At 47.9% G+C, this 72,089-nt stretch overlaps 1 protein-coding gene across 2 annotated transcripts; it reads right to left on the bottom strand.

The window, feature by feature from the left end:
• Window positions 1-26,357: 26,357 nt before the first annotated feature.
• LOC137542581 (bMERB domain-containing protein 1-like) lies at window positions 26,358-69,077 on the bottom strand. 2 transcript variants are annotated; one of them, XM_068264610.1, is made up of 6 exons: window positions 68,949-69,077; window positions 51,004-51,124; window positions 39,153-39,226; window positions 37,014-37,128; window positions 31,282-31,355; window positions 26,358-26,760 (listed from the first exon to the last, which is right to left on the bottom strand). In XM_068264610.1, exons 1-6 carry the CDS (start codon window positions 69,025-69,027, stop codon window positions 26,636-26,638), a joined length of 588 nt encoding a protein of 195 aa, XP_068120711.1. In that variant the 5' UTR covers window positions 69,028-69,077; the 3' UTR covers window positions 26,358-26,635. The 2 variants fall into 2 exon arrangements, with proteins under 2 accessions (XP_068120711.1, XP_068120712.1); XM_068264611.1 differs by lacking the exons at window positions 51,004-51,124; window positions 68,949-69,077 and adding an exon at window positions 42,755-44,078.
• Window positions 69,078-72,089: the final 3,012 nt, after the last annotated feature.

The raw sequence follows: 72,089 nt of genomic DNA, 5'->3' as shown, positions 1-72,089 counted from the left end.
CAAGATGTCCTCACTGCTCACTTCCTTATGTGTAGTATTACTACACACACAGGAAGCAATGCGTGGCCGCGTTTTGTTAAGGAAGGCGCTGTCTCATAGACGACTGCGATCATTCACATGGGGACTTAGATCAATGAATGGGAACTGTGTTCCCATTCATTCATCTAGCGGCTAACGGGGGGCGGCGGTAACGGGCGTGGGAAAGTGCGGCGGGGAGGGACTTGGTAGCTACATCCCTGCACAGATTTAGGGCATTTTGCAGGGACGTAGTTACTCGTCCCGGTGGAGGGGAAGTGGTTAATTATGATTTTTCCTGAAATTTTGCATCACGAAATTACGACTATGCGGAATTCATGCTTGTCACTAGTTCCATGCCTGTGTGCAGCAGAGAAGCCTTCTTCCCACTGTTCCCCTTTATAGGCACGGTCATTTTGGTGGCGATAGCATGTATGGAGTCATTGCTATTACCACTAATGTCGGCACAAAATTTTGCATAATCCTTCCTAATGATTAGATTACAATTATCAGTACTGGGCAGCTTCCCTGTTGCACAGTCCTTCAGAAGCTTCCTTGCTCCACACACAGCCCACTGCATACTGAGGGCCACAGCCTCCTATATAACTGCAGGTGAGCTGATTATTAAGAATACATATATCCAGGCACATCGCCTCTAGTTAGGACATTAACCACTTCCCAACTGAGGGGTTTTACCCCCTGAGCACCAGAGCAATTTTCACCTTTCAGCGCTCCTTCCATTCATTCGTCTATAACTTTATCATTACTTATCGCAATGAAATGAACTATATCTTGTTTTTTTCGCCACCAATTAGGCTTTCTTTAGGTGGGACATTATGCCAAGAATAATTTTATTCTAAATGTGTTTTAATGGGAAAATAGGAAAAAATGTGGGAAAAAATGTATTATTTTTCAGTTTTCGGCCTTTATAGTTTTTAAATAATGCATGCTACTGTAATTAAAACCCATGAAATGTATATGCCTATTTATCCCGGTTATAAAACCGTTTAAATTATGTCCCTATCACAATGTTTGCCGCCAATATTTTAATTGGAAATAAAGGTGCATTTTTTTCAGTTTTGCGTCCATCCCTAATTACAAGCCCATAGTTTATAAAGTAACAGTGTTATACCCTCTTGACATAAATATTTAAAAAGTTCAGTCCCTAAGGTAACTATTTATGTATTTTTTTAAAATTGTAAATTTTTTATTATTTTTTAATTACAAAAAAAAAATTGGGGAGTGTGGGAGGTAAGGAGTTAATTTTTTGTGTAAAACTAGTTTATTTGTGTGTAAAAAATGGTTAGGGTGTAGTTTTACTATTTGGCCACAAGATGGCAACAGTAACTTTTTGTTTCATGCGACCTGCAAGCGTCCTTCCGGACGCTTGCAGGAAGTAGAAAGAGGCTGGGACTTTGTTATTGCTCACAATGATCGCGCTGCTCAGCCGAGCGGCAGCAGATCATTGCGGGGCTTAGATCAACGAACGGGAATGGATTTTCCCGTTCGTTGATCTCTGGGCGAGCGGGCGGCGGCATGTTTACTAGTGGCGGGCGGCGTGTTTACGAGCGGGAGCGCGGGCAGCGGCGGGAGTGCGCAAAGTACGGATTTCTCCGTCCCTGGGGGTTAAAGGATGGAAAAAGGGACGGAGAAATCTGTACGGGCGGGGGTAAAGTGGTTAAATAAGTTATTAAGGAAAGGGAGGTGCTTAATAACTTATTTAATGTCCTAACTAGAGGCGATGTGCCTGGATATATGTATTTTTTTTCTTGTTACTGACCCCTGTGGCTAGGGTCTTATTCAGTGCACTCCCTCCATCCCCTGTATGTGTTTGTCAGCATGCACACAGCTTATGCTGGTGTATGTGCATGGTGCACATGGATACATTACATTAGCTCCCTTGTGCGATTGGTAAGATGCACTGTCTGTCCCAGAAGAGGATGTCAGGATGTGTGCTCCTAATCCATTGATAGGTTTGATGCAATGAATGTGTTTGCATGTCTGCACTATGCATGTTACAGGGCCAGAGTTAGGACACCTATGTTTAACTGGGTACTTCTGCGCAGTATAGGTGACTAAGCATAAGAATGCATTCTTCTGTGAACTTAAGCTGGCCACTAACGGTCCAATTTCTAGCGAAAAATCGTTCGAGCGATCAGAAATTCTGATCGGACGAAAAATCGTTGACTACACCATCAACTAACCAATCTTTGCTTCCTATCTATCACGACCACCAAGAAAATCCAAATTTTCTTCGACGAAAATTCATTCGGGCGACATTTTTTTCACTCGTTCATAATCGATTGTGTCCACCAATGGGGATTATTTACAACCAATCCGATCAGAATTTCTGATCGCTCGAACGATTTTACGCTAGAAATTGGACCGTTAGTGGCCAGCTTAAGACCCCGGCTTTTAACTTAGCTGTAGGGATAACAGTTGTGCCTGGATGAGTGAATCTGTGAATGCCTTTGTTTGATCATTTGCATGCGAGTGTGCGAAGGGTTAATCGATTTTTGAGCTGATTATTAAACCACCCCTCCCCCCCCCCCCCTAGACTAAAAGCCTGCTAATTGGCCAATTTTACAATTTTTATGTAGTATGAGGATCAACAGATACTGAATGCTATGAGCAGACTGGGTAGGTAAGCTCTCATACTACATGGAGATGCTTGGCTAACCCAAACTGAAGGTGGGCACCAGGCCTTAGTCCGACACTTTGAATTGAAGAAGATGACATTGTGTCATATAGTGGCAGCCAGTTTTCCTATGTCTGACATTAAAGCTATAGAGGAAAAGGCCAATGAATTATTCCGACATAGGATTGGAAAGGGTTAAGGACAATTGGAGACTATATACCAGTCCCCTTACACTCCAGCAGTGACCACACTTGTGACCTGTGGCACTGACTGTGCGGTGGTGGACAGCTGGCGTACTTGATTCCCAGAGAGAGAGAGAGAGTTTTACGATGCCTGGTTAAAGCGCTACGTTCGTGTTGCTATAGCTGTCACCGTGGCGACAGTCTCTCGCGTGCCTCTCTCTGGGTAGCTGTCCTTGTGCCGCAATGTTTGTCACAGTCGCTGCAGTGTAGTGATGTGAGTCATGTACGTTCTGATATGACAGAGGAGGGGGGGGGGGGGGGTCGCAGAGTGGGTGTCAAACACTAACGAGATAATCACAGAAATCCACTAATTCTGCATCTACAATTTCATCTGTCGATCCAAAGAGGTGTTTCTGGGGGGAAAAAAGATGGAGAAACAGAAGAGTGGTTTCTGTACAGTTACTAATTAATCCAATTATAATGTTACCTGGTGGATGCAAAATTACACTAATCTATTTCATTACGGCAGTAATTCTTTTAAAATATGAAGCAAACTGGAGTTAAATAGAGAGTGCAGCCATCATGTCCCCAATATAACAAGTACAGCAGTGTCCCTCCTATAGCAATTGCAGCCATCATGTCCCCAATATAACAAGTACAGCAGTGTCCCTCCTACAGCAAGTGCAGCCATCATTCCCCCAATATAACAAGTACAGCAGTGTTCCTCCTATAGCAAGTGCAGCCATCATTCCCCCAATATAACAAGTACAGCAGCGTTCCTCCTATAGCAAGTGCAGCCATGAGCCATCATTCCCCCAATATAACAAGTACAGCAGCGTTCCTCCTATAGCAAGTGCAGCCATCATTCCCCCAATATAACAAGTACAGCAGTGTTCCTCCTATAGCAAGTGCAGCCATCATTCTCCCAATATAACAAGTACAGCAGTGTTCCTCCTATAGCAAGTGCAGCCATCATTCCCCCAATATAACAAGTACAGCAGCGTTCCTCCTATAGCAAGTGCAGCCATCATTCCCCCAATATAACAAGTACAGCAGTGTTCCTCCTATAGCAAGTGCAGCCATCATTCTCCCAATATAACAAGTACAGCAGTGTTCCTCCTATAGCAAGTGCAGCCATCATGTCCCCAATATAACAAGTACAGCAGTGTTCCTCCCATAGCAAGTGCAGCCATCATGTCCCCAATATAACAAGTACAGCAGTGTTCCTCCTATAGCAAGTGCAGCCATCATTCCCCCAATATAACAAGTACAGCAGTGTTCCTCCTATAGCAAGTGCAGCCATCATTCCCCCAATATAACAAGTACAGCAGCGTTCCTCCTATAGCAAGTGCAGCCATCATTCCCCCAATATAACAAGTACAGCAGTGTTCCTCCTGTAGCAAGTGCAGCCATCATTCCCCCAATATAACAAGTACAGCAGTGTTCCTCCTATAGCAAGTGCAGCCATCATTCTCCCAATATAACAAGTACAGCAGTGTTCCTCCTATAGCAAGTGCAGCCATCATTCCCCCAATATAACAAGTACAGCAGTGTCCCTCCTATAGCAAGTGCAGCCATCATTCCCCCAATATAACAAGTACAGCAGTGTTCCTCCTATAGCAAGTGCAGCCATCATTCCCCCAATATAACAAGTACAGCAGCGTTCCTCCTATAGCAAGTGCAGCCATCATTCCCCCAATATAACAAGTACAGCAGTGTTCCTCCTATAGCAAGTGCAGCCATCATTCTCCCAATATAACAAGTACAGCAGTGTTCCTCCTATTATAGCAAGTGCAGCCATCATGTCCCCAATATAACAAGTACAGCAGTGTTCCTCCTACGGCAAGTGCAGCCATCATGTCCCCAATATAACAAGTACAGCAGTGTTCCTCCTATAGCAAGTGCAGCCATCATGTCCCCAATATAACAAGTACAGCAGTGTTCCTCCTATAGCAAGTGCAGCCATCATGTCCCCAATATAACAAGTACAGCAGCGTTCCTCCTATAGCAAGTGCAGCCATCATGTCCCCAATGTAACAAGTACAGCAGCGTTCCTCCTATAGCAAGTGCAGCCATCATTCCCCCAATATAACAAGTGTAGCAGTGTCCCTCCTATAGCAAATGCAGCCATCATGTCCCCAATGTAACAAGTACAGCAGCGTTCCTCCTATAGCAAATGCAGCCATCATGTCCCCAATATAACAAGTACAGCAGTGTTCCTCCTATAGCAAGTGCAGCCATCATTCCCCCAATATAACAAGTACAGCAGTGTTCCTCTTATAGCAAGTGCAGCCATCATTCCCCCAATATAACAAATGTAGCAGTGTCCCTCCTATAGCAAGTGCAGCCATCATGTCCCAATATAACAAGTACAGCAGTGTTCCTCCTATAGCAAGTGCAGCCATCATGTCCCAATATAACAAGTACAGTACAGCAGTGTTCCTCCTATAGCAAGCGCAGCCATCATTCCCCCAATATAACAAGTACAGCAGTGTTCCTCCTATAGCAAGTGCAGCCATCATTCCCCCAATATAACAAGTACAGCAATGCCCCTCCTATAGCAAGTGCACCTATCATTCCCCCCAATATAACAAGTACAGCAGTGTTCCTCCTATAGCAAACGCAGCCATCATGTCCCCAATGTAACAAGTACAGCAGTGTTCCTCCTATAGCAAGTGCAGCCATCATTCACCAAATATAACAAGTACAGCAGTGTTCCTCCTATAGCAAGTGCAGACATCATTCCCCCAATATAACAAGTACAGCAGTGTTCCTTCTATAGCAAGTGCAGCCATCATTCCCCCAATATAACAAGTACAGCAATGTCCCTCCTATAGCAAGTGCAGCCATCATTCCCCCAATATAACAAGTACAGCAGTGTTCCTCCTATAGCAAGTGCAGCCATCATGTCCCAATATAACAAGTACAGCAGTGTTCCTTCTATAGCAAGTGCTGCCATCATTCCCCCAATATAACAAGTGTAGCAGTGTCCCTCCTATAGCAAGTTCAGCCATCATGTCCCAATATAACAAGTACAGCAGTGTTCCTCCTATAGCAAGTGCAGCCATCATTCCCCCAATATAACAAGTGTAGCAGCGTCCCTCCTATAGCAAGTGCAGCCATCATTCCCCCAATATAACAAGTACTGTAGTGTTCCTCCTACAGCAAATGCAGCAATCATGTCCCCAATGTAACAAGTACAGCAGTGTTCCTCCTATAGCAAGTGCAGCCATCATGTCCCCAATACCCCAATAATAACAAGCACAGTAGTGTTCCTTAACCACTCCAGCCTGCAGGTATTTTTCACTTTATGCATCAGAGCAATTTTCACCTCCCATTCATTCGCCAATAACTTTATCACTACTTATCAAAATGAATTGATCTTTATCTTGTTTTTTTCCGCCACCAATTAGGCTTTCTTTGGGTGGTACATTTTTGCTAAGAATTTTTTTTTTTTCTAAATGCATTTTAACAGGAATATTAAGAAAAAAATTGAAAAAAATTAATTATTTCTCAGTTTTCAGCCATTATAGCTTTAAAATAATACATGTTACCATAATTAAAACCTATGTATTTTATTTGCCCATTTGTCTCGGTTATTACACCATTTAAATTATGTCCCTATCACAATGTATGGCGCTAATATTTTAATTTGGAAATACAGTTACATTTTTGCGTCCATCACTATTTACAAGCTTATAATTTAAAAAAAAAATGTTCGCAATATACTCTCTTAACATGCATATTAAGAAAAAGTTCAGACCCTTAGGTAACTATTTATGGTTTTGTTTTTTTTTTTATTGTAATTTTTTTTTTCATTAAAAATTTTATTTGGGTAATGTTTGGTGTGGGAGGTAAACAGTTAATTTTCAATGTAATAATGTGGGTTTATTTTATTAAAAAATTTATGTAGATGAAGGTTTACCATTTGGCCACAAGATGGCCAAAGTGAGATTTTTTTTTCTGCCCTGGAAGCGAAGTGCTCGAAGCGAAGCGAAGAAGCTTATAGAAGATGGGAAACTTATTTTTTCTTTTTGTCAGAAAGACCGCGGCCTCTGATAAGAAGCCGTCGGTTTTTCTGCCAGGGACTTATATCAATGAAAGGAAACTATGTTCCCATGCATTGATCTCCGGGCTACCGGAGGCGGCACGGGCGCACACAGACGCACGCAACAGCAAGTCTGCAGCCGCCTGGACGTGGCAATCACGTCCAGGCGGCAGGAATGGTTAAAGTGTACCAGAGCTGATGAAATATAAAAGTTATATACATACCTGGGGCTTCCTCCAGCCCCATAAGCTCGGGTTGCTCCCATGCCACCGTCTTCAGCCTTCTGCAGCTCCGGTACTGGGTCCCGTCACTTCAGCGAGTTGCGGCCAGTCTGCGCAAGAGAAGTGCGCACTCTACGTATCTCTCCAGCAACTGCAAGGCCACAACGGCCATGGCCTAGGGCACCAGGAAAACAAGAGGCGGGTTGTGGGCAGTAGAGTAGCAGGTAGCAGTTAGCCTGCCCAACCTGCTACACAGAGGTTGCACATAGCAGTGGGCGGCTACCAACAGCCAGATCTGGCACTCAGGGGAGGAAGTGGCAGCAAGCAGGCACTTACAGTGATCTCTGAGCCGCCTGTCACTCATCCAATGTGCCACTCGCCAAGTAGCTTACAAGCTAATCTCTGCCATCATGTCACTTAAAGGGACACTTAAGCCTGGAATAAAAAAATCTATTATAATTTGCTGGGGCTTCTACCAGCCCCCTTCAGCCGTCCCGTGCCCTCGCAGTCACTCATGGATCCTCCGGTCCCCCGCCGCCAGCTAGTTTCATTTTCGATGACAAGGAGTCGGTGGGCTTTCTGCGCCTTTGCAGACCTAGCCACACATATCCTTCTTCATGTTCCCATCCTCAATAGCATCCTGCACAGGCACAGGACGCTATTGCAAACGTGAAGAAAAAATCGCGTGGCCAGTCCTTTTGGACCTGCCAGCGAAAACGAAACTAGCTGGCAGCGGGGGACCGTAGGCTCTGTGAGTGACTGCGAGGGCACGAAATGGCTGCAGGGGGCTGGTAGGAGCCCCAGGAAAGTACAACTGAATTTTTATTCCTGGCTTCCAGTGGCGTAACTAGAACTCGCTGGGCCCCCCTGCAAAACTTTGGATGGAGCCCCCTTTGACCCTGTTGAACACTGAATGGGGACTGTCTACAAAACTTTGTCTCCAATACTTTGTATGATTCCTTATCAGTGGCTGAGCAGATGCAGTCATTAGAACAATTGTTCAGAGAACAGAAAGTTTTTTTCTCTCCGTGCCCTTAGTTGTCCGTCTCTAAGGACATGGGAAAGAAACTTCTCCCTCCATGGGGCCCTCTGCAGCTTCTGGGCCCTCCTGCAACTGCATCCCTTGCAGGGTCTATTGTTACGCCCCTGCTTGTGTCCCTTTAACTGTCCTAAAAGAAGCCTACAGTCTAATCCCTGCCGTGTTGGGTGGAAGTTTAGGATGCTGTCGGTCCGGGGGCAGCTAGTGATAGTAGGCCTTGGGCGTTAAAAAGTACACATCCGCCCCTGCCTGCACCCCATTGGCTACTCACATCCCTCCCTCCTCAGTATAACGGGGAGAAGTTTTGCAGCGTTGCTTGCAGTTTTCTCAGGTGTCACACGAAGCAGTTATAGACAGATTCTCCATCCCGATTAACATTCAGCGCGCTCTCTGTGCATGACTCATCTCCTCCGCCACCCTCAGCGTTACATTCTCAGACATTTCTTTCCTTGTCACAAGAAGATTAAAGCTCCTGGCCAGTAGCAGAATTGAATTTCTCAGAAAATGACGGCGTCTTGGCCTCACCTGCTGTGGCGGTTGCATTGTGGGCAGACAGGCCGCCCTCCTGGGAGAGGATAAAATGATAAGAACATCAGAGGAATAGATGACAGATAAACAGCTGCAGAATGAAGCCGCACTAAAGCCAGCATCAGGCCAGGAACCTGTGCACTGTACTCATTCCTAACACCTGCACTAACTATATACTCACCTCCATGCGAGGAGTCCCAGTACCCCCCGCCCCAGTACTAACTGGGTGACTTCCTCTCTCATTATGGTGAATAGGGATCGTCGGAAATGGCGATTTCTGCCGATGCCGATTACTGATTCAGTGGATTTCAGATTCCCATTTCGTAGTAGTATTTTTTATTTGGTCATCCTCTGATTGGCCAAATACTTCCGAGTTGATTCTGCATTCTATGATTGGTCCAGTGCTTCCGAGTTCTGTCATTGACCTAAAATGACTGAGTTGTGGTAATGTGGTATTTCTGCAGAAATCCGTTTTCCGATTTTTGCATTCTCCGATTGGCCAAATACTTCCAAGTTAACTCTGCATTCTCCGATTGGTCCAATGCTTCCGAGTTCGGTGAGTGGAATAAAATTACCGAGTTGCAGTAATGTGGTATTTCTGCAGAAATCAATTTTTCGAGTTCCGATCAGAAATGCCAAATGAGCATTCCTAATGGTGAACTTCCCTGCAGTGGTTTGATTCTCCTCCATTTATACCATGGTTATATTCCCTGCAGTGTTTCATATCTCACAAAACCACTGCATGAGAATTCCCTGCAGTAGTTTGTGTCTCCTCCCCTCTCACAATGGTGATATTTCCCTGCAGTGGTTTGTGTCTCCTCCCCTCCCACAATGGTGATATTTCCCTGCAGTGGTTTGTGTCTCCTCTCCTCCCACAATGATGAGATCTCCCTCAGTAGTTTGTGTCTCCTCTCCTCTCACAATGGTGATATCTCCCTGCAGTAGTCTGTGTCTCCTCTCCTCCCACAATGGTGAGATCTCCCACAGTAGTTTGTGTCTCCTTCCCGCCCACAATGGTGAGATTTTCCTGCAGTGGTTTGTGTCTCCTCTCCTCCCACAATGGTGAGATCTCCCTCAGTAGTTTGTGTCTCCTCTCCTCTCACAATGGTGATATTTCCCTGCAGTAGTTTGTGTCTTCTTCCCTCCCACAATGGTGAGATTTCCCTGCAGTAGTTTTTGTCTCCTCTCCTCTCACAATGGTGATATCTCCCTGCAGTAGTCTGTGTCTCCTCTCCTCCCACAATGGTGAGATCTCCCTCAGTAGTTTGTGTCTCCTCTCCTCTCACAATTGTGAGATTTTCCTGCAGTGGTTTGTGTCTCCTCTCCTCCCACAATGGTGAGATCTCCCTCAGTAGTTTGTGTCTCCTCTCCTCTCACAATGGTGATATCTCCCTGCAGTAGTCTGTGTCTCCTCTCCTCCCACAATGGTGAGATCTCCCTCAGTAGTTTGTGTCTCCCTACCTTGCACAATGGTGAGATTTCCCTGCAGTGGTTTGTGTCTCCTCTCCTCCCACAATGGTGAGATCTCCCTCAGTAGTTTGTGTCTCCTTCCCTCCCACAATGGTGAGATTTCCCCGCAGTAGTTTTGGTCTCCTCCCCTCCCACAATGGTGAGATTTCCCTGCAGTAATTTTGGTCTCCTCCCCTTCCATAATGGTGAGATTTCCCTGCAGTAGTTTTGGTCTCCTCCCCTCCCACAATGGTGAGATTTCCCTTCAGTAGTTTGTGTCTCCTCCCCCCCCCCCCCCACAATGGTGACATCTCCCTGCATTAGTTTGTGTCTCCTCCCTTCCCACAATGGTGAGATCTCCCTGCAGTAGTTTGTGTCTCCTCCCCTCCCACAATGGTGAGATTTCCCTTCAGTCGTTTGTGTCTCCTCCCCTCCCACAATGGTGACATCTCCCTGCAGTAGTTTGTGTCTCCTCCCCTCCCACAATGTTGAGATCTTCCTGCAGTAGTTTGTGTCTCCTCCCCTCCCACAATGGTGACATCTCCCTGCAGTAGTTTGTGTCTCCTCCCCTCCCACAATTGTGACATCTCCCTGCAGTAGTTTGTGTCTCCTCCCCTTCCACAATTATGAATTTTCACTACCGTTGTATTGTGTGTTTCCCCCCTCCTACAATGGTGAGATCTCCCTGCAGTAGATTGTCTCCTTCCCTCCCACAATGGTGAGATGTCCCTGCAGTAGTTTGTGTCTCCTCCCCTCACACAATTATGAATTTCCACTACCGTTGTAGCGTGTGTTTTCCCCCTCCTACAATGGTGAGATCTCCCTGCAGTAGATTGTCTCCTTCCCTCCCACAGTGGTGAGATGTCCCTGCAGTAGTTTGTGTCTCCTCCCTCCCACAATGGTGAGATTTCCCTGCAGTAGTTTGTGTCTCCTCCCCTCCCACAATGACATCTCCCTGCAGTAGTTTGTGTCTCCTCCCCTCCAGTGGCGTAGCTACAAACCTCTGGGCTCCGATGCGGAATCTGGATGTTCCCCCCCCCCCGGCAACAACAGCTCCCCCCTCCAGGCAACAACAGCCCCCCCCCCCCGCATCACCCGAAGCACACACATATCCGAATCCCTATAGCTGTGCATGGCATGGCTATATCAATTCAGCTTTCCAGCAGCATGGGTGCCACGTTCAGTTTGCAAACATACGCAACACCCAGAGGAAATAGGGCAATTAGTATCAAGATGCCAGTCTGAGGGAAAATAATCATTATGTGCGCAGCATTCACCAGATAATAATTGTTATGTGCGCAGCATTCACCAGAAAATAATCGCTATGTGGGGGCATTCACCAGAAAATAATCGCTATGTGGGGGCATTCACCAGAAAATAATCGCTATGTGGGGGCATTCACCAGAAAATAATTGCAATGTGTGCAGCATTCACCAGAAAACAATCGCTATGTGGGGGCATTCACCAGAAAATAATCGCTATGTGCGCAGCATTCACCAGAAAATAATCGTTATGTGCGCAGCATTCACCAGAAAATAATCGCTATGTGGAGGCAGTCACCAGAAAATAAACGCAATGTGGGGGCATTCACCAGAAAATAAACGCAATGTGAGGGCATTCACCAGAAAATATTCGCAATGTGGGAGCATTCACCAGAAAAGAATCGCTATACGGGCAGCATTCACCATAAAATAAACGCAATGTGGGGGCATTCACCAGAAAATAATAGCTGTGCGGGCAGCATTCACCAGAAAATAAACGCAATGTGGGGGCATTCACCAGAAAATAAACGTAATGTGGGAGCATTCACCAGAAAATAATCACTATGTGGGAGCATTCACCAGAAAATAATCGCTATGCTAGCAGCATTCACCAGAAAATAATCGCAATGTGAAGGCATTCACCAGAAAATAATCGCAATGTGGGGGCATTCACCAGAAAATAATCGCAATGTGGGGGCATTCACCAGAAAATAAACGCAATGTGGGGGCATTCACCAGAAAATAAATGCAATGTGGGGGCATTCACCAGAAAATAATCGCAATGTGGGAGCATTCACCAGAAAATAATCGCTATGCGGGCAGCATTCACCAGAAAATAAACGCAATGTGGGGGCATTCACCAGAAAATAAACGTAATGTGGGGGCATTCACCATAAAATAATCACTATGTGGTAGCATTCACCATAAAATAATCACTATGTGGGAGCATTCACCAGAAAATAATCGCTATGCGGGCAGCATTCACCAGAAAATAATCGCAATGTAGGGGCATTCACCAGAAAATAATCGCAATGTGGGGGCATTCACCAGAAAATAATCGCTATGAGGGCAGCATTCACAAGAAAATAATCGCAATGTGGGGGCATTCACCAGAAAATAAACGCAATGTGGGGGCATTCACCAGAAAATAATCACTATGTGGGAGCATTCACCAGAAAATAATCACAATGTGGGAGCATTCACCAGAAAATAATCGTTATGTGGGGAGCAGTCACCAGAAAATAATCACTATGTGGGGAGCAGTCACCAGAAAATAATCGCAATCTGGGGGCATTCACCAGAAAATAATCGTTATGTGGGGAGCAGTCACCAGAAAATAATCGCTATGTGGGGAGCATTCACCAGAAAATAATCGCAATGTGGGGGCATTCACCAGAAAATAATCACTATGTGGTAGCATTCACCATAAAATAATCACTATGTGGGAGCATTCACCAGAAAATAATCGCTATGCGGGCAGCATTCACCAGAAAATAATCGCAATGTAGGGGCATTCACCAGAAAATAATCGCAATGTGGGGGCATTCACCAGAAAATAATCGCTATGAGGGCAGCATTCACAAGAAAATAATCGCAATGTGGGGGCATTCACCAGAAAATAAACGCAATGTGGGGGCATTCACCAGAAAATAATCACTATGTGGGAGCATTCACCAGAAAATAATCGCAATGTGGGAGCATTCACCAGAAAATAATCGTTATGTGGGGAGCAGTCACCAGAAAATAATCACTATGTGGGGAGCAGTCACCAGAAAATAATCGCAATCTGGGGGCATTCACCAGAAAATAATCGTTATGTGGGGAGCAGTCACCAGAAAATAATCGCTATGTGGGGAGCATTCACCAGAAAATAATCGCAATGTGGGGGCATTCACCAGAAAATAAACGCAATGTGGGGGCATTCACCAGAAAATAATCACTATGTGGGAGCATTCACCAGAAAATAATCGCAATGTGGGGGCATTCACCAGAAAATAATCGCTATGTGGGGGGCATTCACCAGAAAATAATCGTTATGTGGGGGCATTCACCAGAAAATAATCGCAATGTGGGGGCATTCACCAGAAAATAATCGCTATGTGGGGAGCATTCACCAGAAAATAATCGCTATGTGGGGAGCATTCACCAGAAAATAATCGCTATGTGGGGAGCATTCACCAGAAAATAATCGCAATGTGGGGGCATTCCCCAGAAAATAATCGCAATGTGGGAGCATTCACCAGAAAATAAACCTGTACAAATAAAAAAAAAATTCACTCACCTGGCCAGCCTCTGACGTGAGCTCCCCGACGTGCAGCCAGCCTCCCTCGTGCAGCTCCTCCAGCGACGATCCTCCTGCAGCCAGTTTCTCCCGTTCTGACAGGCAGAGTGCAGGGCTACGGGAAGATGGCGCCCGAAGCCCTGTACTGGAGAGACAAATAGTCTCCAGTGCAGGACTTCGGCAGCCATCTTGCCATAGCCCTGCTCTGCCTCCGGGAGCCAGTCTCCGCAGTGCGCTGCAGGGATTTCAACACCTGGGGGCTCTTCAGGAGGCGGGCCCGGTTGCCAAGGCGACCGTTGCGACCACGGGCCCTACGCCCATGCTCCCCTCCCACAATGGTGAGATCTCCCTGCAGTAGTTTGTGTCTCCTCCCCTCACACAATTATGAATTTCCACTACCGTTCTATCGTGTGTTTCCCCCCCTCCTACAATGGTGAGACCTCCCTGCAGTAGATTGTCTCCTTCCCTCCCACAATGGTGAGATTTCCCTGCAGTAGTTTGTGTCTCCTCCTCTCCCACAAAGCCTACCCTGTTTATTATAGCAGCAGGGTCAGCCATACTATGCCAGGTAAGGAAAAATAAATAGATATTTAGATATATAGATAGATAGATATCACTACTTGCATAACAGATGTGTTGTACTGTCCACGGTTTGATTTAAGTGAATTTAATATAGTAAATAAGGAGAATTCTGTTTCAGGCATTTGCCATCTTGGAATCCCTCTGACTGAAGCCAATACTGATGTCATTTTCTCCCTTACGTTTTTCCTCCTAGAATCTGCTCTGTCCTGTCATAGCTAGCTTTCTTTGTAAACATGTGAACATGTGAGCACAGCAAGATTAAATTTCAGCCTTGTTTCACACTGAACGGCCCTCAGCCAATCAGTGAGAAGCAGGAATGTGGGAGGGGCGATAACAAGCTTCCTTCTCGTTGGCAATGTACCAAACAGAGCCAGTCTGACTGAGATAAGATTTATTACAGCAGAAACATTTCTGATTAGATTGGAGTGCTTGCAATGCAGGGTGATGTTCCAGGCTGCATAATGAACACACTGGAGTGGGTAAATGGAATTTGATTTTGTGGCTGACAATCCAGCTTTAAAGAGAGTCTGAAGTGAGAATAAATCTCGCTTCAGAGCTCATAGTTAGCAGGGGCATGCGTGCCCCTGCTAAACCGCTGCTATCGCGCTGCTAAACGGGGGTCCCTTCACCCCCAAACCCACCCCCACAAGACTTGGTCGTAGTCTTGGTCGTAAATCTTCCCTTCCTGGAGGCAGGGCTAAAGGCTGCAGCCCTGCCTCCAGTCGCGTCTATCAGACGCGCATCGCCGCCTCTCCCCCTCCCCTCTCAGTGAAGGAAGACTGAGAGGGGCAGGGGGAGAGGCGGAGATACGCGTCTGACAGACGCGCGTGGGGCAGGGCTGAGGCGGTTAGCCCTGCTCCAATGTGGAAGCGCTCCCCCGCTTTACGGAGGGGATTTGGGGGTGAAGGGACCCCCGTTAAGCCGCGGGATAGCGGCGGTTTAGCAGGGGCACACATGCCCCTGCTATCTATGAGGTCTGAAGCGAGATTTATTCTCGCTTCAGACTCTCTTTAAGGCCGTCTGTGCTGCATTACCTTGGTATTGTTCCCCTCTTTAACCTGCCTGCTGGAAGCTGGTCTGCACTGGACTGTTGTCCCTCTTCCTGCACCATAAAGAAAAAATCAAAGAAACAGCATGGCCTCAGAGTGTGCTGAGCTGTGATGGGTATAGGAGCTTTGCGAACAAAGTCCAGTGTTTGGTGGGATGCTGGGTTATTGGTAGTATGATCTATGGCCTATCACACGTGACATGCACCGGATGAAGACAGCTAAGGGCAAGAGTCCAGAGGTTCCCTTTACACTCAGAAGCAAACTTCTGTCATTCCAGCAGAAAGAGACTCACTAAAACCCACCAGGCTAATGCCATTAGGTCATACACGCCAAACTCCGATCTGTGGGCCAAATCTGGCCCGAAGAGCCATTCAATTTGGCCCGCAAGTGGTTTCCCCACTTTGCATTATGTTTGGCCCACCAGGGAAGCTATACTGGAGGTGAAGCCCTAGATCATAAGGGAAGCTATGTGAGGGAGGGAGGGTAAAAGCTCTACACACCAGGGAACTGTATAAAGGAGAGGGGGGGGGGGGGCACTAGACACCAGGGAACTGTATAGGAGAGTGAGGGGGACCGCAAAACATTGAGGTTGGCCGCCACTTGTTCCCCATGTTCAATTTTGCCCCACTTTGTATTTGAGTTTGACACCCCTACATTAGAACATAAAACTATTGAGATGCATCAGAATCTACAAATCTTCATTGCTTAATACTCACTTTTATATATTTTTCTGTGTGACACGGAAGATTCTGATTGTGGCTGAGAAAGAAAGGACAACAGCGCAGAGCGGTAGTGACTCCATATTTACTGTTTATAGTTCTACACAACTACAGCTAAAACACATTCTATAAAAATACAGAAGTATACAGATAATACTGCTACTGTGCGGTGCGCCAGATGTCGTCTGCAAATCAACAATGCAGAAGGAAGAAATATGGGGCGGTAAGGCATCCATTTTGTTTATGATTACTGTGGTACTAATTCCCATTAGCATTATGATTACACAACAACAACAAAAACATTTAGTTATTTTAGGAATGATGTAAATGGAGCAACAAGCTATTTGTTATTGGTATTCTGGGCAATTTCGTGTCTAATGCTGGGGATACACGGGTCGACCCGGCGGCTCGATTAGCTGCCGGATCGATTCCCGCTCGTCCCCGCGGGTGCTCCTTATCTTCCGCTCGATTCCCCGCTATTGTCCGCCCACAGGGATCGAACGGGATATCGATCCGCCGGGTCATCGGACCTGTCGGAAATGATCAATCGAGCCATCAGCAGCTCGATTGTTAAGGAGCAAACGAGCCGTGTATGCCCAGCATTAAACATATCGCCTGATACACACAAGTCAACAATCCCTAATTGATTGATAGACTATCCAATCATAGTGAATGGAATATCGATAAGATGGAAAGGTTACCTTATCAGAAATTGCCTCTAAATTAGCATTTTATTGGTTGTTTGTGGATTTGGAAACAGTTAATTAACAGAATATGACAGATGAGGGGTTATGTGTAGGGTGGACAGTGCAGGCTGACAGATGAGGGGTTATGTGTGGGGTGGACAGTGCAGGCTGACAGATGAGGGGTTATGTGTACAGTGGACAGTGCAGGCTGACAGATGAGGGGTTATGTGTGGAGTGGACAGTACAGGGTGACAGATGAGGGGTTATGTGTAGGGTGGGCAGTGCAGGCTGACAGATGAGGGTTTATGTGTAGGGTGGACAGTGCAGGCTGACAGATGAGGGGTTATGTGTAGGGTGGGCAGTGCAGGCTGACAGATGAGGGGTTATGTGTAGGGTGGACAGTGCAGGCTGACAGATGAGGGTTTATGTGTAGGGTGGACAGTGCAGGCTGACAGATGAGGGGTTATGTGTAGGGTGGACAGTGCAGGCTGAGAGATGAGGAGTTATGTGTAGAGTGGCAGTGCAGGCTGACAGATGAGGGATTATGTGTAGAGTGGACAGTGCAGGCTGACAGATGAGGGGTTATGTGTAGGGTGGACAGTGCAGGCTAACAGATGAGGGTTTATGTGTAAGGTGGGCAGTGCAGGGTGACAGATGAGGGGTTATGTGCAGGGTGGGCAGTGCAGGCTGACAGATGAGGGGTTATGTGTAGGGTGGGCAGTGCAGGCTGACAGATGAGGGGTTATGTGTAGGGTGGGCAGTGCAGGCTGACAGATGAGGGGTTATGTGTAGGGTGGGCAGTGCAGGCTGAGAGATGAGGAGTTATGTGTAGAGTGGCAGTGCAGGCTGACAGATGAGGGATTATGTGTAGAGTGGACAGTGCAGGCTGACAGATGAGGGATTATGTGTAGGGTGGACAGTGCAGGCTAACAGATGAGGGTTTATGTGTAAGGTGGGCAGTGCAGGGTGACAGATGAGGGGTTATGTGCAGGGTGGGCAGTGCAGGCTGACAGATGAGGGGTTATGTGTAGGGTGGGCAGTGCAGGCTGACAGATGAGGGTTTATGTGTAAGGTGGGCAGTGCAGGCTGACAGATGAGGGGTTATGTGTAGAGTGGGCAGTGCAGGCTGACAGATGAGGGGTTATGTGTAGAGTGGCAGTGCAGGCTGACAGATGAGGGATTATGTGTAGAGTGGACAGTGCAGGCTGACAGATGAGGGGTTATGTGTAGGGTGGACAGTGCAGGCTAACAGATGAGGGTTTATGTGTAAGGTGGGCAGTGCAGGGTGACAGATGAGGGGTTATGTGCAGGGTGGGCAGTGCAGGCTGACAGATGAGGGGTTATGTGTAGGGTGGGCAGTGCAGGCTGACAGATGAGGGGTTATGTGTAGGGTGGGCAGTGCAGGCTGACAGATGAGGGGTTATGTGTAGGGTGGGCAGTGCAGGCTGAGAGATGAGGAGTTATGTGTAGAGTGGCAGTGCAGGCTGACAGATGAGGGATTATGTGTAGAGTGGACAGTGCAGGCTGACAGATGAGGGATTATGTGTAGGGTGGACAGTGCAGGCTAACAGATGAGGGTTTATGTGTAAGGTGGGCAGTGCAGGGTGACAGATGAGGGGTTATGTGCAGGGTGGGCAGTGCAGGCTGACAGATGAGGGGTTATGTGTAGGGTGGGCAGTGCAGGCTGACAGATGAGGGTTTATGTGTAAGGTGGGCAGTGCAGGCTGACAGATGAGGGGTTATGTGTAGAGTGGGCAGTGCAGGCTGACAGATGAGGGGTTATGTGCAGGGTGGGCAGTGCAGGCTGACAGATGAGGGGTTATGTGTAGGGTGGGCAGTGCAGGCTGACAGATGAGGGTTTATATGTAGGGTGGACAGTGCAGGCTGACAGATGAGGAGTTATGTGTAGGGTGGACAGTGCAGGCTGACAGATGAGGGGTTATGTGTAGGGTGGACAGAGCAGGCTGACAGATGAGGGGTTATGTGTAGGGTGGACAGTGCAGGCTGACAGATGAGGGATTATGTGTAGAGTGGGCAGTGCAGGCTAACAGATGAGGGTTTATGTGTAAGGTGGGCAGTACAGGCTGACAGATGAGGGATTATGTGTAGAGTGGACAGTGCAGGCTGACAGATGAGGGATTATGTGTAGGGTGGACAGTGCAGGCTAACAGATGAGGGTTTATGTGTAAGGTGGGCAGTGCAGGCTGACAGATGAGGGGTTATGTGTAGGGTGGACAGTGCAGGCTGACAGATGAGGGGTTATGTGTAGGGTGGACAGTGCAGGCTGACAGATGAGGGGTTATGTGTAGAGTGGCAGTGCAGGCTGACAGATGAGGGGTTATGTGTAGAGTGGGCAGTGCAGGCTGACAGATGAGGGATTATGTGTAGAGTGGGCAGTGCAGGCTAACAGATGAGGGTTTATGTGTAAGGTGGGCAGTGCAGGCTGACAGATGAGGGGTTATGTGTAGAGTGGACAGTGCAGGCTGACAGATGAGGGATTATGTGTAGGGTGGACAGTGCAGGCTGACAGATGAGGGGTTATGTGTAGGGTGGACAGTGCAGGCTGACAGATGAGGGGTTATGTGTAGAGTGGCAGTGCAGGCTGACAGATGAGGGGTTATGTGTAGAGTGGGCAGTGCAGGCTGACAGATGAGGGTTTATGTGTAGGGTGGGCAGTGCAGGCTGACAGATGAGGGGTTATGTGTAGGGGTGGCAGTGCAGGGTGACAGATGAGGGGTTATGTGTAAGGTGGACAGAGCAGGCTGACAGATGAGGGGTTATGTGTAGGGTGGGCAGTGCAGGCTGTCAGATGAGGGTTTATATGTAGGGTGGACAGTGCAGGCTGACAGATGAGGGGTTATGTGTAGGGTGGGCAGTGCAGGCTGACAGATGAGGGGTTATGTGTAGGGTGGGCAGTGCAGACTGACAGATGAGGGGTTATGTGCAGGGTGGGCAGTGCAGGCTGACAGATGAGGGGTTATGTGTAGGGTGGACAGTGCAGGCTGACAGATGAGGGGTTATGTGTAGGGTGGGCAGTGCAGGCTGACAGATGAGGGGTTATGTGCAGGGTGGGCAGTGCAGGCTGACAGATGAGGGGTTATGTGTAGGGTGGGCAGTGCAGGCTGACAGATGAGGGTTTATATGTAGGGTGGACAGTGCAGGCTGACAGATGAGGAGTTATGTGTAGGGTGGACAGTGCAGGCTGACAGATGAGGGGTTATGTGTAGGGTGGGCAGTGCAGGTTGACAGATGAGGGGTTATGTGTAGGGTGGGCAGTGCAGGCTGACAGATGAGGGGTTATGTGTAGGGTGGGCAGTGCAGGCTGACAGATGAGTGGTTATGTGTAGGGTGGAAAGTGCAGGCTGACAGATGAGGAGTTATGTGTAGGGTGGGCAGTGCAGGCTGACAAATGAGGAGTTATGTGTAGGGTGGGCAGTGCAGGCTGACAGATGAGGGGTTATGTGTATGGTGGACAGTGCAGGCTGACAGATGAGGGGTTATGTGTAGGGTGGACAGTGCAGGCTGACAGATGAGGGGTTATGTGTAGGGTGGGCAGTGCAGGCTGACATATGAGGAGTTATGTGTAGGGTGGACAGTGCAGGCTGACAGATGAGGGGTTATGTGTAGAGTGGGCAGTGCAGGCTGACAGATGAGAGGTTATGTGTAGGGTGGGCAGTGCAGGTTGACAGATGAGGGGTTATGTGTAGGGTGGGCAGTGCAGGCTGACATATGAGGAGTTATGTGTAGGGTGGACAGTGCAGGCTGACAGATGAGGGGTTATGTGTAGAGTGGGCAGTGCAGGCTGACAGATGAGGAGTTATGTGTAGGGTGGGCAGTGCAGGCTGACAAATGAGGAGTTATGTGTAGGGTGGGCAGTGCAGGCTGACAGATGAGGGGTTATGTGTATGGTGGACAGTGCAGGCTGACAGATGAGGGGTTATATGTAGGGTGTACAGTGCAGGCTGACAGATGAGGGGTTATGTGTAGGGTGGGCAATGCAGGGTGACAGATGAGGGATTATGTGTAGGGTGGACAGTGCAGGCTGACAGATGAGGGATGATGTGTAGAGTGGACAGTGCAGGCTGACAGATGAGGGATGATGTGTAGGGTGGACAGTGCAGGCTGACAGATGAGGGGTTATGTGTAAAGTGGACAGTACAAGCTGACAGATGAGGAGTTATGTTTAGGGTGGGCAGTGCAGGCTGACAGATGAGGGGTTATGTGTAGAGTGGACAGTGCCGGCTGACAGATGAGGAGTTATGTGTAGGGTGGGCAGTGCAGGGTGACAGATGAGGGGTTATGTGTAGGGTGGGCAGTGCAGGCTGACAGATGAGGGGTAATGTGTAGGGTGGGCAGTGCAGGCTGACAGATGAGGAGTTATGTGTAGGGTGGGCAGTGCAGGCTGACAGATGAGGGGTTATGTGTAGGGTGGGCAGTGCAGGCTAACAGATGAGGGGTTATGTGTAGGGTGGGCAGTGCAGGCTGACAGATGAGGGGTTATGTGTAGGGTGGACAGAGCAGGCTGACAGATGAGGGGTTATGTGTAGGGTGGACAGTGCAGGCTGACAGATGAGGGGTTATGTGTAGAGTGGACAGTGCAGGCTGACAGATGAGGGTTTATGTGTAAGGTGGGCAGTGCAGGCTGACAGATGAGGGGTTATGTGTAGGGGTGGCAGTGCAGGCTGACAGATAAGGGGTTATGTGTAGGGTGGGCAGTGCAGGCTGACAGATGAGGGATTATGTGTAGAGTGGGCAGTGCAGGCTGACAGATGAGGGTTTATGTGTAGGGCGGGCAGTGCAGGCTGACAGATGAGGGGTTATGTGTAGGGTGGACAGTGCAGGCTGACAGATGAGGGGTTATGTGTAGAGTGGACAGTGCAGGCTGACAGATGAGGGGTTATGTATAGGGTGGACAGAGCAGGCTGACAGATGAGGGGTTATGTGTAGGGTGGGCAGTGCAGGGTGACAGATGAGGGGTTATGTGTAGGGTGGGAAGTGCAGGCTGACAGATGAGGGTTTATGTGTAAGGTGGGCAGTGCAGGCTGACAGATGAGGGGTTATGTGTAGGGTGGACAGTGCAGGCTGACAGATGAGGGGTTATGTGTAAAGTGGACAGTGCAGGCTGACAGATGAGGGGTTATGTGTAGGGTGGACAGAGCAGGCTGACAGATGAGGGGTTATGTGTAGGGTGGGCAGTGCAGGGTGACAGATGAGGGGTTATGTGTGGGGTGGACAGTGCAGGCTGACAGATGAGGGGTTATGTGTAGGGTGGGCAGTGCAGGCTGACAGATGAGGAGTTATGTGTAGGGTGGGCAGTGCAGGCTGACAGATGAGGGGTTATGTGTAGGGTGGGCAGTGCAGGCTGACAGATGAGGGGTTATGTGTAGGGTGGACAGAGCAGGCTGACAGATGAGGGGTTATGTGTAGGGTGGACAGTGCAGGCTGACAGATGAGGGGTTATGTGTAGAGTGGTCAGTGCAGGCTAACAGATGAGGGTTTATGTGTAAGGTGGGCAGTACAGGCTGACAGATGAGGGGTTATGTGTAGGGGTGGCAGTGCAGGCTGACAGATAAGGGGTTATGTGTAGGGTGGGCATTGCAGGCTGACAGATGAGGGATTATGTGTAGAGTGGGCAGTGCAGGCTGACAGATGAGGGGTTATGTGTAGGGTGGACAGTGCAGGCTGACAGATGAGGGGTTATGTGTAGGGTGGGCATTGCAGGCTGACAGATGAGGGATTATGTGTAGGGTGGACAGTGCAGGCTGACAGATGAGGGGTTATGTGTAGAGTGGACAGTGCAGGCTGACAGATGAGGGGTTATGTATAGGGTGGACAGAGCAGGCTGACAGATGAGGGGTTATGTGTAGGGTGGGCAGTGCAGGGTGACAGATGAGGGGTTATGTGTAGGGTGGGCAGTGCAGGCTGACAGATGAGGGTTTATGTGTAAGGTGGGCAGTGCAGGCTGACAGATGAGGGGTTATGTGTAGAGTGGACAGTGCAGGCTGACAGATGAGGGGTTATGTGTAGGGTGGACAGTGCAGGCTGACAGATGAGGGGTTATGTGTAGGGTGGACAGTGCAGGCTGACAGATGAGGGGTTATGTGTAGAGTGGACAGTGCAGGCTGACAGATGAGGGGTTATGTGTAGGGTGGACAGAGCAGGCTGACAGATGAGGGGTTATGTGTAGGGTGGGCAGTGCAGGGTGACAGATGAGGGGTTATGTGTGGGGTGGACAGTGCAGGCTGACAGATGAGGGGTTATGTGTAGGGTGGAGAGTGCAGAGCTGGAATCCCAGGTTATTAAGATCAGTCTCTAATGGCCCATACTCACGGGCTACAATTGTCGCCGCGCATCCCGAACCGTCGCTCGTCGCTGATGTCGCCAGGCGATTTACCGCGGTCAATTGCCTGGCGACAGTTACCGCCGCAACTGTCGCTAGTCCGCGTGAGTATGCGGACTAGCGACAGCAACATAATTGCAAATAGACGGCGCTTGCGCGAGGGGGGAGGAACGTCGGTGACAGCTTCCGTCGCACAGCTGATCCCTCTTCCGCGTGGGTACGCGGAGGGAGCTGGCGACGAGCTGTCGCTGGCCTGTCGCGCACACGCTCACGTGTGCTGGCGACAGGCCACTTATGTAGCCCGTGAGTATGGGCCATAAGACATAGAAGAATTTAGCAAGGGTGACTTAGTGTGTAGAGATCTCATCACTGGAGTATTCATGAGACAGGAAAAAAGTCCCCAACATTTACCAAACACAGATATCAGGATATTTATGAGCAGCTCTGATACAGAACATTCTGCAGCATTGTCAGAGCACAGAGCTTATTCATTGGCAGCCACAGACCACCCAATATTCTCACGGTAGGTAAGGGTTTTTTAGGCAGATGTCATTCATGTTGCCTATTTGTGCAGGCTCCACCCCTTTCTGCATGATTACTGGAAACTGAAATCAAGTTGTGCTTTGGGGACATTAGCTGTGTGCTTCGTACAGGAAGAGATTGTGATGTCACATTAGAGCTGCAGCCGGGACTCTCGTGAGTCCTCCCAGGAGCCCTCTGACTAACAGGTTTGCACAGGTCTGTGTCCTGTATTTTCTTGGTTGGAGATGGAGCAGAGGCCTCACTGCCATGTCACTGAGTCCACCCAAAACGGAGATAATGCAGCCTTTATGCTACATATGTGTTGTGCTTTGTTTGGTTAAAGTAAATAACACTAGCAAACATAAGGCCGTCTTTTCCAAACATTTAAAGTGAACCAAGCAACTTTTTTTTTTTTTAGCCTTGAGGGAATCTAAATAGCACATTAAAAATGCATGCTAACGATGTGGCTCATTACAAAAAAAAATCCATTCTACCTCTTCCTTTTACATTTAAAGGGGACCAGAGGTGAGAGTTATATGCAGGCAGCCATATTTATTTCTTTTTTAAACAGTACCAATTGCCTTGCAGACAGTCCTCCTGATCTTGTAACTCTAATATTTTAGCCATAGACCCTGAACAAGCATGCAGCAGATCAGGTGCTCTGACTCAGATTTCAGTGGATTAAATAAAATGGCAGCCTCCACATAATTACATTTAAAGGGAACCAGAGCTGAGAGTTATATGGAGGCTGCCATATTTATTTCCTTTTAAACAATGCCAGTTTCCTCATAGTCCTTTTAATAATTGGGCATAATTAGTGTCTGAGTCAAATCCCGGGAACAAACATATGGCTAATCCAGTAAAACCTGAGTCAGAGTACCTGATTGATTTGCTGCATGCTTGTTCAGGATCTATGGCTAAAAGAACTAGTTACAGGATCAGCAGGACAGTCCGGCAACTGGTACTGTTTAAAAAGAAATAAATATGGCAGACTTCATATCTTCGGGTTCCCTTTAAATGTTTGTTAGAGGCTTCCATTACCCTACCTCCGGGAAAGGAGGATTGTAGGAGGACGACGCGGGACATGACAGCTGCAGGGGGCTGATAGAAGCCCCAGGTAAGCAGGGCCGGGCCGAGGCATAGGCTGGAGAGGCTCCAGCCTCAGGGCGCAGTGTAGGAGGGGGCGCACAATCCATTCAGCTGTCATTGCTAATTGTGTTTGAAGCAGAAAGAAATAAGAAAAGGAGATACATGGCAGTGACTACAAGCCAAATAACTACAGATTAAGGTGTTGGGGGCCCTGGGGTGCCTCTTAGTCTAATAGCAATCAGTGTGTGATGGCTGGGGTGGAGGGATGGAGGAGCGCACTTTGGTGTCTCAGCCTTGGGTGCTGGAGGACATTGTCCCGACTCTGCAGGTAAGTGTCGGTTTTTGTTTTTTTAAACCACCAAAGAACTTTAATACTTTAGATTGGTCATGGAATAGGGCATCTTTGAAAAATACACAAGGTGACATGTGACATGATGAGATAGACATGTGTATGTACAGTGCCTAGCACACAAATAACTATGCTGTGTTCCTTTTTCCTCTGCCTGAAACAGTTAAAAATCAGGTATGCAAGTGACAGTTTCTGCCTGGGTTGAACTAAAGCGAAACCCTCACTGAGGCCTTGTGCACATTGCATTCTGCTCGCGTGTCTGTCCGCGTTGGGCTGGCTTTGAGGCAGCTTTTATTTTCCTAATTCCCGGGGCTTGGGTGGGCAATTCGTTTTTGTGCTTAGCGGTTTTCTATGCGTTTTTTCCGAGCGGTTTTGTAATTCACTCCCTGATGCAAGTCAGGAAGTGAACTCTTTGACCCGGAAAAGAATAAATACAATGTATTTATTTTTAAAAGTGCAAACGCAATAGCTACACAAAGCGATTTTGTAAGCGTTTTGCGTCTCTCCTATACTTTCCATTGAAAAATGGTCCATGCAGCGCTTTGCTGCCCGCACAGCGCACAACATGACGCGCTGATATGAACTTTCTCATAGACAATCATTGTCCACACGGTCGGGGGGCTATTTAAAGCCAATGGGTACCGTTTAAAAAAAGAAAAAGTCAGATACTCACCTAAGGAGAGGGAAGGCTCGGTCCTAATGAGCCTTCCCTCTCCTCTCCCGGTGCCCTCGGTGCTGCGCTGGCTCCCCCGTTCGCGTCCGCCGCCGCAGGGACTTCGGAGGTCTTCGGGAGCACTCGGGCTTCCGAAGACGGGCCGCTCCATACTACGTACGCGCGAGCGCGTCATAGAGGGCGCTCGCGCATGCGTAGTATGGAGCGGCCGCGTCATCGGGAGCCCGAGTGCTCCCGAAGGCTTCCGAAAGCTCCCTTCGGCATGCGGAAGTGGCAGTATTTGACCGAACTGGTCGAATACTGCCACGGGGGATCCTGCGCGGCACCGGGAGAGGAGGGGGAAGGCTCATTAGGACCGAGCCTTCCCTCTCCTTAGGTGAGTATCTGACTTTTTCTTTTTTTTACCGGTAAACATTCACTTTAAAAAACTGCACGCGGGGGGGAAAATCAGAAAACGCCTGCAGTTTGAACAAGCCCTCATATGGAATTACAGTCATAAAACACTTTCCTGGCAGTAAATGGCTTCTGAGAGCAGGAAAAGAGATTTTAAAAGGGGTCAATAATTCATAGATTGTTGGTTCTGGCATACTCAATGTAATATTAAAAACTAAAAAAAAAATATTTAAAAACAAAAAAAAAAACTGGGAGATATCTAAAAAAGCCATTTTTAGTAGGATAGATACAATTGTTTACCGCATCAGTTTATTTTCACCCCGTGTTTTCTTTAATAATAATGATTAGTGAGTGGACACAGAGTAACCTCCTTCGTCATCTCGGCAACAATCGAGAAATCGTGCAGCTTCCAACTCCTCCCCTTTCGCAAGCATTGTGATACATGTAAGTAAAGGCAGAAGCATGGCCCCCAGCAGGGCGGTGACCGTTCATGTCCAATGGCCAATCAGAGTAAGGCTTTACTGGGCGGCCGTGCTGAGGCTTTGGGGGTCAGTACCATTGAGATTTGTGTTACATGATGGAGCAGGTAAATCCGCAGCATTCCTTCACCAGCGTCAGGCCGGTCTTTGTCACGTACGGGTTGTTGGTCTGTTGCGCTCGTGAAGTCACTGGCGTGGCCTTTTCTTTCCTGTGGACTAAAAAGTTAAAAAGTCATGTTAAAATTTGGCCCAAACCAGGGCAATTAGGATAAAATTAAGCAAGGGTAGCCATGCTTATCCTGCTGGGACGGGGATTTTTTTTTGGGGGGGGCGGTGTTCAATATACTGTACATTCTATTATTAACCCTCTTCACTGAAAACACACTCACAGCAAGCTGGAACTTATTGGCAATAAATGTATGTACATTGACCACTCGCCTTCCATTAGGCAGGATTTTAGGGCCATCTCTTCAAGGACCTCTAGGCACAGAAACAATTTTTTCCCCTCGGCTGTCAACCTCTTGAACTCCCCACCACCCTCTGTTCAGGTGCATGGTCAACTCAGCTATCTATGGAAGCATTTTGCTTCACAAAATGAACGACCGACAAGTGTGAATGGATTCTATTTATAAAATAGGACCCACTGACTGTCAGTTTTCCAATGTGCCAAAATGGACCACAAAAATGTACGTTCTATGCCATAGTGGGATCCAGGCCGCTTGTCCATTGCGCCGCTGTAAATCTCTGCCTTTCTTTCTTGCTTGCTATACAATCCTGACTGAACAGCATAGCCGTCCTCGCTGAACACTGCGTACAGAACGTATCTATTTCCATAAATAACTTTTCCGCCACAAAGAGAGATTAATAGAACGGCGCCTTTCTCTGTGCGGAAGATTACTGAGAGAAAAAAAGGCGGGAGCCTTTCAGAGATTATACAGCCAGGAACAAAAAGGTGGCTGGAATCTACGATAGAGTAACCCATGACTAATTCATCTGCTTCATCTAGACCTCACAGCTTCCTCCATCTGCTTCTGCCCAACCGCTCAGCGCAAGGCCACGGATATCACACCGCTGCCCGGGGGCCACATGTGTGCCTTTTTAATACTTATGTATTTATTATATATACTTATGTGTTATATTCTATAAATAATATTCGTTCTAAACAAGAATGATAAGGCTGTAACTGGTTATGAGTCCACGGCAGGGCAGTCTCTAGGCTATATTGAACCCAGAGCAAGAGTGTAAAAAGTGCCCCCCTGTGGACTCAAGAAAGTTATTTGCGATGCAGTATTTAATCCCCAGTATAGGTAGCCAGATATAATTGCCTCCATACTGGTAGCCAGGTATAGGTGCCCCCTGTATAGGTAGCCAGCCATAGGTACCCCCGAATAGGTAACCAGGCACAGGCATACATTTGAAATCAGCGCTGGGAGATTTGGGCGCAGGATACAGCCGGTATATGGCTGATCCTGCTTCTGTACACGTCCCGGCCGTGTTAATTTCTATTCCCCCTCCAGGCCACCATGGATAGTGGGGGAATGAAATAATTCAGCTTCCAGCGATTGCTGGAGGCCGAATTGTGTTTTAAAAGCAACTTCAGGTCCGTCTTCTGACGGCGCCGACGTTACTCCCTGAGCGTGCTATAGCTGTAATTCCTATTACAGTCTATGGTGGCGCCGACTGCGCCCAAATCTGCCTGCACTGAAAAGCACTGCTCCCAGGCATAGGTGCCCCTAGTATAGGTAGCCAGCCATAGGTGCACCTTGTATTGGTACCAGGCATAGGTCCCCCCAGTATAGGTAACCAGGCATAGGTGCCCCCAGTATAGGTAACCAGGCATAGGTGCCCCCAGTATAGGTAGCCAGGTATAGGTGCCCTCAATATAGGTAGCCAGGCATAGGTGCCCCCAGTATAGGTAGCCAGCCATAGGTGCACCTTGTATTGGTACCAGGCATAGGTGCCCCCAGTATAGGTAACCAAGCATAGGTGCCCCCAGTATAGGTAACCAGGCATAGGTGCCCCAAGTATAGGTAACCAGGCATAGGTGCCCCAAGTATAGGTAGCCAGGTATAGGTGCCCTCAATATAGGTAGCCAGGCATAGGTGCCCCCAGTATAGGTAGCCAGGCATAGGTGCTCCCAGTATAGGTAACCAGGCATAGGTGCTCCCAGTATAGGTAGCCAGGTACAGATGCCCTCAATATAGGTTAGCTAGGCATAGGTGCCCCCAGTATAGGTACCAGGCAGAGGTGCCCCCAGTATAGGTACCAGGCATAGGTGCCCCCAGTATAGGTAGCCAGGTACAGATGCCCTCAATATAGGTTAGCCAGGCATAGGTGCCCCCAGTATAGGTAGCCAGGCATAGGTGCCCCCAGTATAGGTTAGCCAGGCATAGGCGCCCCCAGTATAGGTTAGCCAGGCATAGGTGCCCCCAGTATAGGTTAGCCAGGCATAGGTGCCCCCAGTATAGGTTAGCCAGGCATAGGTGCCCCCAGTATAGGTTAGCCAGGCATAGGTGCCCCCAGTATAGGTTAGCCAGGCATAGGTGCTCCCAGTATAGGTTAGCCAGGTATAGGTGCCCCAGTATAGGTTAGCCAGGCATTGGTGCCCCCAGTATAGGTTAGCCAGGGTTTATGGCTTATAGTATTATAGGAAGAGGATCAGTAGAACAGCCAGGCAATGTGCATTATTTAAAAGGAAATAAACATGTCAGCCTCTCACCTTGGGTTCCCCTCAAGGGCTGTTTTCCACAAAGTAACACCAAACATTACTTTCTATTTATACTACTAAGACTACAGGTTTACGGCGTGATTTCAGTGGGGGGTGGGGGGGGGGTTGTTTCTACAAGAGAAAAAAAAACAGGGAAAATATTTTGAACTACCGAATCGCATACCAGCGTGATTCCTATGCAATTAACCTCGAATTAGCTTTCGCTAATTTGCGCCAATTGTTTGGGCACTGCCATAGGTCGCAATGAGAAGTACGGGTATAGCAGTGCTCAGTGACTAATTTGAAAAAATAAAAAAAAAGTTAATTCAGCCGCCGGCAATAGCAGGTGCCTAAATTACGTATTCCCTCGACAACTTGGACAAGTCTTACGTGCATGAATAAAATGTATGCTTACCTTTGTGGTTTGTCTTTAAAGGGGCACTATGGTGAAAAAGTTTAAAATTTAAAGGGCTTGATTCACAAAGCAGTGCTAACCTACTTAGCACGTCTAAAGTCTTTAGATGTGCTAACCAGGGTGCTAAGTAAGTTAGCACCGGATTTCTCAATCAGATCGCGCGCTAACTTTGCAAGCGCAAAGTTTTACGCGCGCAAAGTCTTATGCGCGCTAAGTCCCATAGGCTTTAATGGGCACTTCGCGCGGAGCGCCCTGCGCTCTGTGCAGTGCGCTCTGTGCAGTGCGCGCATAAAGTTTTACGTAAAGTTTTATGCGCGAAAACTCGTTTAGACGTGCTAAGGGGGTTTTCACAGGCGTGCTAACAGTTAGCACTGCTTTGTGAATCAAGCCCAAAATGTGCAAACACAAACACATAAGTACGTTTTTTTTCCAGAGTAAAATGATCCATAAATTACTTTTCTCCTATGTTGCTGTCACTTACAGCAGGTAGTAGAAATCTGACAGAAGCGACAGGTTTTGGACTAGTCCAACTCTTTATAGGGGATTCTCAGGGATTTATTTATTTTCAAGAGCACTTAGTGAATGGCAGTTGCTCTGTCCAACTGCCAAAAAACTGTGTAGCGAGCAGGGAAGCGGGCCAGCATCATTGTTTAAATCCTTTTTAGGGAATATCTTTATAAAGAATAAAAGCCTTGCTGAGAATCTCCTATGAAGTGATGGATTACTCCAAAACCTGTTGCTTCTGTCAGATTTCTACTACCTACTGTAAGTGACAGCAACATAGGAGAAAAGTAATTTATGACTCAGGACTTATTTGTATATGTTCGCACATATTACATTTTACAATTTTTCAACATAGAGCCCCTTTAAGGAGATGAGAGCTACATACTACTAGATATAATTTTGGTTATTAGATATGTAGGGCACCTCCAACAGAGTACTTAGATTAGCCTTACCCATTCAGGGTCTTAGATTATGAACACTTGCGTTCCCAGTTAACCCAATGAGTGCCACCGACCAGAGCCTGCCCAGTGGACCTGGAATACTGAGCAGGGACGGTTATTTACCCGTACGCCTGAATGGTGGCTGCAGATTATTGCCACCCATCCTTGTGAGTATAATACTTTAACCTACCCAATTGTTACCATACTGCACCATTGGGCTCCTCCTGGTCTCTCTCATCTAGATACTTGGAGGCGATTACAACCAGCAAGAATCAACACCAGTCCTTTGTCACGTGAAAGATCACTTTGGGGAAACATTTATGCCCAGTGTGTATGTAGCTATAGGCAGACTTACATTGGATTCCTCAGGGGTAGGACTTCTGCAAAGACAATTCAGGAGCTCCTACGCAGGAACGGCCATTGGCTTATTATCACACCTGCCACTGACTCTCCTCCCCCCTCTTCCATTAGATATATGAGATATTAGATATATGAGGTTATGGGGATAAACGTTCTCTTGACATTCCACAATTGTTATAAAATGTATTCATCAATATGCAAGACATTTTGTAATTCAGGGTTATTAAAAATGATATTTAATAGATGGTTGTAATCCAAGACTGTCCACAGCAAGTATTATTTTAGTCACATGATCAGTAGGTGGGGCTCACCTGCCTTCTTCAGGAAACTCTTGGAAAGCTTTTTCTGTAGAAATTCTGCCATTTCTTTGTCCTCCTCTCGCTCCCTGAAGGGAAAAAACACAACACAGAATTAGCCATAGTTACAACAAGAGCGGAAAAGTGGAGTGCTGTAAAGAGGAAACACAGGAGGAGATCAACACAGAAGAAATCAGAGAGTGCAGTTTCATCCAACCGTGGAACCTGAACAGAAAGTGCAGTCTATTTATCACATGGGTAATATATATTTCTCATCCGAGATGGGCCGAACGGTTCGCCGGCGAACGGTTCCAGGCGAACTTTGGGGGTTCGCGTTCGCCTGCATCAGGCGAACTTTTGCGGAAGTTTGATTCGCCCCATAATGCTGTATTGAGCAAAATGTTTAGCCTCCATTTCACTGTCAGCAGACATGTTATTGTCAAACACACTGTTTTCAGTGCTAGAGATAGATAAGAAATGCATCTGATGATCTATCTGATGCGTTTTTAGAACATTTTTTACCAGGATAGAATTCCAATAGATTTCAGTTTGAAATCTATTGGAATTCGATCTGATCAGGGCCGGATTTCTGGGAAGGTCACAGAGGCCAAGGCCTAGGGCGATAAAAATCAGCAGGGCGCAGAACTTGGAGAGATAAGAGGTCATATGTCAAAGTAAATCACCTCTCCTGCTTTGCTCTGGTCTGCCTGAATTCCAGAGATCCCTGCATCTCTCTTACTTGTGCAAAGTGTGTTATGGCAGTCAGCATCTGCTGTTACCTGTATGATGAGAGGGGACAAACAATCTGCTGTGAGAAGAAAAATATATGGTCTCAAGTAGCAGAACTCTTGAGTTCCGATTAGTTTTTTTCATGCAGCACGCATTTACTGCTTGGAATTAGCAGCTCTCCCCCTCCCTGACTTATGTTAGTTTATTACTAGTAGGTCAGTGCTGTTAAAGACCTCAGATCTGTCAAATTTATGGGGTTTTTTTTCTCCTAGAGAATGACAACAACATTCTTTGTGCTACAGTTTAACTCTTTCCTGGCATTTTTTGCCAGCAAAGTACTGATGTGTTGACCATCAGTGAAAGCAGGATGTTTTGAAACAGAATGACAACTGTGTTACATTTATTTACATTTACAAAACAATCAATGCATCGCCTGCTGACTGTATATATAGCTGTGTGCCTAACATCTTGTATACAGTAACAAAGTCTGAAGACGGCTCTCACTGTTTTTCTTTTGGTTAGCCAATAAAAAGTGTTATTCTGTTACAAAACTTCCTGCTGACTGATTTTAAGATCTGTCTTAAGTGCTAAATTGTCACTGTGTAACGTACACCTGAGCTTATGCTAGGTACACACAATGCAATTTTCTGACAGATTTACTGTCACATCGACTATTTCTAACATGTCCGATATGCTTTCCAATCAATTTTCTGAATGTTTTTTCATAGAAGTGAACAGCAAATTGATCGAAAAATTGAAATTAGATCAGACATGATGGAAATAATCGACCTGACAGTAAATCTGTCAGAAAATTGCATCATGTGTACCATCTGTCTCGTTTGTGGCTCTGACTGCAGCTAGTCGCACAGAGGACAAAGAAGCAGCGCTGTCCACTGGGGCTCCTTGTGATTTTGCACTCCTGTATGCAGGTGCACAGGAGCCGAGGGAGTGTTATGGGAATGTGTACTTGACAAGTGCTGCTGAGTGCTCATACATGAGCATCATTTCTGAAGTATGCAAGCCCAGAACACTATCGCCTGCTGTGCATGCAGACAGGAGCACAAAATTACATGGAGTGGACAGAGCATGCACTGCTTCTTTGTTGAACAGGGCAAAACAGAGGGGGGCGTTCAAACTAGTCAGAGTTGGACAGAATGGGGGGGGGGGGGCGGTTGGTGACAGCCGGCCTAGGGCACTGGAAAGTACAAATCCGGCCCTGGATCTGATGGCATTTTTTTGCCATCAGATTTCCATTAAGGCCAATGCAAACTGATAAGCAATCTCATCAGATCGACCTAAATTTTCCACCCAGCCAGTTCGATGGAAATCGATTGGCCAACCGATTTGCAAACGATCAATCGATCGATCGGGATCGATCGGTCAGCCAGAAAATCGGCTGAGTGTATGGGCCCCTTAAGATTGGTCAGAACTAGCCAGAGTCATACACAGATAATCAAGCAATAATAACAGTAGTAACAGTAGTAATAATAATTCCTAGTCTTGTGTGAAATCCCTGGTTTCCTCCCAGATCAAAACACACCGGAACTATCTAAGGTCTGAGCGCTAACACGAAGTATTCACGACAGCAGACAATTTGCAAGTGAAGCCGAGAGGCTTAAGAAGCGGAGGAGACCCCCAAGGCACGCCCACCAGCCTCAGCTAATCAGGAGCGGCGAGCGTGCCCTCTGACGTCAGCCGACCAGCTGGTCAGCTGACGCGCCTCCTCCTTTCATAAAGATCCTGACGGTGAGCACGCGCACGCGCTAATGTACCCTTGAGCACAGAAGAGACACGCGTCCTCGGCGTACTAGACGCCTGGGATGCGGAAAAATCAGCAGGCAGGGACCCAGCAATGACCGCGGTGGACCCACCGTCCACCGCAGCCGACATGCGATTACTCCCCACACCCGTCCTCGGCGTGCTAGATGCCCGAGGCGCAGGGAGACTGGCAGGCAGAGAACCAGAAGCAGCTGCGGTGGTACTGCTATCCACCGCAGCTGACATGTCACTATTCATTACACAAATAAAATATTGTCACCATACATTATACTAGAGATATAAATTTTAACGTTGCAATAACCAGGACAAATGGCCAAATAAAATGTGTGGGTTTCAACTACGGTACCATGTATTAATTGAAAACTATAATGGCTGAAAACTGAGAAATAATGCATTTTTTCATTTTTATTTTTCTTATTATTCCCATTATAATGCATTTAGATTTAAATAATTCTTAGCATAATGTACCACCCAAAGAAAGCCTAATTGGTGGTGGAAAAAACAAGGCATAGATAATTTTGTTGTGATAAGTAGTGATAAAGTTACTGGGGAATGAAAGGGAGGAGCGCTTAAATCTGAACATTTCTCTTGTGCATAAGGTGAAAAAAACCCTGAAATGGTTAAGTGACTTACCTACAAAGGGTGGGTCAGGCAAAACTAAGCCACAGACAGATTTACTGGCAAGTGACATCGACTTTCGTGGAATTAGAGATACTTCATCTGGTTGTCTGCTATAACTCAGTTTGTAGGTAGGAGCACCAGTTCATTTTATAGATTTATATTACTTTATTGAATTTCTCCTTGGCACCTTCTATACATATAATAACCATGCTCAGTGGCATAGCTAGAAACCTCTGGTCCCCGATGCGGAATCTGGATGTGGGCCCCCCCCCTCCTCCCGGCAACAACAGCCCCCCCCCCCCCCCCTCGCAACACCTGAAGCACACACATATCCAAATCCCCATAGCTGTGCATGGCATGGCTATATCAATTCCACTGTCCAGCAGCATGGCTGCCACGTTCAATTTGCAAACATACGCAGCACCCAGGGGAAATAGGGCAATTAGTAGCAAGATGCCAGTCTGAAGGAAAATAATCGTTATGTGCGCAGCATTCACCCGATAATAATTATTATGTGCGCAGCATTTTACTAGAAAATCGTTATGTGCGCAGCATTCACCAGAAAATAATAGTTATGTGGGCAGCATTCACCAGATAATTATGTGCGCAGCATTCACCAGAAAATTGTTAGGTGCGTAGCATTCACCAGAAAATTGTTATGTGCGTAGCATTCACCAGAAAATAATCGTTATGTGCGCAGCATTCACCAGAAAATAAACACAATGTGAGAGCATTCACCAGAAAAAAAACGCAATGTGGGAGCTTTCACCAGAAAATAAACACAATGTGGGAGCTTTCACCAGAAAATAAACGCAATGTGGGGGAATTCACCAGAAAATAAACACAATGTGGGGGAATTCACCAGAAAAAAAACACAATGTGGGGGCATTCACCAGAAAATAAACGCAATGTGGGGGCATTCACCAGAAAATAAACGCAATGTGGGGGCATTCACCAGAAAATAATCGTTATGTGGGGACAGTCACCAGAAAATAATCATTATGTGGGGGAAGTCACCAGAAAATAATCGTTATGTGGGGAGCAGTCACCAGAAAATAATCGTTATGTGGGGGAAGTCACCAGAAAATAATCGTTATGTGGGGAGCAGTCACCAGAAAATAATAGTTATGTGGGGAGCAGTCACCAGAAAATAATCGCTATGTGGGGACAGTCACCAGAAAATAATCGCTATGTGGGGGCAGTCACCAGAAAATAATCGTTATGTGGGGGCAGTCACCAGAAAATAATCGTTATGTGGGGGAAGTCACCAGAAAATAATCGTTATGTGGGGATCAGTCACCAGAAAATAATCGTTATGTGGGGACAGTCACCAGAAAATAATCGTTATGTGGGGACAGTCACCAGAAAATAATCGTTATGTGGGGAGCAGTCACCAGAAAATAATCGTTATGTGGGGGCAGTCACCAGAAAATAATCGTTATGTGGGGGCAGTCACCAGAAAATAATTGTTATGCGGGGAGCAGTCACCAGAAAATAAACCTGTACAAATAAAAAAAATTCACTCACCTGGCCAGCCTCTGACATGAGCTCCCCGACGTGCAACCAGCCTGCCTCGTGCAGCTCCTCCAGCGACGATCCTGCAGCCGAGAAGCCAGTTTCTCCCTCCCTGACAGGCAGAGTGCAGGGCTACGGCAAGATGGCGCCCGCAGCCCTGTACTGGAGACACAAATAGTCTCTAGTGCAGGGCTTCGGCAGCCATCTTGCCGTAGCCCTGCTCTGCCTCCGGGAGAAACTGGCTGCTCCACTGCAGCATCCTGCTATGCCTCCGGGAGCCAGATTTCAACACCTAGGGGGTCCAGGCCCCCGGGCCCCTCCCTTGCCTCTTTAGGAGGCGGGCCCGGTTGCCACGGCGACCCCTGCGACCGCGGGCCCTACGCCCATGACCATGCTTTATACATTGATTGTCATGGGATGCACCTTTCATCAAATATTTACTTGTAAAACAAATTAAATAATCACATAAAATTATATAATCACATAAAAAAAATGTAAACTACAAATGAAAATAATAAAATTGACATAAAGCCACAACAGGCTCTTTTTAACCATTTGCGTACCAGGAGTCTTTGGCTCCTTAAGACCAGAGACTGCTGGTACCAAAAAACGGCTATTACTGACACGTTGTCGCACGGACTCGCCTCTCTCGGCGTTCACACTGCTCACCCGTCGCTGCAGGTCCCTCAGTCTGCCATCGCAGATCGGTGGTAGCGGCGGGCCTGTGCGAGTGCGGTAATTTAAATCTACACTCTGGCAGGAATAAGCAGCCACAAACAGGGCGTAGATTTAAATTTCCACGATCCGGAAGCGATTAAAGTAGTTTCTACAAGCTTGTGGCAGGCAATACAGAGGAAGTGAACCTCCCATCCTCTTCCTTCCTGTGGAAGGCACAACCCACTCCACAAACCCGCCCCTGAGGAGCCCTGCTTTCAAAGAATAAATGTCTGTCCTCATTTCCATACAGTATGGACTTGAATATTAATGTTTAATACGGATTTAGCCCCTAAACAGGTGTCTTTTTCATTTGAAATGTTAGTATTTTTTCATTTTAACTCACAATTAAAGTAAAATATGACAAGGAAGATATCGGATCCGCTTACCGTAACCTCTCAAATTCCACGTCATCTACTAAGAAATCTCGGGTCTCCACCAGTTTGCTGATGCGTTGGAGGATGGCCTCTTCCTGCTGCCGCTCTGCCTGTGTCTTCTCGCTCTCTGGAACAGTAAGGGTCTCATCACAAGACATGCAAATAGCCCATCCGAATGACCTATGCCCATTAGAGGGTCAGCCCACTCGGAACCAATGTTTCAGGATTTGGTGGAGGTTGAACAGTGAAAGTTACCCTGAAATATTCTTGGTCATAGACATTGAGCAGATGATAGTGAAGTGTATAACCAGAGGTACATTTAATTTGTATGCAAGTCATAATTATTTGCGTCTCATTGACCATCCCTAGTCACCGATGAAGTTCTGAAGAGGTGTACATATTAGTATGCCGCCGGTGAGCTAGGCCAGTGTTTCTCAACATTTTATTGGAATGTACCCCTTTTAAAACCATGTACTCATCAAGTACCCCCTGGCATAGTAAACATTATCACAAGTACCCCTTAAATATATATTTAATCATAGTACATAATTGGTTCGAAACAATTTCCAAGCATTTACTATTGCTTTTAGTTAGCTAAAATACTAATTTGGTGTTGTTTATATGGGATTCATCATTTTCTAAAACTCTAAATGTGTTATTCTTGGTTAAGTATATCAAGCCTGAGTACCCCCTAGAACCATCAGGAGTACCCCCTGGGGTACGCGTACCACATGTTGAGAACCTAGGAGCTAGGCGGAGGGTGAGCCAAATGGCGGCTGTCCATGGTTCCGCTCAAGACCCCGACAGCGGTAAATACTATTTCCCCTGTGAGTCATAACAACTCAGAGGGGAAAGTCATTCAGGGTCCGTTGATTTACCCTTACCCACCTTGCACACTGTAGCATTACTACTAGAGTGGCACCTAGGTTCGGTGCTGAGTGCCGTGCACTGAAACCACCGGCTTCGCCGAAGAGATGTAAGAAGACTGGATGGGTCACCTTGCCAGATTCCACCTAGAACTGTAATATCGCTTTTAGGTGGATGGTAACTATAAGGGCCCATTGAGCAGTAAAATCACTGTACAATCTCGTGATTTCTGACAATCGCGATCGCGCTTTTATAAGCACTGTATCACAATCAAAATGCTGCAGGCAACACGTTTTGCGATTGCCTTCAATCACGAAACGCCTGCGATAGGCGGCAATCTTGGCAGTGAGATTAATGCCATAGGGTTCATAAGTGCTATCGCTTCAGCAATTCGCGGTAGTCCTCCTAGTGTGAATGTGCCCTAAGAGCCAGTTTCCACTGAGTAAGACCCAAGCCAGCAATTGCAGGTATGGGCGTTTGCATCCAAATCGCGTGGCCGTGCCACAGCTATAAGGATTGGGGCGCATGCTGCAGGAAACGTCAGGACACCAAGTGCAATTCAGACGGCAAACCATTGAAGTTATAGGCAAGGTCAGTGGCATAGCAATAAGGGATTGCGGAGGTTACGACTGCACCGGAGCCCTTGGGCCAGAGGGGCCCTCCCTCAGTCGCAGTATTATTGGTCCTATGCCGGTAATAATCACTTCTGTAGATGCTGTGAATAGTAGTAATAATTAACAAGCTGTTCCCCATCCCCTTCTTGCACCTCTGACACTGTGGTTGTCCTTGGCAGGATTTGGTGTGCCGTATCAATTGTTCTGTATAGAGTGCTTGAGCGCAAGACGCTATGAAGGAGGAGCCAGGGGAGTGAACTTGCTTCTGCCGAAATTACGCGCTGGCAGAAGCAGTGAAGAACGGACATACTGCGTCCGGGTTAGAGGTCAGGAGAGTCGTCCATACACCGGCATCTATTGGGAGAAGACCGGCGACTGACGGCAGGGAACAAGAGAGGCGGTAAGTATCTAGTTTCCCCTCCCTAGCCACCGCACCTTTCTTTTTTTCAGTTGTGGGTGGCATCCTGACAGATGCACAGCTGAAACCAGTTGCATCTAATAAGGCATCATCACATCACTACGCACTAAACGCTTATGAATATATGTAGCCTTATCATCACCCTCTCCATCCAATGGATGCTAGTTACCATGGCTACCCATGATGCCATGATAAATAGCTTCTCCCCTCTGGAATATACTTTACTAGCAATCTGCCATCGTTCTTGCTTACCTGGTTTGGAGACCAGTTTCTGCAGGTCCTTCTTCAGTCTCGTGATTTCCTCACACAGGTGAAAGTCGTCCATCCTGCGCACATTCACAAAACACACAATAATGAGACAGCCTGAAGGGGGCGCTGCCCAGCAACATGGCCAATAAGATGTAAAGCATTACAGCTTCTGTGATCACACAATGCAAAAAATTAAAAAATACACTTACCTGGGGCTTCCTCCAGCCTTCTGCATCCATCCTGTGCCCTTGCTGCAGCTCCGGTGGCTCCTGGTCCTCTCCGGTGCAGATGCCGACCTCGCCAGGCTGGCCTCTTCCGCGTTCCAGTATGTGGCTCACTGGTCGCGCTGACGTCATCCGTACTGTACTGTGCAGGCGTAGAACTACTGCTCCTGAGCAGCACAGTCCGGATTATGTCAGTGCGACTCTGAGAGCTGCTAGCGCAGGCGCAGTGGGGATCTTGCGCCGGAGGGGACCCTGGACTCAGCCCCGGATTTACCTCACAGGAGCCAATAGGCACAGATCTTCTGGCACCCTAGACTTCACCCTCCATGTACCTACAAACCCCCTCCGAACTGCACCACAAGTGTGCTGGCTGTCCCAGCTGTCAGTTCTTCCTTACTTCCCTTGCCTAGCATAGGCAGCTACGGGTGTCACTTAGTATTAGGTAGCCAGAGGTTCTCTCAGTATTAAGTAGCTAGAGGTGACCCAAAGTGTTAGGTAGCTAGAGGTTTCCCCAGTTGAAGGTAGATCTCATCAGTGGAATGCTGAGAGTCAGGAGAGTAGCCCCTCATTTACACTCGGATTGGGCCTCTGCACATGGACAGAAGAGAGGGAAGCACTCAGGGAGGGGAGTGGGCCGCCTTTCAATCATCAGGCGCCTGTAGGCGCGGGCCTACAGTGCCTTAAGGTGAATTTGGCCCTGCCCGGACCACCATCTGTGAGTGGAGCTGTGGTGAGGGCACAGGATGGCTGGCAGGGGCTGGAGGAAGCCCCAGGTAAGTGGATTTTTGTATTTTTTATAGTGCTCAGATGTGTCCTTTAAACTGCAGTGTTCTCCAACCCTGTCCTCAAGGCCCACCAACAGGGCATGTTTTGTGGAAATCCACACAGGTAGTTAATCAGCTCTGCTGAGACACTAATTACCTCACCTGTGCATGTTTGTGGTTTTCTGCAAAACATGCACTGTTGGTGGGCCTTGAGGACAGGGTTGGGGAGCTCTGCTTTAAAGCACACCTGAAGCGAGAGGGATACGGAGGCTGACATATTTATTTCATTTCCTACAATGCACATTGCCTGCCCGCCCTCCTGGGAATCAGGAATTTTGGGCACCTGGGGCTAATGGACTATTTGGGCGCCCGGAAAGGTGCTAATGCAAAATATCGGCTATTGGGTGCCAAAGAACAAAAGTGAGCGCCGGGCTCTTCCAACCGAAATTTTTCGTTTAGAAAATAAGTGTTGCGATAAATATAGTTTTGAAATTCATTTTGAGAATTGTAATATGGTAAATTATCATTTTGAACTTTATTATCTATGAAATGTACCGCTTTTTGTATGAACGTTATTTGCAGTGGAGAAAGGAGGTTTTAGGGTTAGGCATAAAGAAGGGGGGGGGGGGGATTCTTGGGGTTAGGTACCACCAGGGGGGGTCTTAAGGGGCTCATACACTTACCGATTTTCCCGCCGATATTTAGTCGATTCGATCACTGTGATCGAATCGGCTGTGAAATCGTCACGCAAACGCTGACCGAACTATCGATTTCCGTCCGAAATCGATCGTTCCTGACGACTCCCGTTGTTCCGTCCATGCAGAAGATTTCCCTCGATCACCGGCGGGTCAGGAGTGCGTCGATAGCCGGCGCTAGCGGCAATATGTTACCTGCTCCGGCTGGCGCGTGTCCCCGCTCTCTCCACTGTCTCTTCTCTGCTGGGTTCCGGACCGGCTGGCTACTTCCTGTCCTGGCAGGAAGTTTAAACAGTAGAGCACCCTCTACTGTTTAAACTTCCCCGGACATGAAGTGAGGCCAGCCGGTCCGGAACCCAGCGGAGAAGAGACAGCGGAGGAGACCGGAGGACTCACGCCAGCCAGATCAGGTAATGTATAGCTGGCGGGCGGCGGCGGAGGCAGCTCCACAGATTGTGATCGGTTTCATGCTGAAATCGATTCACAATCTGTCATAAAGGCAGCCATACGATCCCTCTCTGATTAGATTCGATCAGAGAGGGATCTATCTGTTGGTCGACCTGATGGCAAATCGACCAGTGTATGGCAGCCTTTAGGGTTACGCACCACCGGGAGTGCTACATAGCGTGCGCTGCTAACTCACGTGCGCTCCTTTGTATGTCCCGGCCTCTCCATGAATCCCACCCTGAGCCCCATTGGGTCCTTAAGCTTTTTAGGACGTAATCCCTGCACTTTGATTGGCCTGATAGGTTGCCTGTCAAGTGACCATCCGTGTGCGGAGCAGAATTTTTTGGTACAGTTTGTGGAAGAAGACACTTGGTCTGATACCTGGAAGGAAGGTTTGCTGATCAGAGCTTGGTACATTGTCTGGATAACCGTGGCATTCACATATGATATATCACACTGGCAGGATCAGTACTGTGTCTCTAAAATGTGACAACAGTGGCGTCCTAAGCGGGGTGCAGGCGGCATCAAGCATCACCATGGAAGGGGGGGGGGGGGCCTGGGGAGAAGCAATCGAGGCTCCAGCCAGCGGGGCAGAATAGCCTTGGGGAATCTGGGGACGTGAGGAGTTGAGCTGACATCATTGCTCCCTCACATTCCACCCCCCCCCCCCCCATCGCAAAGTAGGGCGCAACGTTGCGGCTCATGAGTGAATCTCACCAGATACCAATCCATCCATGCTCCACGGCAGCTGCGAGTCTGCCACCAGACCACCGGGGATCTCACCTGGGGGACACCACTACACCACTGGGGATGTCTCATGAGGGGGGGTTCCACTAGAAAACCACGCCCTCAAAATCCCCCTCTTAAAAAAAAATTGATTGATGGGTTGTCTGTCTGTAAATAATCAGCGCCAGGACCCATATGCAATTAACGTTTTCTCCTAAGTTTTCTCTTAGGTGATATTTTTAATAAACTTGTCAATCAAATGCCCTTTAAACCTCCAGCAAGCAAGAAAATACTCTATAGTACTTTTCACCTACTTTTTAGTACTTTTTTTTAGTTGAAAAGTGCTGGAAAGTTATTTTAAATCGAAAATTAAAAACGATCTCCTAGGAGAAATCTCAGGTGAAAAAGTGAATTGCATATGGGCCAAGGTGTCCAATACCATAGGTATGCCACTGAGTGCCATAGTAGCCATAGCCGCTGTTATCAGGCACTGGAGCATAGGGGGCCCAGGAGGTAGTTAAAGAGAAACTCCGACCAAAACTTTATCCCAGTCAGTAGCTGATACCCCCTTTTACATGAGAAATCTATTCCTTTTCACAAACAGACCATCAAGGGGTGCTGTATGGCTGATATTGTGGTGAATCCCCTCCCACAAGTAACCCCTCCCACAAGAAAAGTTCGAACTTTTGTGGGAAATAGCTGTTTACAGCTGTTTCCAACTGCCAAAAACCATGCAGCAGCTACATCACCTGCCAACAGTAAAATGTTCGCTGGAGTTCCTCTTTAATGTATTCGCTGTTAACGTTCTTGTGTCTCTCCACCCTCTGAGTTTGTGCCCATGAACTTTGTGCAGCGTTGATTGCATGACAATGTAAATTGCCCACTTAACTTATATCCATAGGTGGCATTTCCTGAACAGCGGATGCAAAGTGTAACTGACAAAATATCTAGCTGACAAAATAGTGAGTAGGGAGGCTGGTAGGTATCTTACTATTATGGCAGTTAAACTGCTGTTCAGGAAAAGCTGCTGAAAACAAGAAAAAACCCTGAGATCCCCCATGAGGAGATGGACTGGCCCAAAACCTGTCGGTTCTGTCAGATTTTAACTGCCTACTTTTATCCCAATAGTGATCCTTTAACCTCTTAAGGACCGCTCCACGGCGATTGGCGTGCATTCCTGGCGGTGTGTTTTGCAGGAGATCGCGCGCGCCTATGCGTGCTCATCTCCGCTTGGATGACGGAGCTCTGCTCCGCCATCAGTCTCCCAGCGGCGATCGCCCCTAGGAGACTGTTAGACAGCGAAACCACCATCTATTTACTGTGTACAGAGCTGCGATCTACAGCAGCGCTGTACTGGGGACAGCCATGTCACTCGGCTGTCCCCTGGGGAGGCAAGACAGCAATCCGCTGTCATAGGCTGAAGTCCATGACAGCCGATCGCGCTGATTGGCTGGCGGGGGGGAGGAAGGGTTAAAAAAATAGCTATAACAGCTGGCAGGGATCATAGCCCACTAACAGTAGAAAAGGGGAGGGGAAATCACTTGTGTGCCGAGTTGTGCGACCCTGCAGCGAGGCCTTAAAGCAGCAGTGGCCTAATTAGTAAAAAATGGCCTAGTCACTAGGCAGTGGCATAGCTAAGGAGCTGTGGGCCCCAATGCAAGTTTTACAATGGGGCCCCCCAAGCACTCTATACATAGCAATTGAGATGGCGCACCAAAACCTGCCAATAGCAACTACAGTGTCTGAGGTGCAAGAAGGGGATGGGAAACAGTTTGTTAATGATTACCACTATTCAAAGTATCTATAGAAGTGATTATTATGAGCACAAGACCAATAGAGAGCTAATACTGTAGCTGAGGGAGGGCCGTCCGGGGCCCCTCTGGCCCAAGGGCCCCGATGCGGTCGCAACCTCTGCAACCCCTATTGCTACGCCCCTGTCACTAGGGGGGTTTAAGCCCGTGGTCCTCAAGTGGTTAAGAGTGCCTACATCTGAGGGCCCTATGATCTCTAGTTACACCACTGTGTGAGAGTATTATGGCAGCCTCCATATCCCCCTCCCTCCCTCCAGTTTCCCTTTAACACTGTACAATGGATTAAGTAGGATGGCAGCATCAGTGCCAGCGGAGAGACCACCAGGATGTCAACAACGCCCGGCGCGGCTCGCTCTGACAAGTCTGCTAATGAGACTGGACAGGTCCTCGTTGTCCTGCATCTCGCCGGTTGCCAGGCAACCCCTAGGGGGCTCGTGATGACTCATCTTGCGGTGACTCACACCTACGTTCCTGCACTGCAGCGGAGAGACAGAAGGATGTACAGTTAACCCCTTCCCTGCCGGGTCCAGGCCTCAGCAGACCCTCCCCCAAAGGTCCCAATGTACACAGGATTGTTTTACAATAAGCGGCTATATTAGAGTTCCATAGCTCGCAACTGTCCCTCTATCGGAGTGACAGTCCCTCTTTGGGAGCCCTGTCCCTCCTCATTTCCTTTCCTCCTCATTTGTCCCTCTTTCAGGAGTTTGTCCCTCTTTCTATGTAAATATTTGTATTTCTCTACTAAAAATGTGTTTGATTGGCCTTTAACCTTTATTCCCGTCCTTTGAATTGATATATTACTAATTGTAAAATGTTACTATGAAGGAAAATAATCAGGATAGAAAGGACCAGTGTGGTTTGAATTATAAAACAACATATTTTTCTTATGAAATCTTTAGGGTATACGTGACTAGGGGCGTGGTCAGGGGTGTGCCAGGGGCGTGGCTTAAGTGCCCCTCTTTCTCATCTCAAACAGTTGGGAGGTATGGAGTTCTGTGGAATAATGCTCCTGTTCTGCTCCCTCCTATACCCAATCATGTCGCAGTGGCAGAATCCAAGCCTTAATGTACTGTCCAAAAACACTCAGTACTACTGTCAGCAGGTCTGCTGCTGGGTACACAGGCCTAACCCCCGCCCCCCCCCCCCCCGGTCTCTTATGCCTGGGAAGACTTCTAACTGTCATTTCTTTAACGAGTACCTGTAGTGAAAATATCATGATAAATAAAATTGCTCTCGTACAATATCCCTTTATAAATTATTTAGTCAGTGTTTGCCCATTGTCTTTCTTCTCCCTGATTTACATTTTCAAATGTATTACAGGTGGCAACATTTTTCGTCCTGTCAGATGATCCATGCTGAATGTTTCTTACTGAGAATTCCAATTCCAAATGCAATTCCGCATAATAAAGAGCCGAGGCTAAACATCACTGGGAGGGTGGGGCTACATACTTATATACTAATATAGAGCTATGGGAAGTGTTTCTGAAGCTGAAACGCGTTTCCCAGGGGGCAGGGCTCCCACCTTTCCCCCCCCCCTAGTGTATAGTGGTCCCTGCAAGAGTATTCGCAGTGGAGCTAACTCGCCTGTATGGCCGGATGGCTTCGCCATCCGTCTGCTTTTCTTTCATCCTCGCGAGCGCCTCTTCTTCATGACCCGGCGGCATGTGCTCCCCCCCCCCCCCCCAAGTAGAATAGGTGGCATTTGTCGCTCCTTCCCCACCAAATAGTGTTAGGTGTCCCCAGGGCCCTTTTTGCTACAGAGTAATCGCAGGTGAGCGACTTACCTGTTCAGCCTTCCCACTCCCTCCTTACGTCCGCGTCCTTCCACCTTATCCCCGTAGGAACGTAACATGCTGCCGGGTCACGGGGACAGAGGGACGCGGAAACGGAAGGAAAGCGCTGTGCTCTCTGTTAGGCTTTGTTCACAGTATAAATCGTTAGCGCTGAGCGATTTATACTGTGATTTTTGAAGTGCTTTTCCCTGCAATTTGCGCTTCGAAAAGAGCTTTCGTTCAGCTGACAGTCAGTCAGGAAGTGAACTTTTAACCTGGAGATGAATAAATACAGTGTATATATTCATAAAAGCACTCAGGAAATCGCTATACAAAGTGCTTTTTCAAGCGCTTTGCGATTTCCCTACACCTTCCATTGAGCCAAAACACTCAGAAAAGGGTGCAGGTAGCGCGTTTGCAATTTCAATGAAATGGAAACGCTCACATGTGAACATTCTCATAGGGAATTATTACACAAGCGCTTGCAAAATTGTCAGAGCTTAAAGAAAAATCAGCTGATAGTGTAAACAAGCCCTTACATCCTATTGCTGCTTTCTTTGTCTGTATGCGATTCTGGAAGAAACAATCTGCAAGCTTATGCATTGGTGCACAGCTCTTTCCTTCCGTTTCAGCACTTTCCTTCTACAATTGCCAGTGTTAGCTGGAGCACACTGCAGCTCACAGATCCAGATCACAGTGCCCCAGCCAGCATCGAGTGCCAGCCCACCAGTTCTCTTCTCTACTACATCTGAAACGGAAGGCTGCTGAAAGAACGAAGAGCGTGCTGACCACACTAGGGGACCACTATTAAAGGAGAACTGTAGTGAGAGGTATATGGAGGCTGCCATATTGATTTCCTTTTAAGCAATACCAGTTACCTGGCAGCCCTGCTGAGCTATCTGCCTGCAGAATCACACCAGAAACAAGCATGCAGCTAATCTTGTCCTATCTGCCAAAAATGTCAGAAACACCTGATCTGCTGCATGCTTGTTCAGGGTCTGTGGCTAAAAGTATTAGAGGCAGAGGATCAGCAGGATAGCCAGGCAACTGGTATTGCTTCAAAAAAGAAATCAATATGGCAGCCTCTATATTCCTCTCAGTACAGTTCTCATTTAAAGCATATCTCCTAACTTTTTGATATGAGAAAGTCAGACACGCCCCTGCCACACCCCTGATCACACACCCCTTGTCACGCATACTATAAAGATTTCATTAAAAAATATGTTGTTTTATAATTCAAACCACACTGGTCCTTCCTGTCCTGGTTCATATTCCTTCATGTTAACATTTGAAAATAAGAAATATATTACTTTAAAGCATGGGAATAAAGTTTAGAGTCTATTAAACACATTTTTCAGTACAGAAATACATATATTTGCATATAAAGAGGGACAAAGCCCTGAAAGAGGGACAAATGAAGGAGAAAGAGGGACAGAGGGACAGGGCTTGCGAAGAGGGACTGTCCCTTCAAAAGAGGCACAGTTGGGAGCTATGCTAAAGAGGAACTCCAGTGAAAATAATGCAAGAAAAAAAAGTGCTTCATTTTTACGATAATTATATATAAATGATTTAATCAGTGTTTGCCCATTGTAAAAGCTTTCCTCTCCCTGATTTACATTCTGACATTTACCAAATGGTGACATTTTTACTGCTGGCAGGTGATGTCTCTGGAAGTAGAGGCTGCTTGCTTTTTTGGCTGCTGGAAACCGCTGTAAACAGCTGTTATTTCCCACAATACAACAAGGCTCCCTCAGTGTGATGTCAGAACCATGGTCCTGACTGACATCACACTGTGGGAGGGGTTTCACCACAATATCAGCCATACAGCGCCCCCTGATGATCCATTTGTGAAAAGGAAAAGATTTCTCATGGGAAAGAGGGTATCAGCTACCGATTGGGATGAAGTTCAATTCTTGGGCACGGTTTCTCTTTAACTTGAGGGTAGACTTAGGAGGCCCATCAGTTGGCACTGGTGTCCTGAGCAATCGCCCAGTTTGCCCCATAAAAGCGCCGGCCATGCTTCACAAAAAATAAGAAGGCTTTGTGGTAATTAGTAGTGTAATATTATTGCCGTGCCAGAAATGTATTCCCTTCTGTAATATTCTCAGTCTATCACAGAAATGTAAACAAATGGCGAGGAGTCCCTCTTGATCATGTTGAAGGAGTTGCCGTTTAGTTCTGATCGATAAGAAGCAAGCGAGACGATCGCCCTCAGCAAGGCACGCCGTATGGAGCCATTTCTCTCTCTCTCAATACAATAATTCTGTGTCACATCTCAGGGCAGCCCAGGGATAATTCAATGCTAATCTCTGCCTGGATTGATTCGCTCTTCATCTGCTGAACACGGACTGAATCGTAAAAAGTAAATACCAGGAATCGCGCACCAGCGACAGACTGTAAAGGAGGAGCAGATCGGTTTGATCAGCTCAGTCGACAAAATTAGGGCAGGGATGGGGCTACCTTTTCCAAAAAAGAAGATCAACTGAAAAATTATTATATTGAAAAAATGCCTAGGACCTACGGTATATGCCTTAAAGGGGAACTGAAGAGAGTGATATGGAGGCTGCCATGTTTATTTCCTTTTAAGCAATACCAGTTGCCTGGCAGCCCTGCTGATCCTCTGCCTCTAATACTATTAGCCATAGCCCATAGCCCCTGAACAAGCATGCAGCAGATCAGGTGTTTAAGACTTTAAAGTCAGATCTGACAAGACTAGCTGCATGCTTGTTTCTGGTGTTATTCAGATACTACTGCAGAGAAATAGACCAGCAGGGCTGCCAGGCAACTGGTGTTGATTAAAAGGAAATAAATATGGCAGCCTCCGTATACCTCTTACTTCCGTTCCCCTTTAAGGACTCAAACCCACTAGCCGCCTTTTCTAAGCGCTCTTGCTAAAGGTGGCCACACACGATACAATAAAATGATCAGATTTTATGGCAATTCGATAAATATGATCGGATCTCCCGAAAAAAATCGAAAGCCTTTTTTTTCATTCGACTGAAAAATCCAGTCGGATTTCCCATCTCCCCCCCCCCCCCCCATTTTTATCGATCTGGAATGCTGGAAAATTTTCTTCAATGTTTCTAAAGATTGCATGGTGTGTGTTAGATTGTCAATTTATGAATATACACACCCTAGCAATTTTCTCAGAGTTTCCAATCCCTTTTATCATAATTGGGAAAAAATGTAACAAATGTGTGTGCTACATTGGTCAGATTTTTGAAATGTTACCATCACCTCAGTCAGAAAAAGTGATTGCAATTCTTGAATTGAATAGAAAATTGTATGGTGTGTGGCCACCGTAATACAATGCTGTGGTGGATTTTCATAAATTACATCGCTCTAGTGGGATCACAACCATAGCATTACATCAGCAAGAGCTTTTCAAATCACAGTGCTAGCTGCTTGTAACAAAAAAAAAATTATGCAAATCGGCCCAGCGGGGCCTGAGCAATCCTCCTGCGCAGGTTACCCCGAACTGAGTTCGGGATAACCGGCAAGGAGGTTAACAGTTTCACAGCATCAGAACTTTTTCTTACCCAAGCCTCATTTTTCTTTGCACAGAAGAAAACTGCTGGGGCATGTTTCCCCTGATGCTGTGCAAAGCATGATGGGATTTCTGATGTTGTTCCTGTACTGCTGTTTTTCTGCATTTTTTTTACATTTGAGATTTAAAGCCTAGCGCGCACAACTGGGAGGGGTGATCAGCACACAGGACAGTTGGAACCGTGTCTCATGCTCCCTGTCACCTCCTTTCAACCAAAAAGATGGCTGCCATCATGAAATCAAACATGTGCCTGTTCTTTTAAAACAGTGTGGGTAAGAGATTATATTACCTATCTATTTTAATTAACATAACTAATGTAACTTAATGACAGTATGTTTGTTTAGGCTGGAGTTCCTCTTTAAGGTTAGGCATTTTGCAGCGGTTAGGCAGCGGTTAAGGATAGACATTTTGCAGCAGGGGATCAGTTAGGGCAGTGATCTGCAAACTTGGCTCTCCAGCTGTTCAGGAACTACAAGTGCCACTCCCACAATGCATTGCAGGGGTCTGACAGCCACAGTCATGATTTGTAAAGGCAAATGCATTGTGGGACTTGTAGTTCCTGAACAGCTGGAGAACCAGGTTTGCAGATCACTGAGTTAGGGTTAGCTATTGGTTGGGGAAATCGGTTAGGTTTAGGCATTTGGAGGCGGGGGATGGGTAAGCATTGTAGAGGAAGGGCTCGTGTGAGAACAGAGTTAGGTTAGGCATTAGTAAAATTATTGGCAAAAATTATGGAATTAAAGGGTACCTGAGACCTGAAAAGTAAACAAATGATACATATGTGGGGCTTCCTCCAGCCCCTTCAGACTGATCGGTCTCTTGCTTTCTTCCCAAGCCGCTTGGATCCTCCGCTATGCGGCCCGGTAATTGCACTAGTCGGCACAGTCTGTCCATGTGCGCTCCCGTAGCCGGGACCTTTCTGGCCTGAGCAGGCGCAGAACGCTCCGCGCAGCAGTAGCCAATGGGGTGCATGTGGCTGGGCCGAGCATGCACAGTACACCCCGATTTGTGGAGTTGACGGCCGGGGCATCTTTCAGGAAATCCAGGCGACCCGGGAGGACGGCGAGGGAGCGATCTGGAGGATGCCCCAGATATTTATCTTTTTTTTTTCAGGTCTCAGGTTTCCTTTAAGCAGTGGAACATCAGTCATTTTGCCGATATTCCAGTAGCGTTTTTTTCTTAGCATCCAAATTACCCGTCACCCTTTTTGAATGTACACCTTGTACGCCTCGGCTGCAGTCACATTTTCAGACAGGAAGAGGCAGGCATAAAACGATGTTCCCTATCACCCTCTATTCCCTCCTCTTCCCCACACCATTCACTCCTTTTAAGATAAGGTATTGGGAGTAAGCCTGCCTCTTCCTGTCTGCAAATCTGATTTTAGCCAATAGTCACATTTTGAATGACTGATTACTGGTATTGGGGGAACAAGGAGAGAAACGGACAATATTGACAATGACCTCTCTCCACTTTAGCTTACCAAAAGGACTAGAAGCGGGCCCCAAATCTACTACCTTGCCCAGGGCCCCGTTACATCTTAATCCATCTCTGCAGATCAGGTATACTTTAACTACAGCTCCTCCCTACTTCTTCCAGCCAATCGGAAGCTTCCTACGCAATTACAATCCCTCTCCTCTTTATCTTTATGCAGCTTGAAAATGAACCAATCGTATCCTGCTAAGGTGTAATTGGATTGGTCCATTTTCGAGCTGCATAAATTTGTATTAAAAACTTGCATAATTCTGTATAACCTTGGAACAATTTGCATCTCACTGACCATCCTCACTCTCCACCATACATTGATCATCTTTTTTTTAATGATTATTATGAATGACCCAGACTCTCCTTGGAAGTGGAATGTTACTCACATGTATCGAAGTTCAGACTCTCTCCTGACCAGAATCTCACGGATCCGCTCAATCTTAAACAGCTCATCTTCTATGTCGTCTACTGTGGTCGTGGAATCTGCCATGGAGATGACGTCTTCAGCTGGGAAAGAACAGAAATGGAAAAACATGGATGGCTGACGAGTATGGCTTCATGACATTGTGTTTGAGTTTGTGTAAAAATATTTAACAATATATCACTAAAGCACTCTTAAAGGATACCCGAGGTGACATGTGACATGATGAGATAGACATGTGTATGTACAGTGCCTAGCGCACAAATGGCTATGCTGTGTTCCTTTTTTTCTTTCTCTGCCTGAAAGAGTTAAACATCAAGTATGTAAGTGGCTGACTCAGACAGGAAGTGACTACAGTGTGACCCTCACTGATAAGAAATACAACTATAAAACACTTTCCTAGCAGAAAATAGCTTCTGAGTGCAGGAAAGAGATAAAGGGTCAATAGCTCATTTTAGCTCTGGCATCCTTCAATGAATGTGTCATTGAGCAATAAAACAGTAAAACGTAGATTTAAACATAAACTAAAACGGTGCAATATCTTAAAAAGTCATTTTTAGGAGAAGGAAGATAGATACAATTGTCTATTTCATTAGTTTATTTTTGCCACGGGTGTCCTTTAAAGTTGCCCATAGATATAGCGATGTATGGGCAGATTGACCAAGAGACAGATCTCTCTGATCGAATGTGATTGGTGAGTGATCTGTTTGCTGCCCATATACCGCAGGCCAATTCCTGATTCATTTTGCGTGAAATTGCCTTGTGGGGCTGCTTCTGCCACTGTCCCCCCAAATGTAAATGTGCCCCCTCCTTCCAGTGCCCTTGGATTAAATTTCTCACCTGTCCGGCCACCGGCAGTTTCCAGCTGCTCCTGTTTCCTCCATTTGCAGCCTACGTGGCTGCCGTGTGTAACACGTAGTGCGTGTGTGATGTCAACAGCCGGGGGTTCCGTTGTGTTCACCGTTCGGCCTAATACCGCACACCGTTCCAGTCATACACCTGATCGGTCCAAGATTTTCCAGCATGCTCGATTGATACATTAGACAGGGCCGGATTTGTACTTCCAAGTGCCCTAGGCCAGGTGTCACCAAACTCCTCCCCTCAACCTGTCCAACCCTCTGAGTGGCACTTGCTGGTTTGAATGGGCTCCCCTCCATTTTGCTGCTCTGCCCCTCATGCGGCAAAGAAGCAGTGCATGCTCTGTCCACTCCCTGTAATTTTGCACTCTTCCCTGAATGCACAACACCCAAATTACGCTCATGTATAAGCAGCACTTATGTAGTCATGCCCAATACATTCCCGGCCTCGGCTGCTGTGCACATCTGGGCAGGAGTGCGATATTGCAAGGAGTGTGAGTAGACAGAGCATGTGCTACTTCTTTGTCCTCTGTGCGACTGGCTGCAGTCGGAGCCACAAACAGGTGACAGGGCAGCGCTATTGAAAAAAGCTCATCCAAAACAGAGAACATGTAAGTAAAAGATCTACAACTACACACGCTGACATAGATGTGCTTTAAAGTGAGAATATAGTACTTAGGGCAAGGCAAGGAAGGACAGATCTTAATGAGTCAGTAGGAAGTTTTTAAGTTTTTAAACAGAATGATAACATTTATAAGCTAATTGTAAATAAAAACAGTGAGCCTTTGGCTTCTTCAGACTTTGTATACGTTTGTAGACATTATAGTAACAAGATGTTAGAGCACACAACTATATATACATTCAGCATCAGGAGATACATAGTTTGTTTTGCAAATAAAAATAACTGTAATATAATTGCCATCCTGTTTCACGGATAGCTAGCTAGCAAAGTACAATGCTCTTCTAAAATGAGTCAGGAAAGAGTTAAACTGTAGCACAGAGAATGCTGTGGTCATTCCCTAGGGAAAAAACAAAACAAACCATAAATTTAACAGGTCTCAGGTCTTTAAGAGCTGAACAGACCAGTAATAAATCTGATAGCGCAGAGGGAGAACATTCCTGTTTGTGATTCTGAATGTGTGCATGAAAAAAAAAAACTTACAGGACCTAAGAGTTCTGCTACTAAACCCAGGCTGGCACTTCTCGCAGCAGCTTGTATGTCCCCACCATCATACAGAGCAGGGAGCTGTTGTTCTTCTATGGGGGCATGCTACACTGCCTATTTACGGTATGTGATCAGGCTCATACTGACCCACCGAACTACCGAGTAAAAATTCGGTGGGCCCCCTTTAACAACTGTGACGTCACAGTCACATGACCAGAGAGGGCCCCCTCTCTCCTATCAGGGTGGCCGGGCCTGCACCAGTGACGTCATCACTCTAGCCTGCGCACCGCCGGAGGCCCATAAGAAGAGGCTGAGGCAGCCGCATCAGCATTTCGGCGACAATCTCCGCCTCCCGTATCGAATCACGCCACCGCCTGGCGCCAGACAGACCGACAGAGGCCTGGCTAGAGACGCCACAGGGGGAACGCCTGGACAGTCTCTGAGGAGGACCCTGAGGGAGAGGCAGCCGCTCGCAGCCACACACTGTCTGACGCGGCGCCCGGTGGGACCTGCCATGCTGCCAGTCAGGCTCAGCTGCCCTGCACACACGGTGGGCTCCTGTCCTTTGTGTCACAAATTGTGTGTGACTGTGTGTCTAGTGTTGGGGGGGGGGGGTGGGATGGGGAGGGGGGGGCTCACTCAGCCCACTGAGTCCAGGCCCAGCCACAGCCAGCCCAGGAGAGTGGAGAGGGAGCCAGCCAGGGAGGGATCACCAGACCAGGGAGGGACGGTGGGTTGTTGGTTGGTGTGTGGCCTGCCAGGCCTGGAGTCTGTTGGTTGGTGTGGCCTGGCTGGAGCCTGGAGGCCAAAGAGGCAGGACTCAGTCAGGGGGGAGTTGCTGTCTGGTTGCGGTGTGCCTGCTGTGAGTCTGCATTTTGTGGGGGTATCTGCCGCCAACCTGGCTGCATTTTGTGGGAGTATCTGCCGCCAATCTTATTGCATTTTGTCAGAAATTCTGCTGTCATTTGACTACTTGATGAATTATCATGAGGCATATAACTACTTGATTATTTTTATCTAAAATGTATCTGGTCGGACCTAATGTCTATAAATAACACTGCTACATATTTGTGTGTGTGGTTTTTTTTTTTTTTTTTAAGTCTGCCCATGACCCATCATGACCACGCCGATGTTCCAGTGCGTGGTGACACTCATTTATTTTTGCTGCGGCGCGCATGTGGACATATACCTATTGGAGACTGTCCTCAAAATTGCTTACAATCTATTCCCTACCATAAATTCATGGGGGGGGGGGGGGGGGGGAGGGAGGGGGGAAAGAGGGGGGGGAGGAGGAGGAAAGGGGGTGGGCCCCAGGCTGAAACTTCCTTGGTGGGCCCTTAGTGTCCCAGTCCGACCCTGTATGTGATATGCTGCATTTTGGGGGATTTTGAGGAGGGAGTTCAAGGGGTGATGTGGGAGCTTCATCCACTATTTTGCTGAGCAGGCCTACCTAGACTGCTGTTAAGTTCATGTAAATATGGCTCCACCCATGGCCACACCCACATGTTGGTGCATGGCCACACCCATTTTTCAGCCAGTGTGCCCAAAAGTGTCCCGAATCTCTTAGGATCCTAGAAACGCCCGTTTGCCATTCTTCATCAATTTTGTTATGCGGTCGCGCTTTTATCTTTTAACAGTGAAGCACAATTGAAGGTAAAAACTCTCCAAAAAAACAATTGCGCTTTGCGGTGGATTGAATCGCTATAGTGGAAATTGGAAAATACTTTTCACAATTCCTATTTTAAAGTAGCAACACTACCGAAAAATCGCTAGTATTTGAAGCAAATCACTCTCACCGGAAAAGGGCTCTCAGGCCTGGAACCCACTAGAGGTTTTTTTTGAGCGTTTAGGGAGCGCTTTCAATCACTAGCGATTTCCCTAAACGCTCTGCCAATGTAAATGGATGGGGCAGATTCCACTAGAACGATAGCGATTAAGGAAATTGCAATCGCAGGACATGCAGCATTTTGGGAGCCTTTCCATTCTAATGAATTGTATAGGAGCCGGGAAATCGCTTGCAAAACGCTATCACAAATCGCTAGCGATTGCGATAGCGTTTTGCGCTTTCTAGTGGGTTCCAGGCCTCAGTGTGATTTGGTGTGCACTTTCCAATCTCTGGCAGATTTAAGTGCGCACCCTCTCTGCTCCCAGCCAAACTGAGATTCAGCCACCCCCCCCCCCCCCCCCCACAGCTCTGGGCCCCCTGAGATCGCTAGGGCTGCTCTTTTCTAGTTACACCCCTGCCATTCATATAAGAGGAGGTTGTATTAAATATATATTATATTTTTATTGAAGATTTCACAGTGAAATGGTGCAGTGTATATAACAAATAGCGAGTGGCTAATAACAAATAAGTGAATATTTGCTACCTCTGTATAGGGGGGCTGTGGGGGTTTGGATGGGGGAGAGGGGAGCTGCGGGGGGGGGGGGGGGGGGGGGGTTGATGGGGGGGGGGGGGGTTGCAGCAAACACCTTGCTGGCCTCACAAAATAGGAACTGCATGATTTGAGTTTCCGTGTAGCTGTGGTTTCCCCTGCTGAGCCCGGCGTTCATTCATAAAAAGCAATCGCAGTTGCCGTGGCGTTTCATGAATGGGATGCCTGGCTGCAGGGTGATTAACCCCTCGCTGCACTGAAAGGCAGCGGCCCCTCCCCCCCTACATGCGGAATCAGTGTTGTAGAGCCCCAAGCAGCGGCGGGTTTAATATGCTGCTGCGGAAATTCAGCCGTATGTCTTGTTTAATCGCGGCTGATCTCCCCCGCCCCCTGGAAATAACGACATTGATCTAACTGCGCATATTTAACACAGAGGAGCCCGATTGTGTAGATATTATGAGGCCAGACCTGAAACACTTCTGATTCTGATCACTCTGCCGGAGGCCTCATTCACACTGGAGCGCTTTACTAGCAATTTCAGTCTGTACATCCTTAGCACTTGAAAAAGCACTATGGCAATGCAAATCATTGGTAGTGTTCACACTGTAGCAATCCCCAGCGATAAGCCATTTGCTGAAATCGCATATGTGCTGCATGCGGCATTTTTTTTTGCGATTTTAGCAATTGCATTTCAATGTTAAAGAATCACAAAACGCAATTGTTCCAAAATCGCAGTGAAAAATCACAGGAAATTGGCTTTGCAGAATGCAAGTGATTTTCCTAGTGTTTTGCGCTTCCCAGTGTAAATGGGGCCGTCGTGCAAAAATCTATATAATACATCATCACTACACAGATGGTTTTGTAACTGGAAGCCATTAAATAGTCTCCTACAGGGAACCTGAGGTGGGAGGGATATTGGGCCTGCCATCAGGGCAGCCATCAGGGGGGGACAAGTGACACTGCAGTGAGGGGCCCAGGGCTTCTGGGGGCCCTGGCCCCCCCCAAACGCTGGAAGGGCCACATGTGCTGGCTACGGGCCTGTGGCACACCGTGTCCCAGCACTGAGAGAAGAGTGACATCAGCGCTTGAACGTGGGGAGCAGATGAGTGAGCCCGCTACAGCAAACTTTCTATACTGGGGCACACCACCTATATCTGGCTACAGGCTACCTATACTGGGCCACCACATATACCTGGCTACCTATACTGGGGCTGGAACCACCTATACCTAGCTACCTATACTGGGGCACCACCTATACCTAGCTACCTATACTGGGGCACCACCTATACCTGGCTACCTATACTGGGGCACCACTAGTGTTGGGCGAACATCTAGATGTTCGGGTTCGGGCCGAACAGGCCGAACATGGCCGCGATGTTCGGGTGTTCGACCCGAACTCCGAACATAATGGAAGTCAATGGGGACCCGAACTTTTGTGGTTTGTAAAGCCTCCTTACATGCTACATACCCCAAATTTGCAGGGTATGTGCACCTTGGGAGTGGGTACAAGAGGAAAAAAAAATTAGCAAAAAGAGCTTATAGTTTTTGAGAAAATCGATTTTAAAGTTTCAAAGGGAAAACTGTCTTTTAAATGCGGGAAATGTCTGTTTTCTTTGCACAGGTAACATGTTTTTTGTCGGCATGCAGTCATAAATGTAATACATATAAGAGGTTCCAGGAAAAGGGACCGGTAACGCTAACCCAGCAGCAGCACACGTGATGGAACAGGAGGAGGGTGGCGCAGGAGGAGAAGAAGGCCACGCTTTGTGAGACACAACAACCCCGGCCTTGCATGAGGGCAAGAAGCGTGCGGATAGCAGGCTTTGTACCGCCATGCAGTCATAAATGTAATAAAGATAAGTGGTTCAATAAACAGGGACCACGCGGCAACGCTAACCCAGCAGCAGCAGACGTGATGGAACAGGAGCAGGCGCAGGAGGAGAAGGCCACGCTTTGTGAGACACAACAACCCAGGCCTTGCATGAGGGCAAGAAGCGTGCGGATAGCAGGCTTTGTACCGCCATGCAGTCATAAATGTAATAAAGATAAGTGGTTCAATAAACAGGGACCACGCGGCAACGCTAACCCAGCAGCAGCAGACGTGATGGAACAGGAGCAGGCGCAGGAGGAGAAGGCCACGCTTTGTGAGACACAACAACCCAGGCCTTGCATGAGGGCAAGAAGCGTGCGGATAGCAGGCTTTGTACGGCCATGCAGTCATAAATGTAATAAAGATAAGTGGTTCAATAAACAGGGACCACGCGGCAACGCTAACCCAGCAGCAGCAGACGTGATGGAACAGGAGGAGGCGCAGGAGGAGAAGGCCACGCTTTGTGAGACACAACAACCCAGGCCTTGCATGAGGGCAAGAAGCGTGCGGATAGCATGCTTTGTACCGCCATGCAGTCATAAATGTAATAAAGATAAGTGGTTCAATAAACAGGGACCACGCGGCAACGCTAACCCAGCAGCAGCAGACGTGATGGAACAGGAGCAGGCGCAGGAGGAGAAGGCCACGCTTTGTGAGACACAACAACCCAGGCCTTGCATGTGGACAAAAAGCGTGCGGATATAGCAGCAATGCTTTTTGCCGCCATGCAGTCATAAATGTAATACAGATGAGAGGTTCAATAAACAGGGCCCGGAAACGCAACACCATCCCAGATGTTCATTGGTCATGTTACTTGGTTGGGGTCCTGGAGTGTTGCGTAGTCATTTCCAATCCAGGATTGATTCATTTTAATTTGAGTCAGACGGTCTGCATTGTCTGTAGAGAGGCGGATACGCCGATCTGTGACGATGCCTCCGGCAGCACTGAAACAGCGTTCCGACATAACGCTGGCTGCCGGGCAAGCCAGCACCTCTATTGCGTACATTGCCAGTTCGTGCCAGGTGTCTAGCTTCGATACCCAATAGTTGAAGGGTGCAGATGGATGGTTCGACACAGCTACGCCATCTGACATGTAGTCCTTGACCATCTTCTCCAGGCGATCGGTGTTGGAGGTGGATCTGCACGCTTGCTGTTCAGTGGGCTGCGGCTGCATGGGTGTCAGAAAATTTTCCCACTCCAAGGACACTGCCGATACCATTCCCTTTTGGGTACTAGCTGCGGCTTGCGTTGTTTGCTGCCCTCCTGGTCGTCCTGGGTTTGCGGAAGTCAGTCTGTCTGCGTACAACTGGCTAGAGGAGGGGGAGGATGTCAATCTCCTCTCTAAAGTCTCCACAAGGGCCTGCTGGTATTCTTCCATTTTGACCTGTCTGACTCTTTCTTCAAGCAGTTTTGGAACATTGTGTTTGTACCGTGGATCCAGAAGGGTATAAACCCAGTAATTGGTGTTGTCCAGAATGCGCACAATGCGTGGGTCACGTTCAATGCAGTCTAGCATGAATTGAGCCATGTGTGCCAGAGTCCTACCAGAATCCTCATCATCCTCTTGTGAGCGTTGTGATAGTTGTTGTGATGCATCATAGTCGTCACCTTCCTCCTGGTCTGCTTCTGCTGACCATTCGCGTTGAATTGTGGAAGTCCAACGTGCACCGCTCTGGCCCTCGTCAGTGGTGGCATGAAATTCCTGCTCCAACTCCAGCTGTTCCTCCTCCTCTTCTTCGTCATAGCTGCTGGGGCCAGCGTTCCCTGAGGCGGATGGCCTGATGTTGGTACCATCACGCTGATCGTTTTCTCCTTCAGATTCCCCCAGTTGCATCATGACAGCTGTTTCCTTGATTTTTAACATCGACCTCTTCAGTAAACACAGCAGTGGTATGGTAATGCTGACTGAAGAGTTGTCACTGCTCACAAGCAACGTGGATTGCTCAAAATTTTGGAGGACTTGGCAGAGGTCCAACATGTTGGCCCAATCGGATCCACAGAAGCTTGGCAGCTGGCCGGATGCGCCTCGGTACTGCGCCGTCATGTACTGGACCACTGCACTCTTCTGCTCGCAAAAGCGGGCTAGCATGTGCAGCGTAGAATTCCAGCGCGTAGGGACATCACACAGCAAGCGATGGTGGGGGAGATTGAAGCGCTCCTGCATCTTGGCGAGTGCCCCCGAAGCAGTACTGGAATTTCTACAATGTTTGGACACTCGACGCACCTTCAACAGCAGATCGGGCACGCCTGGGTATGTCCTCAGGAACCGCTGAACTACTAGGTTCATCACGTGCGCCAGGCAAGGGATGTGTGTCAGCTTAGCCAACCTTAAAGCGCGAATGAGATTACTCCCATTATCACACACAACCATGCCCGGTTTCAGGTCCAGCGGTGCCAGCCACAAATCCGTCTGTTCCTTTATTCCCCTCCAAATTTCCTCCCCTGTGTGCTGCTTATCCCCAAGGCAGATTAGCTTCAGCAACGCTTGCTGACGCATGCCAACAGCTGTGCTGCACTGCTTCCACGATCCTACTGCTGCTGGGTTAGCGTTTCCGGATGAGGTACAGCTTTGAGATGCGTTGGAGGAGAAGGAGTCAGAGAGGTAGGTGCTGCTGTTATCCAGTGGGAGGGACGGCGGTGCAGCTGTTTGTGGCGTGGGCAACACCCGTGCCGTAGCAGGTGAGGAATCGCTGCCAGGCTCCACAAGGTTCACCCAGTGCGCGGTAAGGGAGATGTATCGACCCTGGCCGAACGCACTCGTCCAGGTGTCAGTGGTGAGGTGAACCTTGCAGGCAACGGCATTCTTCAAGCTTCGGGTTATTTTGCTGACCACGTGCTCATGCAACTCAGGCACTGCAGAGCGTGCAAAGTGGTAGCGGCTGGGAACCACGTAACGTGGGATGGCCACTGACATCATGCCCTTGAAGCTGTTTGTCTCCACCAATCGATATGGCAGCATTTCGCAGGCCAGAAGCTTGGCTATGCTGGCTGTTACTGCCACGGCCCGGGGGTCATTTGCTGGCAATTTCCTCTTGCGCTCAAACATCTCCGACACAGACAACTGAACCGTAGCGCTGCACACGGAAGGGCTGTTGGTTGTTGTGTTTGATGAACACTGGGAGACCTCAAGAGCACTACTCCGGAAAGTGACAGTGTCAGCGTCGTCTGATGTTTGTGAATGTTGTGAACCACGCAATGGCTGGGCTACTGCTGCTGCTGAGGCGGGTCTGGTGAACCCAAGGGAGGCAGTGTTGTTTCTGGTACCCTGTCCTGACGCGTTTGCCCAAAGAGTGGGATGTTTGGATAGCATGTGACGGCTCATGCTGGTGGTGGAGAGGTTGTTAATATTTTTCCCCCTGCTCAGGCGGGTCTTGCACACCTTGCAAATCGCCATGGTAACATCCTCAGTGCAGTCTTCAAAGAAAGCCCAGACTTTGGAGCACCTGCCTCCTTGCTGGCGATTTCTGTTTGCTCCTCTTTTGCCTCTCACTTGAACTTCCACGCTTGTGGTGCCTGAAATTGCGCGCCGCCTACCTTGTGGCACAAGGCGAACTCGTGCAGCAGTGTGTTCTTCAACAGACTCATCTGTGCTGCTGCTACGACGGCGATGTTCTCGTTCACAAACAAAATCTGGGTCTCTGTCCACATTGTCCATACCCTCCTCTTCCATCTCCTCAAACTCGTCATATGTCATTGTGGGCCACCGCCGTGGAGTAGAGCTCCCCACAACAACCTCTGCGCAGCACACTCCAACGTCGTCTTCCAGATCTTGTCGGCCGACCTCCTGCAATTGCAACCCCTCCTGCCCAAATTGCTCTGGGATTTGGGTTTCCGAGTCCTCTTCGGACTCGCCTCGTATTTCAGTGCGCGGTACATTTCCCACAGTTAACGGTTGTGAATCCAGGCACAACATTTCTGGCTGTTCCTCCATTGACCTTTGAAAGGTGGAAGTTTGTTGGGCTGGGAATAGCTCCTGCGAATACCCCATTGTGTCCTGAGGTAATTCATCGGACTGGTTATCTGGCAGTTGTGTGCGTGGTGTCGCTGCCGGTTGTGTCAGCTTTGTGCCCACTGGCTCCTTGTAACTGGCTGAGGACTCGGACCTCGTGCGTGATGTGCTGGTGCTGCTTAACCCACTGCTGGACGCTTGAGAGGTCATCCAAGTAATTATCTGGTCCTGTTCTTTTGGATTTGTGAGGGTTGTTGTCCTGGACAACATGGGTGGTATTGAGTGGGTTTTCTTGGGTGCTCCCCTGTGGCCTGTACGTGAACCGTCAGGGGAAACACCTCTTCCCTTGCCCCTCCCTCTTTCACCGGATTTCTTCCTCATTTCACTTATCCTTACAGTACACGCTGACTGGCAGCAGTACAGTGGCAGTACAGAAATGCTATACAGTACCACTATTCCCAGCAGCGACACAGAGCACAATGCTATACAGTGACGGGTGAGCGGTGTACCACTATTCCCAGCAGACACAGAACAGTGAACAGAATGCTATATAGTGTGGCTGAGCGAGCGGTGTACCACTATTCCCAGCAGACACAGAACAGTGAACAGAATGCTATATAGTGTGGCTGAACGAGCGGTGTACTACTGTTCCCAGCAGACACAGAACAGTACACAGAATGCTATATAGTGTGGCTGAACGAGCGGTGTACTACTGTTCCCAGCAGACACAGAACAGTACACAGAATGCTATATAGTGTGGCTGAACGAGCGGTGTACTACTGTTCCCAGCAGACACAGAACAGTGAACAGAATGCTATATAGTGTGGCTGAGCGAGCGGTGTACCACTATTCCCAGCAGACACAGAACAGTGAACAGAATGCTATATAGTGTGGCTGAGCGAGCGGTGTACCACTATTCCCAGCAGACACAGAACAGTAAACAGAATGCTATATAGTGTGGCTGAGCGAGCGGTGTACCACTATTCCCAGCAGACACAGAACAGTGAACAGAATGCTATATAGTGTGGCTGAGCGAGCGGTGTACCACTATTCCCAGCAGACACAGAACAGTGAACAGAATGCTATATAGTGTGGCTGAGCGAGCGGTGTACCACTATTCCCAGCAGACACAGAACAGTGAACAGAATGCTATATAGTGTGGCTGAGCGAGCGGTGTACCACTATTCCCAGCAGACACAGAACAGTGAACAGAATGCTATATAGTGTGGCTGAGCGAGCGGTGTACTACTGTTCCCAGCAGACACAGAACAGTACACAGAATGCTATATAGTGTGGCTGAACGAGCGGTGTACTACTGTTCCCAGCAGACACAGAACAGTACACAGAATGCTATATAGTGTGGCTGAACGAGCGGTGTACCACTATTCCAAGCAGACACAGAACAGTGAACAGAATGCTATATAGTGTGGCTGAGCGAGCGGTGTACCACTATTCCCAGCAGACACAGAGTGGCAGTAAACAGAATGCTATATAGTGTGGCTGAGCGAGGTACACAGAGTGGCAGTAAACAGAATGCTATATAGTGTGGCTGTGCAAGCGGTGTACTACTATTCCCAGCAGACACAGAGTGGCAGTAAACAGAATGCTATATAGTGTGGCTGAGCGAGGTACACAGAGTGGCAGTAAACAGAATGCTGAGCGAGCGGTGTACTACTATTCCCAGCAGCGACACACAATGACTGGGGGGGACCCTGGCTAGCGTGGCTGGAGCGCGAACTACCCTGCCTGCCTACCCAAAGCTAAACCCACAGACAAATGGCGGAGATATGACGTGGTTCGGGTATTTATTTACCCGAACCACGTGACAGTTCGGCCAATCAGAGCGCGTTCGGGTCCGAACCACGTGACCCGTTCGGCCAATCACAGCGCTAGCCGAACGTTCGGGGAACGTTCGGCCATGCGCTCTTAGTTCGGCCATATGGCCGAACGGTTTGGCCGAGCACCGTCAGGTGTTCGGCCGAACTCGAACATCACCCGAACAGGGTGATGTTCTGCAGAACCCGAACAGTGGCGAACACTGTTCGCCCAACACTAGGCACCACCTATACTTGGCTACTTATACTGGGGTGCCTATAGCTTGCTACCTATACTGGGGGCACATGTACCTGGCTAACCTATACTGGTGCACTACCCATACCAGGTTACCTATACTGAGGGCAACTATACCAGTCTACCTATACTGGGGTACCACCTATACCTAGCTACCTATACTGGGGCTGGAACCACCTATACCTAGCTACCAATACTGGGGCACCACCTATACCTAGCTACCTATACTGGGGCACCACCTATACCTAGCTACCTATACTGGTGCACCACCCATACCAGGCTACATATACTGGGGGCAACTATACCAGGCTACCTATACCACCCCTGTATAGGTAGCCTGGTATAGTTGCCCCCAGTATAGTTGAATACCTATACTATGGGCATCTGTACCACCTATAGTTTAATACCTATACTGGGGGCACCTGTATCTTGCTGGCCTATACTGGGGCTCCAGCTACACCAGGCTATCTTTACTGGGGGCATCTACATCGGGCTACCTATACTGGGGCACCACCTATAGCTGGCTACTTATACTGGGGGAACCTATACCTTGCTACCTATACCGGGGCACCTATCCCTGGATACCTATACTGGGGACACCTATCCCTGGCTAGGGCAGGGGGACGAGCTGAGACAGAAGGGGACAAGAGATAACACAGGGGGATAATAGAGGCACAGGGGGAACAGAGACGGACAAAAGAGGCACAGGGATAAAAGAGATGAGACTGGAACATGAGGTCACACAGAGGGACATAAAAAGAGGCACAAACTGAGTTGAGATTGAGGGGGACAAAAGAGGCACCGGAAGAAAAGAGGGGGACAAAAGAGAACGGATAAAGGATAAGAACGGACCTACAAGTCCCTATCTCATTTGTTAACCGGGGACTACCTGTATTTTGCTAGTATTTGGCTCCACCCACAACATGCCATGGTCAAGCCCATTTTTTGCCACATCACGCGGTGCATACCGTTTTCTTCAACATTGGAACCATGCACATTTTTCGCCGCAGCGCACTTTGCGCACGGATACAGGGGTAAGGTGGCTAGTGGGCGGGCACAGCTACCAGTGGGTGGCCCGAGGGGGAAGACCTAGGCTTGATGATGTGTGCGGGGCCCCAAAATTTCTGATGGTGGCCCTGGCTGCCATATTTATTTCCTTTTAAACAATACCAGTTGCCTGGCAGCCCTCCTGATCCTGTGTCTCTAAGGCAGAGTTCACACTACAAAGCGCAATTGCAAGTGCTAAGCGGTTATGTGAGCGCTTTTCTGATTGATTCTGTAGGTGTTTTTTGTGCAATTTGCCTTCTTGGCAAGAACATTAGTAGGCGCGTTTAGTTGTGTGATTAGTAAATTTTCTGTGTGCAGACTACAGGAAGTGCACGCTAACCTGGAACTGAATGCCTTTAATTACGATGACCATACGTCCCGCTTTACCCGGGACAGGTCCCGGATTCGGGGTCCCCTGTCCCAGGCTGCGCTAGGTCCTGGGAAACGTCCCGCTTTTGGCCACCGTACTATTGCATGAACTGGCCGCGGCGTCTAATAGACGCCGAGCCAGTTCATAGCCCGCATCCCCGCTCCAGCCTGCATAGTCTTCCGGCAGGCAGAGCAGGGCTACGGGAAGATGGCGTCCGAAGCCCTGTACTGGAGACTATTTGTGTCTCCAGTACAGGGCTTCGGGCGCCATCTTCCTGTAGCCCTGCTATTCCATCAGTGCAGGAGACTGCAGGAGGAAGATCTCGGGGGAGCTGCACACCAGAGGCCAGCCGCGTGAGGGGACTTCTGTCAGGTGATTAAATAATTTTTTTTTGCAGATGAAATGTTGCGCACATTGCATTATTTTCTGCTGAAATGTTGCGCACATTGCGTTATTTTCTGCTGAAATGTTGCCCAAATTACGTTATTTGTGTGCACTGGGCCTAAGTCAGTGTTTGCCCATTGTAAAATCTCTTCTGAATTCATCCTGCTGCATGCTACAGACTTCGGGCTGTAATTGACTGCAAAGGATTTGCAACCAAGTATTAAAAAGTGAAAGTTTGATTTATGATTATTATTCTGTCCCATTACTTTTGGTCTCTTAACAAGTGGAAGGCGCATAGGCAAACTGTTGTAATTCCTGAACCTGATTTGAATGTAAATACCCTCAAATAAAGCTGACAGTGTGCAGTTAAAGCACATGGGGCTTGATTAACAAAGCGGTGCAAACACTTTGCACGCCTGTGAAAACCCCTTTATCACGCCTAAACTCAGTTTAGGCATGATACGAAGAAACTCGCGCGAATTTTCCGCGCGCAAAGTTTTGCACGCGCGCGCAGCGGCCCCCGCTTCGCGCGGAGCTCCCATTAAGCCCTATGGGACTTTGCGCGCGTACGCGCGGAAACTTCACGCGAGTTAGAGCACAAAGCGGTGATAACTTTGCTGGTGCAAAGGTTATCACGCCTAAAGTCTTTTAGGCGTGATAACTGAGTTATCACCGCTTTGTGAATCGAGCCCATTGTGTCAGTTTCATTTCAAATCCACGGTGGTTGTGTATAGAGCCAAAAATGTTAGAATTGTGTCGATGTCCCAATATTTATGGATCTGACTGTACATTCTGAAAATGTATCTGGTGGTGACATCTTTAGTTCTGCCAGGTGATCTGTACAGAATGTTCATTACTGAGAGTTCTATGGACAGAGGGAGATGCTGCTTGCTTGGCAGTTGGAAAAAGCAGTTACTTCCCACAATGCAACAAGGTTCACAGACAGCAAACTGTCAGGACCATGGTCATGGCATCACACTGTGGGAGGGGTTTCACCACAATATCAGCCACATACACCCCTTGATAATCTATTGGAGAAAAGGTAGAGATTTCTCATGGGAAAGGGGGTGTCAGCTACTGATTGGGTTGAAGTTTAATCTTGGGTTAAAGTTCCTCTTTAAGAGAGAGCCAATTAGCACGTTTATGAAATGTTGGAGGAACCTGGAGTGTCTGGAGGAAACCCACACAGACACTGTGTTCTTGGCAGGAACAAAAGCACTACCAGAGTTGCTAGACATGAAAGTGACAACAAGCCATCTGTAAGCTGTAAACAGCTTGTGACTAATCGTAACAAAACATCACCAGTCTAGTACTCAGTTATTTGCCTTCCCTTCCAGCTTGGTCATTAGAGCAGTCTCAGACAGTCTGTACTCCAAGCAGCATACAGTTTCCATGGTTTCAAAGACGTACAGTTTGAGCTTACGAAATTACAAGTTTTCGAAATTCACACCTGGTTGCAAAAATTTTGAAACATAGATTATAATAACATTCAATTATAAAAAGATTTGCACACCCCTGATCTGAGTTTATGGCAGTTCTTCCTGATAGTGGGACTTTCCTTTAGCTCACACATGGGGGTGAATGCACTGATCTGTGTTACGCAGAATAACATGGAGCGTAACGCACTGCATGTTATATATCGCAATCTGCTCTACTCATCGTGTGGTCAGACTTTATGCATTAAATTCCGATAGCCGCAGTTTAGTGAATACACCCCAGGGATGCAGACGTCTGATATGTGCCTGTTAGAGATATTTAAGCTACATATATATATATGCAAAAGGCTGTGGCTGCTGAGAGCGCACCTAGGTGCCCAGGTAGTGTACAGCTCAGGAAGGGGCTTAGGTAGGTATGCAACTAGGTGCCCAGGTAAGTGGACAGGTAGGTGTATAGCTATGTTCTCAGGTAGGTGCCCAGGTAAGTGGACAGGTAGGTGTATAGCTATGTTTTCAGGTAGGTGCCCAGGTAAGTGTATCGCAGGGAAGACATGTAGGTGTATAGCTAGGTGCTCAGGTAAGTTTACAGGTAATTTAACAGGTAGGTGTATAGCTAGGTGCTCAGGTAAGTTTACAGGTAGGTGTATAGCTAGGTGGACAGGTAGGTGCCCAGGTAAGATGACAGGTAGGTGTATAGCTAGGTGGACAGGTAAGATGACAGGTAGGTGTATAGCTAGGTGGACAGGTAGGTGCCCAGGTAAGATGACAGGTAGGTGTATAGCTAGGTGGACAGGTAAGATGACGGGTAGGTGTATAGCTAGGTGGACAGGTAGGTGCCCAGGTAAGATGACAGGTAGGTGTATAGCTAGGTGGACAGGTAGGTGCCCAGGTAAGATGACAGGTAGGTGTATAGCTAGTTGCCCTGGTAGCTAGGTAGATGCCCAGGTAAGATGACAGATTGGTGTATAGCTAGGTGCCCTGGTAGCTAGGTAGATGCCCAGGTGAGATGACAGGTTGATGTATAACTAGGTGCCCTGGTAGCTAGGTAGATGCCCAGGTGAGATGACAGGTTGGTGTATAACTAGGTGCCCTGGTAGCTAGGTGGACAGGTAGGTGCCCAGGTAAGATGATAGGTAGGTGTATAGCTAGGTGGACAGGTAGGTGCCCAGGTAAGATGACAGGTAGGTGTATAGCTAGGTGCCCTGGTAGCTAGGTAGATGCCCAGGTAAGATGACAGGTTGGTGTATAACTAGGTGCCCTGGTAGCTAGGTGGACAGGTAAGTGCCCAGGTAAGATGACAGGTAGGTGTATAGCTAGGTGCTCTGGTAGGTATATAGCTAATTGTTCAGGCAGGTGCCCAGGTAGGTGTATAGCTAGGTGCCCAGGTAAGTTTACAGCTAAGTCTCCAGGTAAGTTGACGGCTAGGTGTATAGCTAGGTGCCCTGGTAGCTAAGTAGGTATATAGCTAGGTAGACAGTTAGGTGCCCAGGTAAGTTTACAGCTAAGTCTCCAGGTAAGTTGGCGGCTAGGTGTATAGCTACAGTAGGTGCCCTGGTAGCTAGGTAGGTGTATAGCTAGGTAGACAGGTAGGTACCTAGGAAAGTTGACAGGTAGGTGTATAGCTAGTTGCACAGGCAGGTGTATAGCTAATTGCTCAGGCAGGTGCCCAGGTAGGTGTATAGCTGGGTGCCCATGTAAGTTGAGAGGTAGGTGTATAGCTAGGTGCTCCGGTAGCTAAGTAGGTATATAGCTAGGTAGACAGTTAGGTGCCCAGGAAAGTTGACAGGTAGGTGTATAGCTAGTAGCCCAGGCAGGTGTATAGCTAATTGTTCAGGCAGGTGCCCAGGTAGGTGTATAGCTAGGTGCCCAGGTAAGTTTACAGCTAAGTCTCCAGGTAAGTTGACGGCTAGGTGTATAGCTAGGTGCCCTGGTAGCTAGGTAGGTGTATAGCTAGGTAGACAGGTAGGTGCCCAGGAAAGTTGACAGGTAGGTGTATAGCTAGTTGCACAGGCAGGTGTATAGCTAATTGCTCAGGCAGGTGCCCAGGTAGGTGTATAGCTGGGTGCCCATGTAAGTTAAGAGGTAGGTGTATAGCTAAGTGCTCAGGTAGGTGTATAGCTAGGTGCCCTGGTAACTAGATAGGTGTATAGCTACGTAGACAGTTAGGTGCCCAGGTAAGTTGATAACTAGGCTCTTAGGTAAGTGCTCAGATGGGTATATAGCTTGTTACCCTGGTAAGTGTGCAGCTAGCTGTCCAGGTAGGTATATAGCTAGGTAGACAGGTAGGTGTATAGCTAAGTGCCCAGGTAGTAATTACACAGGTGATAGCAGTTACAGGGCTGGTCAGTGTGGGGGCTGCAGAAGACCCCCCTCCCTCAAGTACCTACCTGCAGCTTGCTCTTTGGGGTTCCACACTGTGGACTCCAGTGATCCGTACTGCTTGGAAGCTCTGCGCTCCTTCTCCATGGTCACCTGCTGGAGGGGCACCCCGGCTCGCTCTATGTGCAGAGCTTCTCCGGACACAGTATGGCTGGAGAACTACATGGCACAAGGCAGAGTGAAGAAGATAACGGGAGGAGGAGGAGATGGAGAGGAGGAGGGGGAGATAACATTGACACTTGCCTGGATGCTGACAAACCATTGGAGATTCATCAGATTGTGATGCACAGGGATGCTGAAGAGGACCAGATGATGCTGGAAAAGGATGTCTCTTGTGTGACCCCCAGTGGGCGTTTTGTGGAATTGCAGGCACTCTGCATAAACAGTTTGTACACACATATACATATATATATATATAAAGAAAAAACTGTGTGAGAAGGTTTCAATGGAAGCAGGGCCATTTCTGACCATTTTGTTGCCCCGCATAGGCAAATGCAGGGGGAAGGGGGGTGGATTACAGCTTCCCAGAATCCCCCTCCGACTAGGGCCGGTGCAGTGTCTAGGGACAGGCACAGGTTGAGACACCAGAATTTCTGCAGGTATCCTGCAGCTCACAGCCCCGCCCCCTTTCTTTCCCTGCTACAGTTGACTTTGGATGGAGCAGCAGTGTGTGTACAGATCTGGGGAACTTAACAGAGTCAGGTATGAGCACAGCCCTGTGCACTGCTGTGCTGTGTAAATGCTTCAGGCAGGGAACACACTTGTCTTTCAGTTTTCTGCGCGCGTTTTCCTGCATACTTTTTCTGCACACCAAGTGTGTCTCTATGCAGGAAAACGCGCACGTTTTTTCATAGCAGCTGATGTAATGGATACAAAAAACTGACAAAATGTGCAGAGTCATGATGCAGAATGTCAGTTTTTTTTCTGCGCGCGAACAAAATATTAAGTGTGCACTAGCCCATTGATTAACATGAGTTCTCCGTTTTTCTGTGCAGAAAACGTGTACGAAAACAGTCAAGTGTGTTCCCTGCTTGAAGGGGAACTGAAGAGAGAGGTATATGGAGGCTGCCATGTTTGTTTCCTTTTAAGCAATACCAGTTGCCTGGCAGCCCTGCTGATCCTCTGCCTCTAATACTTTTAGCCATAGCCCCTGAACAAGCATGCAGCTGATCAGGTGTTTCATCCTTTAAAGTCAGATCTGACAAGACTAGCTGCATGCTTGTTTCTGGTGTTATTCAGATACTACTGCAGAGAAATAGACCAGCAGGGCTGCCAGGCAACTGGTATTGATTAAAAGGAAATAAATATGTCTGGCTCTAATTAGCTGGTTCTGGTTGGAGGGCTTCTGACTGGCCCTAATTAGCTAGTTCTGGTTGGTGGGCTTCGGGCTGGCTCTGGTTGACTGCTGGAAGGCTATTAACCAGCTATGGCTGGTTAAATGGAGGCGATACTGGCTGGCTTTGGTTGACTGGAGTGCTTCTGTATGGCTGACTGGAAGGCTTCAGGCCAACTCTGGCTGGCTCTAGTTGGCTGGCTGGAATGATATTAACTGTCTCTGGCTGGCTAACTGGAGGGATACTGGCTTGCTCTGGTTGACTGGAGGGCTTCTGGCTGTCTGGAAGGTCATGAACCAGCTTTAGCTGGCTAACTGGAGGGCTACTGGCTGGCTCTGGTTGGCTGGATGGCACCTGAACTAGTGTGTGTAAGTCATGGTGGCCACATTAAACTTTTGTACGTAGTCCATGATTTGCAGTTATGTTTCTCCTTAAAGAGAACCAAAGATGAAGCACCCTGTTGTATTTTACCTTATAAATCAGTGGGAACATGACAGTAAACACAATATGCTCTTTGTTTCATTGTTCTCTGTTTAATCTGACTGTTATCACCTCTGATAAGAATCCCTGACTGAGCGCTCAGTCTAACTTTGCTACGGAAAGATTATAGCTGAGTCTGTCTTCTCTGGTGTCTTTTCAAGCCCGCCCCCTTGTGGCTCTGCTATAATGACTCAGCTATAATTATTCCCTGCAAAGCCAGACTGAATGCTCAGACCGGGATTCTTATCACAGCTGATAACAGACACTTTTAGCAGTGAGGATGAAACAGAGAGCAGGGTAATTGTTTTCTCTAATGTTCTTACTGATATATATGGTAAAATACACAAGGGTGCTTCGTCTCTGGTTCCCTTTAAGCCTGGGGAAGTCAGTCTACAAAGTCCTGGAATCCGTATCTTTATGTAGAAGGTCCCCATTGCAATAGCAGAACACCACAAGTCTATTATGATGATGGGGATAAATGTCTATTTCATCCATTCACATGCAACATACACTGCACTGATCAGTCTACACATGAAAACTACCCGCTTATTACCATGCAGGTTACCCGTGCCTGACCTGCCAAGGGCTGGTCTACACAAGACCTGCGATGGTGTTCTGTGGTATCTGACTATAGATCTATAATACATATAATATCCTATGAGCCTATAATATAGTGCAGCTCTCCCTGGTATTCGGGACAGGACTCCACAAGGCCTGTGACATGCAGACATCAAACCAACGAACGTTGATTCCGGTGATACCGGAATAAACCATGACTAACACCGGACCACACTTCCCTTACAAGGCCTGTGAAAAAGTGTCCTGTGGGTGGCTGGAAGGTGTACTGGTTAAGGGCTCTGCCTCTGACACAGGAGACCTGGGTTCGAATCTCGGCTCTGCCTGTTCAGTAAGCCAGTAATTCAGTAAGGAGCTCTTTGGGCAAGACTCCCTAACACTGCTACTGCCTACTGAGTGCGCTCTAGTCGCTGCCTCGCAAGCGCTTTGATTCCGACAGGAGAAAACGCTATACAAAAAAAGGTATTATTATTAATATACTTATAATACACTTACAGCTCATAATATAGCGCAGCTCCCCCTGGTGGTCAGTCATGACCTTCAGAAAACATGTGAAGCTATCCTGTGGTATCTAACTATAGATCTATAATACTATATCAACCTGTAATATATTGCAGCTGTTGCTGGTGGTCAGGCCTGGATTCCACAAGGCCTGTGAAGGTGTTTTGTGGTATCTGTCTATATATCTATAATACATATCATACCCTATAACAGTGCAGCTCCCCCTGGTGGTAAGAAACTTTTATCTTGTGTTTCTCT

The sequence above is a fragment of the Hyperolius riggenbachi genome, chromosome 12 (assembly GCF_040937935.1).
Source record: "Hyperolius riggenbachi isolate aHypRig1 chromosome 12, aHypRig1.pri, whole genome shotgun sequence".
In the NCBI taxonomy this organism is placed as follows: domain Eukaryota; kingdom Metazoa; phylum Chordata; class Amphibia; order Anura; family Hyperoliidae; genus Hyperolius; species Hyperolius riggenbachi.
This window is presented reverse-complemented; position numbering and strand designations above follow the sequence as displayed.

Coding starts and splice junctions, on each gene's coding strand:
- LOC137542581 (XM_068264610.1), bottom strand. CDS start 69,027: ATGGAGAAGGAGCGCAGAGCTTCCAAGCAGTACGGATCACTGGAGTCC. Junction 37,129..39,152: donor GAAACTGGTCTCCAAACCAG/GTAAGCAAGAAC, acceptor TTACTGTTCCAG/AGAGCGAGAAGACACAGGCA. Junction 31,356..37,013: donor GTGGAATTTGAGAGGTTACG/GTAAGCGGATCC, acceptor TTTTCCCTTCAG/GGAGCGAGAGGAGGACAAAG.